The 59,348-nt window shown below is 34.4% G+C and overlaps 7 protein-coding genes, 1 long non-coding RNA gene and 1 other non-coding gene across 10 annotated transcripts; 4 read left to right on the forward strand and 5 right to left on the reverse strand.

The window, feature by feature from the left end:
* Positions 1 to 478: 478 nt before the first annotated feature.
* LOC148208839 (gibberellin 3-beta-dioxygenase 2-like) lies at positions 479 to 2,945 on the forward strand. The gene is made up of 2 exons (XM_088118053.1): positions 479 to 1,701; positions 1,887 to 2,945. Exons 1-2 carry the CDS (start codon positions 1,211 to 1,213, stop codon positions 2,515 to 2,517), a joined length of 1,122 nt encoding a protein of 373 aa, XP_087974179.1. The 5' UTR covers positions 479 to 1,210; the 3' UTR covers positions 2,518 to 2,945.
* A 5,970-nt stretch (positions 2,946 to 8,915) lies between these two features.
* LOC111015619 (uncharacterized) lies at positions 8,916 to 15,802 on the forward strand. Of its 2 annotated transcripts, XR_002602064.2 has the most exons (3): positions 8,935 to 9,657; positions 13,721 to 13,914; positions 15,766 to 15,802. It is a non-coding gene; the product is annotated as an uncharacterized LOC111015619 (long non-coding RNA). The 2 variants fall into 2 exon arrangements; XR_015787425.1 differs by having other exon boundaries at positions 8,916 to 9,657; positions 13,721 to 15,802.
* A 5,302-nt stretch (positions 15,803 to 21,104) lies between these two features.
* Positions 21,105 to 23,227, forward strand: LOC111014979 (gibberellin 3-beta-dioxygenase 1). The gene is made up of 2 exons (XM_022289867.2): positions 21,105 to 21,943; positions 22,149 to 23,227. Exons 1-2 carry the CDS (start codon positions 21,297 to 21,299, stop codon positions 22,777 to 22,779), a joined length of 1,278 nt encoding a protein of 425 aa, XP_022145559.1. The 5' UTR covers positions 21,105 to 21,296; the 3' UTR covers positions 22,780 to 23,227.
* A 3,243-nt stretch (positions 23,228 to 26,470) lies between these two features.
* TRNAD-GUC (transfer RNA aspartic acid (anticodon GUC)) lies at positions 26,471 to 26,542 on the forward strand. The gene has a single exon. It is a non-coding gene; the product is annotated as a tRNA-Asp (tRNA).
* A 1,610-nt stretch (positions 26,543 to 28,152) lies between these two features.
* LOC111015077 (putative 2-oxoglutarate-dependent dioxygenase AOP1) lies at positions 28,153 to 30,158 on the reverse strand. Its single transcript, XM_022289995.2, has 2 exons — positions 29,669 to 30,158; positions 28,153 to 28,804 (listed from the first exon to the last, which is right to left on the reverse strand). Exons 1-2 carry the CDS (start codon positions 30,040 to 30,042, stop codon positions 28,222 to 28,224), a joined length of 957 nt encoding a protein of 318 aa, XP_022145687.1. The 5' UTR covers positions 30,043 to 30,158; the 3' UTR covers positions 28,153 to 28,221.
* A 1,098-nt stretch (positions 30,159 to 31,256) lies between these two features.
* LOC111019607 (putative 2-oxoglutarate-dependent dioxygenase AOP1) lies at positions 31,257 to 34,170 on the reverse strand. The gene is made up of 3 exons (XM_022296003.2): positions 33,719 to 34,170; positions 32,323 to 32,647; positions 31,257 to 31,652 (listed from the first exon to the last, which is right to left on the reverse strand). Exons 1-3 carry the CDS (start codon positions 34,156 to 34,158, stop codon positions 31,410 to 31,412), a joined length of 1,008 nt encoding a protein of 335 aa, XP_022151695.1. The 5' UTR covers positions 34,159 to 34,170; the 3' UTR covers positions 31,257 to 31,409.
* Positions 34,171 to 36,539: 2,369 nt separating this feature from the next.
* LOC111022021 (pleiotropic drug resistance protein 1) lies at positions 36,540 to 44,051 on the reverse strand. Its single transcript, XM_022299178.2, has 26 exons — positions 43,965 to 44,051; positions 43,799 to 43,877; positions 43,439 to 43,706; positions 42,875 to 42,995; positions 42,695 to 42,783; positions 42,517 to 42,601; positions 42,275 to 42,434; positions 41,977 to 42,053; positions 41,829 to 41,882; positions 41,612 to 41,702; positions 41,030 to 41,331; positions 40,668 to 40,949; positions 40,270 to 40,586; positions 39,928 to 40,088; positions 39,732 to 39,835; positions 39,481 to 39,637; positions 39,305 to 39,400; positions 39,069 to 39,220; positions 38,657 to 38,989; positions 38,246 to 38,536; positions 38,035 to 38,118; positions 37,817 to 37,950; positions 37,511 to 37,738; positions 37,245 to 37,416; positions 36,898 to 37,152; positions 36,540 to 36,820 (listed from the first exon to the last, which is right to left on the reverse strand). The coding sequence occupies exons 3-26, from the start codon at positions 43,687 to 43,689 to the stop codon at positions 36,563 to 36,565; spliced, it is 4,254 nt and encodes a 1,417-aa protein (XP_022154870.1). The 5' UTR covers positions 43,690 to 43,706; positions 43,799 to 43,877; positions 43,965 to 44,051; the 3' UTR covers positions 36,540 to 36,562.
* A 2,939-nt stretch (positions 44,052 to 46,990) lies between these two features.
* LOC111017421 (PII, uridylyltransferase (DUF2921)) lies at positions 46,991 to 50,792 on the reverse strand. The gene is made up of 2 exons (XM_022293173.2): positions 50,634 to 50,792; positions 46,991 to 50,552 (listed from the first exon to the last, which is right to left on the reverse strand). Exon 2 carries the CDS (start codon positions 50,475 to 50,477, stop codon positions 47,238 to 47,240), a length of 3,240 nt encoding a protein of 1,079 aa, XP_022148865.1. The 5' UTR covers positions 50,478 to 50,552; positions 50,634 to 50,792; the 3' UTR covers positions 46,991 to 47,237.
* A 3,656-nt stretch (positions 50,793 to 54,448) lies between these two features.
* Positions 54,449 to 56,308, reverse strand: MOT2 (sulfate transmembrane transporter). The gene has a single exon (XM_088128393.1). It carries the CDS (start codon positions 56,117 to 56,119, stop codon positions 54,725 to 54,727), a length of 1,395 nt encoding a protein of 464 aa, XP_087984519.1. The 5' UTR covers positions 56,120 to 56,308; the 3' UTR covers positions 54,449 to 54,724.
* Between the last annotated feature and the right edge of the window lie 3,040 nt (positions 56,309 to 59,348).

Genomic DNA, 59,348 nt, shown 5'->3' on the forward strand with positions numbered 1-59,348 from the left:
TGGTATACAAGAGAGGAAGGGTACAGTTTGGTCAAAATAAAAAAAAGAAGCATTATCTTGTAGTTTTGAGAGAATATGGTTTAGGAAAATAAAAAGAGGAGCATTGTATGTAGTTTTGAGAGAATATGGTATAGGATGAAGAGAGGGAGAAGGTTGAAAGGATAGAAGGGGAATATATGTTTGATTTAGATGGTCTTTTACTTGAAGACAAGTCAGAAGTACGTGAGGAAAGGGTGAAAAAGAGTCAGGTTTGTTTGATGGAAATTATATTAAGTCCATTTGATTCAGTGAGAGATGCCTTGTAATTCCTTCTACCCTCTTCATTCTTTTGTTGTTATTATTATTATTAAAAAAACTCTTTGTGGTTGGGTTAAGATAGTTGTTTTTGGAAGGATAGAATGATTATTTCCTGTTTTGTTCTTCTATTATCCAATATAAAATGCTCACCCTCATTTTCTTCTCTGTCTCCTCTCCATTAACTCTCCCTCCCCAATACCCACTCAATATATACCGGTAAAAATACCACCACTCCTTCCAACAAAATATTAGTCGTCTCACCCACATTGTACCCATCCCCTGTCCTTCCTCTCATTTTCTTTATCCTCTACACTCATTTTAATTCTCGCTCCAACAATACTTCTCCATTGATTAGACTACCTGAAAATTCTTTTGTAAACCATGAACTTGTTTACTGAAATTAATTTTTAGAAAAAAAATAAAAGTGTCTCTTCGATCATGATAGCAAGTCTATCTCTTGAACAACAATACTTCTATATTGACGAGCTAGATACAACTAAAAGTTTCCTTTCCAACCATTAATTTTTTCGCATTCCTCCTTCTTACCTATAAAAAATTAAACGGTTGGTGCTGCCACTCAATAGGAAAGTATTGTCTTTTTCTCCTCTCTGTCTCACTAATTCTCTCGTTCTCTCTCTACCAATTGTTCATTGTTTTGCGTGTGCGCACGAGTGTTTGGACAAGTTGTCAGCATCTTCTCTATCATCCCCTATAAATACTCACTCCATACTATTCAACTATTCTATTCTCTTGCACTTTATATTATATCTTCTCTGTTTACAAATTACATATCCTACGTGTTTTTTCCCTTCCCATAAAAAGTACTTCTTTTACAACAACTTTCCCACCTTTTTTTTGTGCTGTTTTGAAATCTTTTATTTTGTGCATACCGAAAGATCATCATCAAATCATAATGGCCACAACCACAAAATTAACAGATGCCTTTAAATCCCACCCTGTTCACGTCCCCGTCCACAAAAACCTAGATTTTGACTCCTCCCAAGAGCTCCCCGACTCTTATGCATGGGTCCAACCCGCCAACCTCCCTCTCATCGCCGATCCGGACTCCAACTCTGACACCGTTCCCCTTGTTGACCTTTCTCTTCCTAATGCTGCCCACCTTGTCGCTACTGCATGCAGCACCTGGGGGGCATTTCAAGTCATTAACCATGGCATCCCCAGCTCTCTCCTCGACCGCATCGATTCTGCCGCGAACTCTCTCTTCTCCCTCCCGCCTGATAAAAAACTCAAGGCTGCTCGCTCCCCCGATGGTGTCACTGGCTATGGCCTTGTTCGCATCTCCTCCTTCTTCCCCAAACGTATGTGGTCTGAAGGCTTCACCATCGCCGGCTCCCCTCTCGACCATTTCCGCCAATTTTGGCCCAATGACTACACCAAATACTGGTACTAATTAATCCCACTCTTCATGTAAACTACTTATGTCTTAATTAGTTGAGTTATATTTGTTTTAACAACAATATTCTTAGGCTATGGCTCCATAAAAGGAAGATATGGTTGTTTTGGTATTAAAATGGAAACGCAATAAATAGGTATATTTATAATTTATTTGGAGTATTTTTTTTTTGCAGTGATATGATAGAAGAATATGAGCGGGAGATGAAGAGTCTATGTAAGAGACTGATTTGGCTGGCCTTGGGGGAACTAGGGATAACCTGGGAGGACGTGAAATGGGCTGACCTAAACGGGGATTTCCAAGGGAACCATTCGGTTGTCCAGTTGAACTCGTACCCGGTATGTCCAGATCCAGATCGAGCCATGGGTCTCGGGGTCCACAGCGACACCAGCCTCCTCACGGTGGTGTACCAAAATAATACTAAAGGGTTGCAGGTGTTACGGGAGGGGAACCGGTGGGTGACGGTAGAGGCGGTACCTGATAGGTTGGTGGTCCAGGTGGGAGACCTGCTCCACATTATGACAAACGGGTTGTACCCTGCTGTGCTCCACCAAGCGGTCGTGAACCGAACGCGGAAACGGCAATCCGTTGTGTACGTATTTGGGCCACCAGAAAGCGCTGAAATCTCACCACTCAAGAAGCTTTTGGGTCCAACCCAGCCCCCTCTCTACCCCGCAATCACTTGGTCCGAATACCTCGGAACCAAGGCGAAGCATTTCAACGACACACTTTCTTTCATCCGCCTACCCGCTCCTTTCATTGGCCAATCAGACGTCAATGATAACAACAGTGTCATTGTGGAATAGCTCCTCCACTCCCTTCCCCTATCCCCTAAATATAAATCGAGCGTTAGCTAGCTTCCTCCGTTTTGACTAACCTGACTATAACTCAATTGGTTAAGACATATATCACCGACTAAAATGTTGTGAATTTGAATCCCTACTCCTAGACGTTATTGTACTAAAAAAAACTTCCCCATTTCGGCTAACTATATAAATATAATGTAATTAAGCCAACTCAGGGAAGTAGGTGTTGTTTTAGGGAAATTTTTCTTTTATTTTGTTGTTTTTTTTAAATAGAGGGTTAAATAATATGAGAGTGGGGATGTAGTAAGTAATATCAAATCTAGAGAGTGTGTGAGTTGTGATGTCGTTATTTGTTTTGTTGTGTAAGTTTAGATTAGACTTCTATGGAAAAAAAAAACTTTAAATGAAATAATATAAATATTTGCCTACTTCCAAAAATATCATTTCGATGTAAAAGGACATTGTAACGAAATTGCATATCTTTGAAAATAATATATTGTTAACTATTAATTGGACACATCATGATTCCTTCTTTTCAACGTTTAATCACCCTTGATCATTGCATCAATATCTTCTTAAAAACACACTTGAAACCTTTATCGAATTTCAAAAACAACAACTACTTTTATTAGATTGTTTAACTTATCTTGGGTCAGTTTAGTAAGTCTGATCAGAACTTTTGGACTTAGCATTGGGCTTTAGATCATCTTCTTGTGTGTCCTACATGGATTGGCCCATTTTGTGAACCCTAGAAAGAACTTGTTCAAACAAACTTGCATGGTTTGACCTTTGTTGTTGTTGTTATTGTACAAAGGAGTAAATAGGTATAGGAAGTTGAAAAGATGAGTTGCATGCATCAAAAGGTACAGAAAAAGAAGTTGAAAGTTGGCATTATTTGCCCAAACAACACATGAATTTCAAGAGAGGAAGAACCATACATTAGGCATTAAGTAAGTGGATATAGAGGAAAAAAGTAAAGGGTAACAGTGACACATTCATCAAATTTATTCATATATTCACAACAAGACAGGTACTGCATGTGCCCAATGAAGATCTCTATCCCTCGTGGGAAGGGATCAGATATTGAAAACCAAAACAAAATGTAAGCTTTTTCTTTTTTTTCCTTCTCCAAACACTTTTTTTTTTGTCTTTTCTACTGTCTCATTTTATCTGGATTCCCTACAAAATTATACAACTTGACTTGTGTGTGTGTTATTGGGTTTGGATTCCACCATTGCATGTGCTAACATTCTCAAGTAATCAACTACAAATTTTGTTTCAGGATTCTTGTGTTTCTGCATGGATTTTTCTTTTGATCTTATCTTTGAATTTTGAAAGGGATTTTTGCTTTGCTAGGGCTGTCTCTTCTCTGTACTTGTCGTCTTCGCCCTCCATCTAAATTACGCAGGAAAGACCCAAAGCCAATCTCAAGCTTCATAGAGTCTTTCTATTCAAGGACAGGTAGTCTGCATCTTCACAGACATGTCTAGTTCACCAAACCTCTCTCCGAGACAATGCCCAGATCGATAGTCTTTCGTACGGGTCGAAACTTACCCGACAAATAATTTCGCTACCTTAGGACTATTATAGTCACGGCCACCGTTCACTAAGGCTTCAGTCACCGGCTCCCCTATCATCGGGTCAAAGGAGTGTTACATGTGTCGAAGCATTTTTGTTATAAATTTATTGAATTGGCAAGAAGATGAATAGTCCCTAATTATTACAAACCATTGTTAGGTCCTTATGTTTTCAATGTGGGATAACATACCCCTCGAGATGGTATTTTTTGGGTTCATCAATATTTTGGTCAAATCCCATTTTTAGACGGTTCTCGTTTGAGTTTTCTAAGCTCTGATCTCATATCAATGACACTATTATAAACTGATTAAGTAATCCAATCATTTTTTATCGACGTTTAGACGAGTTGTTTCCAATAAATAACTAAGAAAAGGGTTTTTTTTACCTCAACATTAATCTTTAGTTCAACGAATCAATTTTAACCATAAATTTTCAAACTGCATGCAAAAGTGAAACATTCACTTTTGACAGTGTTGTCTTGTTCTCTTGCATGTAACTCTCATGCTATTGTTCATTGCACTTGTTTAACTTTTGATAAGGTTGTCTTGTCGTTTCTCTCTTGCATGAAACTTTTTCTTTTTTTTTCCTTACACTTGTCGAAACCTAAAGCCCATTTTTTAATGTAGCTGTTCTGCATGCTGAAAAAATGGATGCAGATGAGAAGAATAATCAAAGAAGAGGAGAGAGAAGCAAAGGGAGGAGGTGAGAGAAACAATTCTCAGAATTGCAGCGGTTGTTTATTCTTGAAAAGATAAAACTTATTTTAGTTTGGAAGTTTGTGGAATTAACCTCTTTTTGCTTATCTCGAGGAAATCTATGAAAAGTTTCATTCAATTGGATTCCATAGGATAAATATAATTCTAAAATATATATTTTAAATAATTTTAGAAAAAGTGAGGAACAAACTTTCAACATTTGAAAATAGATGGATAGTTCGAATACTATTTTGATTAATATACTTTTGACTTTGGTTTACTTTGATCTCCGTAATTTTAAATTTTAAATTTTGTTCATTTTAATTCATATACTTTCAAAATAAATGAATTAAAATGAAGCTAGACTAGAACAATATTTCAAACTTTTAAAAATTATTTTTATCAGATTTGTGACTAGCTATCTTCATTATTCTTGTGGGATGAAACTATTTTTTTGAATACTAAATACTGATCCTTGTTGTTGCATCAGATACTTTTTGATTGGACTTATGCATTATATTTTAAGTTCGAGCGTGAACACATGTTTGAGTTTATGCTTTGGTTAGGTTCGGGTGTTTCTAGTTAGCACGATTTAAACATTTTTAAACCTTAAATATAAGTGTTTTGTTAGTTGAATTTATTGTAACTTAATTTTCCAGTTAAAATCTATCCATTAAGCCAAATAAAAATGATCTTTTCCCCCCTTAAGGTAATAAAGCTAATAATGAATAATTACAATGAAATAAAACCTTAATTATATCAAAAGTGAAGCTCAATGTGTCACTTTTGAGCTATTTGAACTAGAATTTATGAAGAATAGGTAGAGATTTTATTAAGGATTTGACTTGTGAGAAGTGTCTTGTTGTTGGAAAAAAGGTTGCCTCTTGGCTTTTGCTTGGTTCTTGCCTATGTAAGTTTGTTTGACATGTCTTATCAAAGAAATGAATGAAAGTTATATTTTCTTATAAATTTCATTGATTCTTTTTATAACATTTGAACAATTTTTTTCTCTTCCAAATTCTTGATGTTATGATGCTTTATTTTCAGGGAACAAAGGTTCAAATAATGATCTTTTGTCCATAGGAATTAGTGCTTTAGCAATTTTTTTTTTAGGAAATTAGAAATACTACTCCTTTAATGAATCTAAGCTCTCCAATGAAGTGAAATGATTACAATATTATAATTACAAAAGAAGGCTAAGATTATAATTAGCAGTTATCCCATTGAATCTTTCCATTTGGTTTTTTATCCCTCCAAAAACTTTTAAATGAGTATCAGGGTAAATTTAATTTTTTCAACATATTCTATAGGTTTATTTTCATACACGGTAGACTCACATATTAACCCAATATCCAACATACAAACTATAAATATGAAATACTTAAACTCAAACTTACCATTCTAACACCGTTTATTAGAATGCTACAAAGACTAAAAAAAAACTTAAGCGAATTATTCGCCGTGAAAAATTTAATCTTTTAACTTAAGTCAATTATTGACCGTGAAAATTTTAATTTTTTCAATATATTCTCAATATTTTCTCCCTCAAAAGTTAGAGGTCCGAATTCCTACTTGCATTGTAATACCTAAAAAGGAAAACAATAAATCACTCTTTTAGATCTCAAAGCTTAAAACTAACGTAAGTTACGATCATTTAATCTTCCGATCTATTCTCAACGACCACAACCATTGGGCCATATGACACATTAAAATCAATACAACCATATATCTATCCATCAAACACATTGTAAACAACAATGGCAAAAATCAAAGAGTTGATAGTTAAGAATCAAATAGCTAGGGGATAAATAAGGAAAAAAAAAACCCCCCACATAAATATAAGTGGCAGCTAGCTTTGCATCCATTAGAAAAGAAGTGAATGAGATTTATTGTAGGAATAAAACACTGCGGTAGAATACAAAAATTAATGGTTTGCTTTATCTTCTAAAAGGACATGACACATGCCAATCCACATTGTCTTTCTCCTCCAAAAACTGTTTAAATGTCATATACCATTGTTTTAGAGTTTCACACTTTGTTTTTTTCTCTGTCTACTTCCTTCCATTTCTTGCCAAAACTCTTCCTTGTCATCATTCTCATATATATATATATACACACACACACAAATATATAGTGTACACAATGTACAAAAACTAATTTAATTAGTTAAAGTTATTATCATTAAATTATTAATGGTGGGTTGGCCTAAAACTCCCAAATCTCTAATGTTTATTGGTTCAAATTCTTTCAAGATGCCATTCTACAATGCTTAATGATTAATTTAATTGTGGGTGTGAATTTTTTTATTGTTAAAAGTACTAAAAAGTATGCTTCTTTGATATATATACACTTGGTAGGATAATCTTATTGTTTAAAGTTTTGGGTTTGTGGTACTTTTAGCACGTATATCAAAACAAGAGGAATGATTGAATTTTGTTATTATAATATGTTGTTTTTAATTTCATGATTTCATGGTTGTGAGTTCAATATAATTGACTTGAACTTTAGATGGAAGGAAAATATCACTATAGTTTGCAAAAGTAGCAAAAAAGTTAATAGAAAATTGTAAAAATAGCAACCATCTTTGAATTTTATGCAAAAATAGCTAAATTTAAAGGTCCAAATCATGCACAATTAAGAAAAAGTCTACTGTCAAATCATTCAGCCCAACGCACGGGGCCCAACCCAAATAGTTTAGACCAATTTCTTTTTTATTCTACCTAATTCTGTTTCATTTTTCTCTTTTTATCGCTTCTTTATGTACCTTGATGTATTAAGTACATTACGACTTTAATACTTTATTCTAAATATATAACTTACCTTCATATATCCATTGGTATACTTCATTCATTGGATATATCAGTAATTGATATACCTAGATGCACTACATATTAGGTATATATTAGTTATAGTCTTTTAATGTACGAGTATATACTCGGTATATATGTTCGAATTATATTACAATGTCTTTCTAGTCTTTCCTAGTTTTTAAATATATATATCACTAACTTATACATGGAGGCCCGCCCATAGAGTATATCTTGCTCTTAGTATGGAGTACATCAATGAAATTCACAAGTCAAATTATGATATTAGTCATAAAGGCAGTTAGTTGATATTACGGATCAACCCCACTTCAGGCCAGTAGCTTTGCTTAGCATTTTCTGCGGATTGTCCGTCTGTTCAGTTGACCTTGGAGGATTTCAATCACCCGACACGGCATATATCAACTCTAATATACCTAGTATAAAGTACATCAACGTACATCAGTTATAGCTGATAAATCTAGCTAGAGTACATCAAAATATATCAGTTATAACTTATAGATCTGAAAATAAAATTGGAATAACAAAAAAATCTCAAAATAAGAATTCAAATAATTTACAAAATCTAAAAGAAATTGTCATATTTGTAACTATGGTGAAAACTTTCGCTACCCGTCATAAATATCATACCGTTTAAGCGTTTTAGATCTAGTGATGATTTATAGTAGAGAAGGGATCAATTTCAACCATGTATCATTATTATATCGACAAAGCATAGAATAATGGAAAAGATTTTGTGTGTGTGGTATATCATCTAGGGTGTGTGGCAGCAAAATTTTGGGGAGAAAAAAAGACAAATTAAAGCATATAGATATGAGGAACCCAAAGTTTCCCTTCAATATGCAAGAAGCCATATAATAAGATGATGAGTTGGTTTCTTGATGTGGCCCTTTCTTGAGATTCCAATATCCTCAAAAAAGAAGCCAATAGGGCACATACCCACTTTGGAAGTTAACTAGAGCTGGCCAAATTGCTGAGTCATGCCAAAAAAAAAAACTTTTATGAAGGGGCATCTAGAAGAAGACCAGTCAAACAAAAAATACATTTCTTTTCTACTATATGAGAGAAACATCACATCCAAACAAACATATATCACGCAAATCCAAGCATAGATGAATGTAGTTGAGTTAATGGGACAACTATTATCGTCTCTAAAATTGATGGTTTGATCCTTCACTTCCACAATTGTTTGACTGAGAAAAAAATTCATATCATACATATATGTAACGTGTAAAAAATTTTGTTGCTTCATTAATAATCCAACCAAATATATATGTCTGCAGTTCTCTTTGATGTACAGATGGATTCCTAAACCAAACAAACTAGGGTAGTTGCAGCCATTACCTAGCCCAACAAAACTGATACCATTACGGACTCTATGAATATTTAATATATATGATATCAGAGTCCAAAAGTACATCTTGTCAAAAATTTATAATATAAATAGGTTATTTCATCTCAAAATCAGCGGCCCTTTGGCTACATACGAAATGGGTCATTGTTTAGTGGAGTTGCATTTCATGTGACTTGAACCGAAGATCTCGGAGATAATTCTTGAAGTCCAAACCATCCCTTTAAGACTTTTAAGGTGGGATTTTTAATAGACTTTGTTAAGATTTTACCTCACCCTACACCTCTTGCTTCTCTTTAGTGCATGCAGAACAAAAAATGGGAGAAGACAACTTCTGGCGGTGCTCACAAAGAAGACGAAGAAGACAGATGAAGATAAGAGAGAAAATGAAAGGGAAGGAGAATAAGAACAACAATCTTTTAAAGTGGTTCGGCACACGACCTACATCCACTGTAGGGAGAAAACTTTTCTATTTCACAGCACAAGTTTACAAGGTGAATCTTTCAAAATCCCCCCTAATACAAAATTAGAAATTGGTTTTATACACCGGTTTCTAACCTTTAACCCTTTGGGTAAAGCCTAGATATACTGAGTCTTGAGTTGGTTTCAACAAACTATAAAACTCTACCTTGAAACATACTGCAAGCGAAGAAAAAATCTCCCTTTCTGAGGAAGATCTACCCCTTTTCAGGTACATGCATTCCAATAAATCTTAGACAGTGTTCAAATTTTTGTTGATTGACTGGTTTTGTGAGCATGTCTGGAACTTTCTCCACCTTGATTTGCTGTTTTTCGATTTGTTCTCGGATGAAATGGTATTTCACATCTATATGTTTTGTTCTATTGAGGAATTGTTGATTCTTAGACAAATAAATTGTGCTTTGATTGTCACAATGTATCACCACTGTCTCTTGATCACGACCATATTCCTTTAGCAAGCCCTTTAGCCATAGAGCCTCCTTTACTGCTTCTGATAGAGCGATAAACTCGGCCTCTGTGGTGGACAGAGCCACTACAGATTGAAGTGAGACCTTCCAGCTTACTATATTAGATCCGACTAGGAATAAGTATCCAGTTAATGATCTTTGTTTGTCTAAGTCTCCTGCATAATCTGAGTCTACAAATCCATAAAGCTTTGCTGTTTTTTCGTTTGAGACTCTGTATGTTAATCCCCTGTTTTCAGTTCCTTTAAGGTATCTCAGCACCCATTTGGCAGCTTCCCAGTGCCTTTTACCTGGGTTAGACATGTATCTACTGACCAAACTGGCAGCATATGATAGATCGGGTCTGGTACACACCATAAGGTACATTAAGCTACCAACTACATTTGAGTAGGGGACTTTCTCCATGTAGTTTTGATGTTCTACATCTGTTTCTTCTGGTGAGTTAGCTATAGATAGCTTGAAATGCTGTGCTAAGGGAGTTTTTACAATCTTGGCAGTTTCCATATTGAACTTCTGTAGAATTTTCTTGGAGTACGAAATTTGACTGATGTTCAATGTTCCTTTTCCTCTGTTTCTGTTAATCTCCATTCCGAGTATCCTCCTTGATTCCCCTAGATCCTTCATATAAAATTCTGATTTAAGACATTCTTTTACCTCTCTGAGATCTTCTTTTGTCTCACCAGCAAGTAGCATGTCATCAACGTATAGAAGTAGATAGATATTATGCTTATTTTTAGTTGTTTTAATATACACACAACTATCATAAGCACTTCTTTTGAATCCAACTTTAGTTATGAATTCATCAAACCGTTGATACCAACATCTAGGTGACTATTTTAAGCCATAAAGAGATTTTTTTAGAAGACATACCTTGTTTTCCTCCCCTTTTACCTTGTATCCATCCGGTTGTTTCATGTATATTGTCTCACCAAGGAAACCGTGTAAAAAAGCTGTTTTAACATCTAGTTGATCCAGCTCTAAGTCTTTTTCCATCACCATAGAAAGAAGCATTCGAATTGATGTGTGTTTAACGACGGGAGAGAAAATATCTGTATAATCAATTCCTTCTTTTTGAGAAAAGCCTTTGGCGACTAGCCTAGCTTTATATCTTGGCAATTGTACATTTGGGATGCCCTCTTTGTATTTGTAGATCCATTTAGATGCTATTGGTTTTCTGTCTTCTGGTAATGGGACTAGCGTCCATGTCTTATTTAATTCAAGAGAAGACATCTCTTCATTCATAGCACATATCCACTTCTCAGCCTTTTCACAGTTAATTGCCTCCTCAAAATTTTGTGGCTCTTTTATATTCAAATCATGAGCTGTATTTAGAGCCATTGCTATGCAGTCTGCATCAGCATATCTAATAGGTCTCTTTGTTTGTCTTCGTTGTCTATCTCTGGCAAGTGAATAGCCCTCCAAGTTTGGAGGTTCTTGATATGTATCTTCTTGGGTCTCATCTTCTCCCCCATCAGATTCTATATCTTCTGGTATAGGTTGCTGATTCTGAATTTCATTTCCAGATTCTTTTATTGTCTCCACCTCAATTATAGCTTTGGATTTCTGTGGGATATCTTCCGATTGAGATTCACAACTCATGAACATTTCATTTTCTCTAAAGATTACATCTCTGCTGTTAATGCATCTTTTTTCGATAGGTTGCCAAAGTCTAAATCCTTTTACACCTTCAGTAAAACCCAAGAACATGCATTTTATTGCACGAGGCTTTAGTTTTCCTTGACTTACGTGTACATAGCCCACAGAACCAAAAACTTTCAAAACATCAAGTTTGGGTGGCTGTTTGGTCCATTTCTCTTCTGGGGTCACAAAGTTATTTGCTGTGTGAGGACTCCTGTTGATAGTATGGACAGCATATGCAGTGGCTTCTGCCCAGAACTTTTCAGGAAGTTTAGCATCAAGTAGCAAGCATCTAACTCGTTCCATTATTGTTCTGTTTAATCTTTCTGCAACCCCATTCTGTTGGGGTGTGTACCTTATTGTTTTATGACGACTAATTCCATGTTCTTTACAGTAAGAGTTAAAATCTTCATTACAGAATTCTAAACCATTGTCAGTCCTTAGGTATCTTACTGATTTTGAAGTTTGTTTCTCAACTTGTTTCTTCCAGTCTTTAAGAAAGTACACCCAAGTCTTCGTAGAAAAATCATCAACAATAGAAAGAAAATACCTTGATCCATTTAAGGATGGACTCTATGCTGGACCCCATAGGTCTGAGTGAACGTAATCAAGGATTCCCTTTGTTACATTGTCAGACTTGTTGAAGCTTTGTCGGGTTCTCTTGCCTACAACACAAAATTCACAAAAGTTTAAATTTTCGCAAGCTTCTTTAGGTAATATTCCTTGTTTAGTTAGTTCACTCAGACCCTTGCTGCTTATATGTGACAATCTTTTGTGCCATAAATCTCCACTGGTTAGTTCCCCATTTGTAGAGACTAAAGCTGTGCTAAATTTTTCAACATCTTTAACAACAAAAAGACCATTGATCTTTTCTCCAACAAGCACCATTCTGGAATCTTTTGATACCTCTAGAGTACCATCTTGCCCACTGTATTTACAGCCGTTTGAATCTAACATTCCCAACGAGATTAAATTTCTCTTTAAGCCGGGTACATGCCTTACATTTTGTAAGATTTTCGTGGAACCATCTTTCAATCTCAAAGAAACCGTGCCTATTCCCACAACCTTGCATACATTGTTATTTCCCATGTAAACAAGACCTTCATCTCATTCCTTGTAGGAGCGAAACCACGCTTTTGATGGAGTCATGTGATATGAGCACCCAGAGTCTAATACCCAGTCATGTTTTTCTTGAGAGGTTTCCCCTTGTCCACACTGATTAGTGGCTGCAAGTACATCTGAGTATGTGATAGAGTTTTCACCCACTGAGGCTTCCGCTGAATTCCCTTTCTTTTGCTTTGTGTTTTGTTTCTTCTTGAAGAAATAACAGTCCTTCTTCAAGTGGCCTATTTTATGACAAAAGTTACACTTTACCGGTCTGATTTTTCCTCTATCTTCGTACTGATTCTTTTGATCTTTTCCATTGTTCTTGAATTTTCCTTTTACAAAATGTCCCTCTGCATTTGAGTTTTCTCTTTTCCCAGCCTGCAATTCTAGCTCCTTTGTCTTGACTGCAGAAATAATCGCATCCGTGGTTATGGATTCCCTACCGTACTTTAGAGCAACTTTTACTTCTCTATAAGATTCCGGTAGTGAATTCAGAAGAATAAATGCTTCATTCTCAGCACCTATCTTTTCTCCAAGACTATTAAATTCTGATGAGAGTTTCTTGAAGTCATCTAAGTTCTCACTCAGTGTTTTAGAGCTATCCATCTTGTACGTGAAGTATTTTTCCCGTAAATAGGCTTTGTTCGGTAAATCTTTTGACAAAAAAAGAGTATCTAGTTTTGTCCATATTTCATAGGCTGTTTTTAAATCCATAACCTGCCTTAGAACGCTATCACTCAAATTCAATATCAGAGTTCCATATGCCATTTCTTGCATAACTTCCTTTTCTTCCTCTTTCATGGTGTTGGGCCATTTTGCAGGGTCTGTAATCGCTTTAGAGGCTTCTGTTGCCCAAGAATTGCTTTAATCTTGGTTTTCCAAAGTTCGAAATCCCCTTTACCATCAAACTTTTCGATTTCATACCTTGCAACTGCCATCTTGAATATCTTCTTGAAAAGAAAGATTGGTTCTTTCTGTCAATCTGTCACTTTCTTTTCCTCTGCAGGCTCTGATACCAATTTTGTTGAGATTTTACCTCACCCTACACCTCTTGCTTCTCTTTAGTGCATGCAGAACAAAAAATGGGAGAAGACAACTTTTGGCGGTGCTCACAAAGAAGACGAAGAAGACAGATGAAGATAAGAGAGAAAATGAAAGGGAAGGAGAATAAGAACAACAATCTTTTAAAGTAGTTCGGCACACGGCCTACATCCACTGTAGGGAGAAAACTTTTCTATTTCACAGCACAAGTTTACAAGGTGAATCTTTCAAAATCCCCCCTAATACAAAATTAGAAATTGGTTTTATACGCCGGTTTCTAACCTTTAACCCTTTGGGTAAAGCAGATATACTGAGTCTTGAGTTGGTTTCAACAAACTATAGACTTAAATTTTATAATAAGACAACATTAATGATGTCGATGAACAAACATGGAACAATATGCACGGTTCGATCACAAGTGAAATTGGATGTCTTTATCCCAAAAAAATAATAATAAATTGTGAGAAACAAAACCAGTTGAGATATATCAATCCACAACATAAGATGCTGTTTGTTTATTTTTTATATTAATCAAAGTTTATTTTTATCCTAAAAAATCTAGTAAGGAAAACGAAGTAGAAAGAAAAAAGTATCAGAAGCAACACTATGTAATATTATATTATAAAGGATATGATATTATTGAATGCAGTTTTCTGATCTCCACATGCTCTGTCTGCTACATCAATAATTGCATATATATATACCTTCTACTGAGAAAATTAAAATTACAAATTCTTGACCCAGTAGAAAAAATTAGGGGAATCGAACGTGCTGCACCTTTTATTTGAAGACTGTTTCATTGAAACAATAATGAATAAAAATGATTGCAAAGAAATGAAATGAAATGCTCTAGCCCAGAGCATTTGATAATAATATGTATGTGAGAATGTATTTGAGAAAGGGTTGAAAATCGGCCAAAATCTCACCTGGGCTAAATAGGAAGAAAAATAAGTATATAAGTATATTAGTATGAGACCCACCAAAAGTAAAGTCGTGGAAGTTCTACTCAAAGCAAAAAATATCATATCAATTTTGGAAATGTAGAGGGTCCGTTATCCCTAACAGAAGACTATATGAGCTATTGGTCTGGAGATCAACAGCTTCCATGAAAATGCAGTTGTTTCCCTCCAGCAAAATATTCCAAAGAATGTAGCTAAATATTAAGGACAACGGTACTCTCAAACTCTCGCAGCTTTGATTTTGGTTTCACCCAAAAAGTCTCATACCAATAGAGACAATTATTCTTGTCTATATACCATGAATCACTCTCTTTCCTAACTGATGTGCAACTCATTTGTTGCACATTTTATCAACCCACTGCTAAATGCAGCAGATATATAATAATGATGGTAACCATTGAACATTGATTTCAGTATAGCCATTTTAGGTCTTTCTCTGAATCCATCATATATATCTATCCATTTCAATTAATTTTGGGAACTCCCAAAAATATCAGACTCTCTCTCTCTCTGTGATCTCTAGTCTCTTCCATGATGTGAGGATATATAAAGAATTATAATGAGGCAGTAGATTCATTGAGGGAGATAATTAAATGGGCAAAGGCTGGATTCAATGCATGCAAACATACTCTTATCTAATTTTCTGACTTGAAATTCCATTCGAGAAAATCTAGGTGGTCTTTGCCCTCTCACCACATCAAGATATCGGCTGTCCCTCTCCTTGTTTGCATTAGAGTTAGATGGAGCTAGAAAATAGAGACACAACAAAAACGCAATCCTAGAGAACATCAAAACAAGTTTGCCAATGATGATAACATTTGGAATTTCAAATAAAACACACCCCCAAAATATATATTTTCTTTTTATAATATGCATTGGTAAATCTACTTTGGCAGACAAACACATTTGGAAGCTATCTCAGCTCTGCCCTTTCAATATTCCCATGGTTTTACAAACAAAACCCCTAAATTTCAAAATAGTAAAAAATATTGTCACATTCTTGTCAGCCATGCATGCCACAATTATTCCTTTTCTTAATTCTCTATTCATTTATTTTGATAATTAACTAATGTATATGTATATTTTAATGTTTTGGGTGTGTTTATATAGTCAGGGACTCGAGGAAAAAAGAAGAAGATGATGATGATGAAAAAGAAGCCTCATGAATCAATATGAGATAAAGATGGTTAATATTAAAAATATTTAATGTAAAAGGACAGAAATTTGCCATCAAAGCCATGCTTCTACTTTTGTCCTCATGCTTCTCATTTTTTTAATCTTGAGTCTCTCTTAGGGTTTCCCCTCTGTCACTAATTGGTTTTATATGTATTTGCTGCTATTGTCATGTGATTGGTTGGGAGTAAAGAAATCTTTTAAAATAAAAATTAATAAAAGGGGGAAGAGGCAATGCCTTTTGATTTTGTGCATCCCATTGAAAGGATAGATTAAAGCGTTGATTTTAACCCATCTCTATAATGTCGGCCGGAGAGAAATAACCAACATTTCTCGGACAACTCCCATCCTCGTGCTCGCCTTCGGGGAGATATTAAAGTTTTGGCCTCAACCTAGTTCTCTAAATCACATCTTTTTTGTAATTTGTAATTATGACATTTTCACGTACCATTTCGCTTAACTGAAGTACTTTTATATAGCCTCTAGCTTCTTTTGAATTATGACATTTCCAAGTACTATTTCACTTAACTGGAATGTTTTTATATAACCTCTTCTTTTGTATGTATGTCTCTCGCATACTTCTTCTTGAGTCTGGAATGAAGTGGTTTCTTTCTTAAAAAGAAAAAAAAATTAAAGGGTTGATTTTATTATTGTTAAGTATATGAGGGAGAAGTCTTAAAGGAAAAAATAGGTCGACCAATTCATTGGTCTATTCCTTCGCTCTGTAAATCCTTTTTAGGGTTCCATTGAACTGTACAATTTGAATTATCTTTTATCTATTTGAGTGAGTTTCCTTCTATAAATAAAGAGAAAAGACTAGCTCATAATCAATGTACGCTGAAAAAATTATTACTTCTAGCTATGCTTCTCAAAAACCTGATTGTAAAAATATATTGGAATCACTAATGTATAATATTTCTATTTTACAAGTTTCGTCAAATTTATTTTATTCTAGTTCGAATTTAGTCCTTCCACGCCAAATTTACACATCAGAATAAAATGTTTAAAGTTAAAATGGGTAATTAATGATGAGCTAATTTGAATGAAAGAAGAAAGGTTTGACAAAGGGGGAAAAGGGGTTGGGGGCAAAGAAGTGGTAGTCATTGTTTTTCTTATAGTTGGAAAACAAGTGGGAAATTGGAAATCAATTGTCTTTTCTAATTGCCCTATGCTATTGATTTTGGTGATTATTGACATAATCTATAAATATTCTAATGGGTTTTCCCAACCCCTCTTTTTCTTTTCTTTTTTCCTTTCCATTTATTCCCTCTCAAATCAATCTTTATCTATTCATTGGCTGAAAAGAGAGATATTGACCCCAAATTTGCATGCTTTTGAAAAAAACCCCCCCAAAAAAGGCCTTTTTTTTGGGGTCTGCCGCTGGGTGTTGGCTATTAGATTTGAGATTAATCAAATGATTGTCAATCTCTAATTATTAATTATCATTGTAGTGATTATATTAACATCATTTCGTTGACATTCTTTTTCCCTTTAAAAGGGCTAAGCGAAATTGTGTTCCAATACCAACCACTACAAACAACATATATTATTATAATAACTGTTTAAATAGTACTTTCAACTAATTTTACTATTCTCAAATTTATTTATTTGCTCTCTATTTTATTAATTAATTAACGCATCATCATAATTCAATCGAATCATAGATCACGAATTTAATTTAATAAATTGGATACATTAATGTAACCATTCATGATCTTATATATTCATGAATATAGGATATATAGGTTCATGCTTTTAATTTTACTTTATGAAGCCATTTTTGAAGAATTTTCATTTTGTTTGCCTTTTTCAAGTACGGATTTTTTTTTTTTTTTGCCCCTTTGGTTGTTTTGTAGTGGGGAGTGCCCATCGTCAACACCAACCTTTCACAAAAATGAATTCCTAAATTTAGAAACAAAGAGAACGACCATTGGATGGTGTAAAACTAAACATTTTATGGCTATATTTGATCATACATCAAAAACATGACCAAGATGTTTTTTGATTTGTACTTTGGAATTTGATTTTACCTCAACATATTAACATAGGACGGTCCAACTCGACCGCGACAAGTGTCATTCTACTCCTATACCTTGTGGTTTGTAGATCAAGTTGTCCTCTTCCATAAACATGACAACACACGAACCTTGGTAGCTAGGTTTTGTAATGTCTTTGAGATAAAAATGATATCAAAAGAACTAATTGATTAGATTGGCATTGTTCCACCATTTCCACGCATGGTTAGATGTCACATATGTTTGATTTTTTTGTGATGCTTTGCTTTCCCTTTTCATGTTTGTTTTGTACCATGTAACTATCCTTTATGTTCGTTCTGGCCTCTATTGTTTTTTTATTTATAAAATGTTTGGTCGTTCATCGTAATTATTGGGAAAGGGACAATTATGGACATCGGTTCGTTCTACCGAATTTTTTAGAGGCGTGTATACAAATAGTATAAAATAAACAGATATTTGTAAAAGTAGTAGAAAATTTAAAATTTTATAAAAATAGCATAATTGAGATGTGTAACGTAAAATCTACCGAAAATTTGTGAACTTTTTACCGAAAAAGGAATATTAAATTTGTACTATGATGTGTGGTTTCCCTTCTTTTTTAGGCATTTACACAAATTTGTTTGTACTAATATTTTCTCTTTTCTATTTTTCTTTTTCTCTTTTGCCATCTATTATTGTCCTTTTTCAATAGAAATTTGGTGAATTCGTATAAGCTAGGATGAAGAGAGAGAGATAGAGAGGCTATGATATGGTAGGCTAGCTTCTTGTTGTTGATTTTATATTATTATTTAACATATAAGTTATGTCACAAGTCAAGGCCAAAGTTTAAATTATTTTTCAGATGCCATTTTTGTCTTATTTATGTTGTTTCTTCCATTACTACACATTAAGAAACAAGTAGAATTATTCCCTCAACTAATTAAAAGGAAAATCTAATTTGTTGGGTCTTAAGTTTGAAGAGAAAAACATTTAAAAAAAACCCCCAAAAATGGGCAAAAAAGGAAAAAGAAAGGAAAATGAATGAATATGAAGGAGAATGTCAACTTCAATGAATAGCATGGAGCATATTGTTGAAAATGAAAATGATGGAGACCAATAAGGTCCAAACCAAAAGCATATCTTTTGGCCTCTTTATATATCATATATACTCAATATTCTTAACCTAAATCATTAACCCTAACTACAAAAAGCTAGATATAATTCCAAAACTTTGGATATTACCATCAATCCCCACCTTCTACATTATTCTTATAATACATATTCAAAAACTCATTGAATGACGAGTACAGCAGCTATTAAAGATATAACATTGAACAAATAAGAGACTTAACAAATGTTTATAATGGACATGGACTATTCCTCTCATTGTCAATTGGTCGTGAGATGGAACCTCATGAATCTTGATATATATGATATCAAAATTGTCCAAAACGCTCAAACAAGCATCCGGTCCAAAAATGGGATCCGACCAAGATGGATGAGTAAAAAGAGTCACGATCTTGAGGGTGCATGTTAAGGATCCCATATCGAAAAAGATAATCAACTTAACAAAGGTTTGTAGTAGACATGAATTACTTCTTTCATTGCCAATTGGTTGTGAGATGGAACTTCATGAATCTTGATAGCAAATATAGTGGCAAAGCTTCAATTCTCAATGCTCCCATCACACTAGTTCTTCGGATCTACTTGCAAGTACTAGCACAACCCACATTAGACAACTCACTGATATGTCACCTCAATAAAAATCACACACCAACAATACATATAAATACATACATATACATATACGTAGTTGAGTATATACATAAAATGTGTGAGTATGTTAGATATATATGTATTTGGAGACAGCAAAACTAAGGCATTATTTTGTGGTATGTTAATTAGGAGCCGACCTCATCATGTTTAGGCCACGTGAAAGTCATATGCATGTAAAAAGACCATAATATAATGCATTTATGTTGGAAGATTCACGAGCATATGTCCCATTTATTATGGTCATCCCAACGAGGGTTGGCCATGGAATTGCATGACAACAAATGTCCTCATAACATCTTCTTTTCCTTCCATTTTGACCACAAACAAACCAAGAGAAATAGGGAGGGCTTGTTTATGAATGGTGGGAAACAAGAGAAATTGTTATTGAGGAGAAAGGAGTTTTAAGACAAATTAACAAAATTAACAAAACTAAAAGAAAACAACTCTAAGACATGTTTTCTCAAAACCAGATTTGGATTTAAATCAAGTTAGGCAAAAGGAAAGGAAGTTTGGAGACAGCCCTAATAAATGTGGTAGGACTATTGGAGGGAGAGAGGATACAAAGTTTGATGTATATAAATGGAGCCCCACCTTGGTCTCAATAACAAGACAAAAACAAAAATACAACTCTCTCTCTCTCTCTTCCCCAAAAATGTAACCACTAAATACCAAAACAAACTTTTACTACTTTTCATGGCTAATGCCTAAATCTACAAAGTTTTTGTTCATACAAACAAATATGCAAAAAAATCATACCCCTTCTTACATAATTTACTCATCTTTCCCTCTTTTTCTTTTTATGTTGTTTTTTTTATGGTGGTGGAGACAAAATTCTCCTCATCAACTTGTGCTCTTAGATTATATATAATACAAGGGCATGTGTGAAGGTTGAGCTTCTTGTGGGTGGACCCCAAGAGAAATACAAGAGAGGAAGGGTAGTTTGGTCCAAATGAAAAGAGAAGTATTGTCATGTAGTTTGGAGAGAGTATGGTTTAGGAGGGGAAGGGGGAGGGGTATGTTTGATTTAGATGGTTTTCTACTTGAAGACAAGACAGATGCACATGGAGAATGGGAGAAAAGGGCAGTGTTTTGTTTTGATGGAAATTTTATTAAGTGCCTTTAATTCATAATCATCCAGGGAGAAAAATGTCCTTTAATTTCTTCTGCTATTCTTTCTTTTATATATATAGGAAAATATTTAGCTCTTTAACGATGAGGATCAGATCTTGACAAATCATTGATTTTTATAAAGATATTTATTTTTGCATTTTCCATTTAGTTGTTAAATATTTAATGGTGGTAAGGACATATTCCTTCTACTGTTAAAGGGCCAAGTATTTTCCATATATAATAAAAAAAATAAAAATCTCTTTTGTGGTTGAGTTAAAAAGATAGTTGTTTTGGAGAGGACAATATGGTCCTTTCCTATTTTGTTCTTTCTATTGTCCAATACAAAACACTCACTCCCCTTTCTTTTCCTTGTCTCCCTTCCATTAACTCTCCTTCCCCAACACCACTCAACACTGGTGAAAAAACCACCACTCCTTCCAACAAAATATTAGTCTCACCCACCTTGTCATCATCCTCTCTCTCCCTCCCAATTGTTCATTGTTTTACGTGTCTGCGTTGAATGTTGGGACAAGTTTTCAGTATCTTCTCCATCGTCTCTATAAATACTCACTTCATATCATTCTATTCATGTGCTTTATGTTCTATCTTTCCTGTTTACAAATTACAAATCCTATATTTTTTTGCCCCTTTCCCCTCCAAAATACTTCTTCCATAACCACTTTTCCACCCTTTCCTGTTCTTTTGAAATCCTTTGCGAATATTGGGAGATCATCGAATCTCATCATGGCCACAACCAAGAAAATAACAGACGCTTTTAAATCTCACCCTGTTCACATCCCTGTTCATAAAAACTTGGACTTCGACTCCTTCCAAGAGCTCCCTGACTCCTATGCATGGATCCAACCTGCTACCTTCCCTTCCCTTGCCGATACTGACTCCGACTTCGACACCGTTCCCCTCATTGACCTTTCTCTCTCCAACGTTGCCCACCATGTTGCTAACGCATGCAGCACCTGGGGGGCATTTCAAGTCATTAACCATGGTATCTCCACCTCCCTCCTCGACCGCCTCGAGTCTGCCGCTAACTCCCTCTTCTCCTTACCCCTCCACCACAAACTCAAGGCTGCCCGCTCCCCCGATGGCGTCACTGGCTACGGCCTCGTCCGCATCTCCTCCTTCTTCCCCAAACGCATGTGGTCTGAAGGCTTCACCATCGTCGGCTCCCCTCTCGACCACTTCCGCCAACTTTGGCCCAATGACTACACCGAATACTGGTATTAATTAATCTCACTCTCTACATTAAATACTTATGTCTTAATTTCAACTATGTTGATTTTATTTTTTAAAAACAATACTTCTCAAGCTATGGCCCACAAAAGGAAGATATGGTTTTTGGTATTAAAATAGAAACACTATAAGTAGATATATTTGTAATTTTTTGGGTTCATTTTTTTGATTTTTATTTTTATTGTCTTGTAGTGATACAATGAGAGAATATGAGAGAGAGATGAAGAGTCTATGTGGAAGGCTGATTTGGATGGCATTGGGGGAACTCGGAATAACCCGAGAGGATATGAAATGGGCTGGCCCGAATGGAGATTTTCAAGCGAGCCACTCGGTGACCCAGTTTAACTCATACCCGATATGTCCGGATCCAGATCGTGCCATGGGTCTTGGGGTCCATACCGATACCAGCCTCCTTACGGTGGTGTACCAGAACAACACCAGGGGGTTGCAGGTGTTACGGGAGGGGAAGCGGTGGGTGACGGTGGAGCCGGTACCTAGTGGGCTGGTGGTCCATGTGGGAGACCTGCTCCACATTTTGACAAATGGGTTGTACCCGAGTGTGCTCCACCAAGCTGTGGTGAACCGAACCCGAAAAAGGCTATCCGTGGCATACGTATTTGGGCCTCCGGAAAGCGCCGAAATCTCACCGCTCAAGAAACTATTGGGCCCAACCCAGCCCCCTCTCTACCGCCCAGTCACTTGGTCCGAATACCTCGGAACCAAGGCGAAGCATTTCAACGACGCTCTCTCTTCTGTTCGCCTTTGTGCTCCTCTCACTAGTCTGTTAGACATCAACGATCACAGCAGTGTCACTGTAGGATAGTCTTTCCCCTCCCTTCTCCTATCCCTTAAAAGTTAAAAAAATAAACTAAAAATAAACTGAGCTTCAACCTCTCCCATCTCAATCAATTTGAATCTAGTTGAACTTGTTAAGATATATATTTTGACCAAAAAGTCGTGGGTTTGAATCTCCAAACCCCACGTATTATTGTATTGAAAAGAAAAAAGAAACTTCCTCCATTTTGGCTAACTATATGAATATAATGTAATAAAGCCAACTTGGGGAAGGAGGCGTTTTTTAGGGGATTTTTTTTTTAAACAGAGAGTCAAATCAAAGGAGGGTGGTGGGTGTAGTGAGTATTATCAAATCCAGAGAGTGTGTGTGTGATAGTTGTGATGTTGTTTGTTTTTGTTTGTTGTGCAAGTTTGGATTAGATAGGTGTGGGAGAAAAAAAAAACTTTAAATAAAATATATATATTCCTATTTTGAAAATTCTCATTTTCCAAAGTAAAAGGACACTATATAATGAATCTGTGTATCTCTTTAAAAATATACAATATGTTAATTATTGATTTGGCCACATAAATAACTAGATGCATCAAGATTCCTTCTTTTCAATGTTTAATCACCTTAATACCTTTGCTTAATATCATTGCCAGCTTAAAGGCTTTCGAAAATGATTAACACAATCATTAACCACATCAAACTCTAGTTTAACTTCCACTAATTATTATTGCTAGTCCATGTGTACACACACATGAAGACAAACTGGTTAAATCACCATAATACCCTTATAGTACCTTTTAATTTGGACACCACTATAATTAAATTCTAATATATAGTACTCATCTATACCTTATTCTCGGAATTGATTTTCTTAAATAAATTGTCTAAACTTAAGCTTCATAAATCTTCAAGACTATGTTAAGTACCACAGTATCTTCAAGTATCTCTACAATTATATGATATTGTCAGTTTTGGTTATAATTCTCACGACTTTGCTTTTAATTTCACCTAAGAACCTCAAATCAACAGATATAATTGTTTTCATCTCTATACTATTTGATATCACCCCCTTTCCTAGTCAGTGTGAATCTTTGTTTGTATTTTTTACGAACCAAACAAATTAACGATTTTGAATCCGGAATTTGGTGGTTAATTATAATATTACTGTGGGTAGAAAGGTTAAACATTTTTACCATTTGAGAAGACAAAGAGCAGCATGAATTTCCTTAGGATGTTGGAAGAGGTTGGTACCGTGAGAGACTGCAACCACATGCTTGTTGGTAGTTTGGCTTTTGCAATTGCCAGTCTCTCGATGGGACAATTTTTACCCCTTTTTTTCCTCTCTCCAATCCCTCTTAATTCATATCACTCTTTTAAAAAAAAATTAAATTAAATTATCACAATATTAATATAAGTTCTAAATTGATGTTAATTATTTGGATCTGATAAAGAAAAGAATTGCACAAGTTTAGTTTTCGTATAAAGAATTTTAGAGGCGTTGTTGCATTTAACTTATTAGAGTTGGTCGAGAGTTTAAATTTGTTTAATACACAAAAGCTTTCAACAATCTTTTTTTTTTCTTTTTTCCAAAATAAACCCAAAAAGGCAGACCTTTTACATACACTAAAAAAAAAACGTTACATATACATATAACTCGCAGCAAGCTAGTACCTGTAGCGGTCTATTTCAATCACATCACATAAATATTCATGTAGCCTATCTATAGTCTTAATTTAAATGATGTCTAAATTATATTATATATTATTATAAAACACACATATGTATGTATTCACCTACTTTTTAATTATTGACTTTCAATTAGTGGTGTATTATATTCCACAATCATTCAGAAAGAGAAAAAAAAATCTTATAACTTTCTTTTGCTAATTGTGTTGAAAATTAAAAGCCTTTTTATGGAATCTAATCCCAAAATATATGAATGTCTAAACAAGGTATAAAGAGTAATCAATTGCATTTAACCAACAATATAATGTGCACTGTGTATTTGTCAATATTGGTCCCCTTTTGATTGATTGATTGAAATAACGTAATCGATAATAATATGAGAAATTTCAAATTTTAAATTTATTGATCTTTGTAATAGCTTATGTCATGTATTTACTATCTAATATGTGTACAGAAAATTAATTTATACAATAATATTTTCGAATCCTATTATTATTAGCGTATAAATTCAATGGTTGGAATAATATTATTTTTCTCTCTTATTTTTTTAGGTAATATTATAAAAGAAATTATAGTACACATATTGAAGTTTTTTATTTTTTGTTTTTATGTTATTTTTGTCATCAAGCATCACCCATGTGTTTGATCCTCAAAATCGTTTTGGCAAGACATCACAATAATGTCCTGCTAAATGACCCTTTTTATTGTGCTTGCGGGTCATGATATCTCGATAGTGGAATTTGTTGCCTTCCACAACAGTTATTTCAAATCTATACCTATCTAAACCAAAAAATCTTAAATGTCTAAGAAATTATAGTACGTGACGTGTGACATGTTGAAATATAATGTTTGAATTCTTTGAATCAAAGTCTAAGTCTTGGACTTTCTAATATTCATATATTTTGTGTAGTGATATCTATTCATATTGTACTATATCTATCTCAATCCGTAAAAATTGTAGAAATATTTGGACAAATCTAATGATGATATATGTGTATATAGTGCATACATGTAACAAACTTGTACAAATCCAACATCTTGTGAAAGTGGGAGACAAGAGAGAAGATAATAATAATCACAACACTTGGGAAGATTTTCATTATCTTCAAGTTTTTCTTAAAAAGTAATTTCCATCCAATTACAACTCTACTTTTACTTTTAATTTTTAATTGCATAATAATCTGATTGAAATTTACATTTGAAAATTTAACTTCACTAGAAAACAAACACCATGGAAGAAACTTCGGTAGTTTCTCACAAAGAAAGTAAAAATTTGTAGTGGTTACTTCGTACTTTAATAATACCCAAATGAAATAAATTTTGTAACATCTCACGCAAGGTTTCAAATATCAATGTTGATGAAAATATCAATGTCTCGATTTTATAAAAATATCGATAAAATGTAGATGTAGATAGTTATTTCCAAAAAAAAAAATTATAGAAATAAAAAATTCATGACAAATATTTAAGTAACAAATATAAACATTACACCCATTTTAAATAAGTTAAAAATAAATAATATTGAGTCTATATTGATGATTTTTTTATATGACCTTTTTGCGATGCTCTGAAAGTTAACCTATAGACATGAAAATTTTGATAGAAAATGTTGACATGATGATATATATTTAATAGTGGTCAGCAAAGTTGTTAATGTAAATATTTTAGAAACAATTATATATTTGACTCTTATTTTATTATTATTATTATTTGGAAAAACAAATTGATTTCTGAAAAAATTATAAACAAGGTGCAAAGATTTTTAATCTTTTATATATAATAATAACATTAATAAATCAAGTGTAGTAAAGAATCACAATTTTAACCTTTCAACTTAGCTTAGCGATTAAGACATTTTATTCCTTTCAACTTAGCTTAGCGATTAAGACACTTTATTCCATTCCCTAAGGTTAGAGGCTTAATCCTCATCCCACGTTGGGTAAAAAAAACAATTAAAAAAATCTATTTAAATGAAGTAAAAAAAAATCATTGTTTTAAGTTTTAAAGAATTAATAATAAAAACGTGTAATGTGCACATGAAGTCGTTGTAGTATAGTGGTGAGTATTCCCGCCTGTCACGCGGGTGACCCGGGTTCGATCCCCGGCAACGGCGTTTTTTTCCACTAAATATTTATCAAAACGATGCGTTTTGAAAGGTTATAAACGAAAATTTCTGAGGAAGAGCGGACTTATTTGTATTTTAGTGAAACTTTAACATATCTATTTATTTTGAAATGAATCCATATTTCATTTCTTTAGAAAATTTAAAGCATTAAATTGAGGCATAAAAGCTAAAGTTATTATTATTATTATTATTATTAATTATACATACACTTAGAAACTCCACTTCTTTAATATCATACATTTAAAAGAATTAGATATAATTTATTGAAAGCTAAATGATAGAAGGGAGGCTAAACATGTTAGATTTTTTTATTTTTTTTAGGAATACGTTGAATTTATATAGCCTTTACTTTATATATATATATATATGCATGCATATATACACACAGCACCCTTTAGGATATAATAAATTAATTTGAATAATCAAACTAAAGTTAAATTACTCATTTAAATTAATTAATGAAGTTGAAAAATAAGTTACCTAAGGAAACTAAATCATATTATAATGATCCAAAGTTTGTTAGCCTTCTTTTCAATCCCTAATGTGATTCGTTAATTATTAGCGTTTCAAAACTAACGAGAATGGTCATATTTAAGCTCTCAATTAAAATTATATCTTTTATAAATTTTATAACATTTTTCCATATTTCAAACTATTTTTGTTTTTCTTCTAACTTCTGTCGTGCATACTTGCTTAAGTGATATCATGCATTTTTTTTTTAGGATAAAGTAATATCATGCATTTAAAGGTAATTATGTAGAATTTATATGAAGATAGATGATAAAAAGAAAGTTAAATATGTGAATTATATAGCCTTTTTACAAGGGCATAAAGATGACAATAAAGTCTTCAAAAGTTAATGTAACAGTAACTGAAGTTAATGACTCCATTAAACTAATTAACTGAGATGCAATAAGCTATACTTTAATAATTATGTTACTAAAACTAACTCTTAAGAACTAAATAACCACTCAAATAATTAGCCTACCCCAACTTCTTTTGTTTTTTTCAAGAGTGGTCAAAAGCTTGTTGGGCCTTCCTTTCAATTATCAAAAAGGCCCATTGGTCATTAGTCTTTGCAGTTTCTTAGTTTATTAAAGAGGGAAAAAGATGGAAGCCATTGGGAATTTTTTTTTTTTTTTTTTTTATAGAAAAATACTTAGGAGGATTAGAATGTATATTTATGCAAACTACTATTTGAAAAATGGACACTATCATTTCTCTTTCATACAATATTAGATTTTTAAATTTACGTCCAATAATTACTTCGGACAGACACATAATACTTCTGTAACTTCTCCTTCATATACTACTAGATACATACATTATGGTGACCTTTAATTACGCACATAATGACATATGGCTGAAAAAACCACCTACTGAGAGGCCATTTGATAATCATTTCATTTTAAATTTTCTGTTTTTTGAAAATTATGCTTATTTCGTCACAATTTTTTTTAATTGGGTTCTCACATTTCTTAAACATACACATTTGAAAACCTAACAAAAAATCAAAACAAAAATAAGGTTTTGAAATTTATTTTTTTTTAGTTTTCAAACTTTTTACTAAAATAGATAACACAGAGTTACAACCTTAATTTTCAACCACATACCAAAATGATTATCAAACAAATTTAAAATTTTTAGCAAGCTGTTAATCAAAAACATCATATGCCACAATAGTCTTTGATACGAGAGCAAGTTTTATGGGAAGCATTTGCTTTGTCATAGCGAAGGAACTCGAAGTGATCAAAGGGCTTGTATTTCAAGGGATGGTTGTCCTCGACTAGCTCCTCAGGCACACTAATGGTGCCACTCTTGAACGAAAATAGGCCAAGTGAATATCTGGTTTCATCCCCCCTCATCATCACTCGGTGCCTGCAGCCTCTAATCCTGTCGTTGCTCCATGCCATGAGTGCATCGCCGGCCATGACGATGAACGAGGAGCGGCCGACAGGGTCGATATCGATCCATTCTCCGTCGTTGTTGTTGTCAAGTGATTTAACTTGCAAGCCGCCAATGAGATGCTGATGAAGTATGGAAAGAAATGTGAGATCCGTGTGGGAGTGTAAACCTAGATCGGTTTCGTCTTGCTTTGGCACTCTGTATTTGAAACACCGAAGAAGGTGGGTCGTGGATTCAATGCTCGACTCACACACTTGCTTCGATACTCCATAGCTTTCCAACACCATTCTTGTAACTGTCTCCTCTAGTTTCGCCACCAACGTTGAGAAATCGTGAACTGTTTCACTAAAATACTCACGTTTTTTAGTTCAATAACATGCAGGGTGTATGTCGGGAACTCTCACCTTTTGACTGAAGATACAAGTCTTAACTAATTGAATTAGGTTTAAATTGGCATGAACACTCACTTTCTCCACTAATAAAACTTGATCCCTGTAGTTTTGGACATAGTTCCAAATTCCAATTTGGTTTGTGTGTTTTGAAAAAGTTTCAATTTAGTCATTTTGGTACTTATGTTTTTATTTGATTGGTTTTGTGTTAGTCAATGGATTAGGTACAAGTCAAGGAAAGATGAACCATCATAGGTTAACTTAGGGCTCGTTTGGTAACATTCCTATTTCCTGTTTTTCGTTTCCAATTTTCTTTAAGAAATCTAAGCATCTTGCAACTAGCTACATTTCTTGTTTCTATTTTTTTTGGGAACATTTCCAAAATTGTATAGAAATTTTGGAAACAACCAAAACAAGTTTCTTTTTTCGTATTCCCATTTTTCATTTGCTCCAAAACATAAATAAGAATAGTGTAGTATCATACTTTAGTTCATAGATGTTGGAACCGTACAATTCATTTTTCTTTATTAAAAATGAAGAAACAGGATCGTTACCAAGTAAGGCTTAATGACTATTGGTATCAAATAATCCAAAAATTTAAGACAATAGGTTACAACAAATTTAATTATTTTTAACCATTGGGACTAATGAAAAATTAAAAGGGTTGGGACGAAATAGGTTCAAACCGTAGGACGTAAGTGGCCATGATCAGGATTTAAGAACTCTAGGTTTCTTAGCAACATAAATATTGTAACGTAAGACAAGTATTCAAACTATAGCAACTATATTCGTAGATTCAAAACCAAATTGAAAAAAATACCAGAAGGTTTTGTTTCCAGCAGGCCACATGAGATTGGTGAAAGTTTGAATTGCTTGCAGAGAAGTTGGATTATCCACGGCCATGGATTCATAGAGAGGAAGAAAGGAGTATCGCCCAAAATAGCCATGGTAGGGCTTCTCACTCGTATTTTGGATCCTAGTTTCAATTGGGAGATGGAAGAGCTCTTTTGTTGCTTCAAAAATGGAGTTATGGAGCTCCAAAGAAACTTTTTCATAAACCACCAAAAAGCAACCAAATTCTTCCAAAGCAACTCGTATCTCTTTACCAATCAACACCCATTCTTCGCTTCCTACTTTCAATTTTTCTTCCGATAACTCGATTGTCGGGATCTTAGATTTGGCTTGCGTACCCATTGTACCTAGTTTTGCTTGCTTAAACTTTCCTACTTTTTGATAGCTTATATCAGAGGGAAAAAATGGACCAAAAAAGTTTGAAGGAAATGAAAGAAATTATATGTCATTTTTGGGTCCATTTGTTAATGATATAGTTATGTCATGATTCATTTCTATTGGGTTTACTTTAATAAAGTTTGATGCGTGGAGTTGTTTGATAGAACACGTTTAACAGAAAAGGCCAGGAATGTATGTAGTAAAATACTATGGAATATAGTTGGTTGGATATGAAGACAAATAAATGGAGACAATGATCTAGTTGTACAACAAAAATATAATTATTGTATTTTGTTTGAATGCATTAATGTCGTTTAATGTTAATGATCTCATAATTATTCTTGATAATAACTTTGTAAGTTTGCTAATCTCATGATTTATTAATATTGATGTAGATCCATCTTAAAATTAATTGGCAATAAAAATAATAGTTCATATCTATTATAAACAATTGTTAGATCCCTTAAAATAATGTTTCTATTTCTTGTTTTTGTTTCTTCATTTTTAATAAAGAAAAATGACTTGCATGACCCAAACGTCCATGAATTCACGTATGGTAAAACAATCTTTTTATTTATATTTTGAAACAAATTGGAAATAGGAACAAGAAAGAAGAAACTTGTTTTGGTTATTTCCGAAATTTCAATACAATTACAAGAATGAGAAACAAGAAACATAGGTAGCTGTAAAATGTTTAAATTTTTTAAGAAAATTATAAATGAAAAACAAGAAATGGGAACGTTACGAAACGGACCCTTATCTTTTCAATGTGGGATTCCTTAATATGCCCTCTCAAGATCGTGGTTTTTTTTGCTCATCGATCTTGACTGAACCCTATTTTTGCACCAAATGCTCATTTGAGTGTTTAGACTCTGATACCATAACAATGTTCATGATATTACATATGGAAACCCATGAATATTGATATAATTTTCTTCCTTCATTTAGTTCAATCATCATTACGGATTATTTTTTCACATGTTTATATACTTTCAATAATCAACACACATACGATTGCGAATAAGGTTTAGTTATAATAATTTTTTAGTTTCTCCAAATTTGAACATACTCCTATTGTTATTATTGGGCAAAATCAAGATGTCACGCATCGATAGCCTAGAGCACACCAACTTCAGAGTCAAAGATTTGAAAGTAATTATCGAGACGGAGAATATATATGTTCATAGGAAAAAGAACACACACTAAAGTTTATTAGAGTTGTTCTGATTGACGACAAGTTGTTAAACAAAAGCATAGAAATTAGAACAAACAACAAAAAAGTTCACAGAAACAGCAATGGAAAGCTTGAAAATATATACATGGATTTGGTTTTAGAGAGCACAGTAATCTTTGAGGGGAGATTTGGAGTTGAAACCTTCTTGAGATTGGAAGAATCGAAGCAATCCAATGTGGTTAAAAGGCTTATATTTCAATGGATGGTTTTGATCAACCAGCTCTTTTGGCACTTCCACAGTTCCATTGCTGAATCCAAACATTCCAACAGAGTACCTGTCTTCATTCCCTCTTGTCATCACTTTATGAGTTGGTGATTCTATCCTGCCATTGCTCCAAGCCTTTTCAACCAAAACCCAAAACACACACTATATAAATTAGGGTTTTGTTCTCGGAAAATAAGTAACTCGACAAATTGAAACTTTTTGAAAAAGGTGGTTGGATAGTATGTGTTAAGTTTATGTACTCTTTTCGTAACGTTTATGTTTCTTGTTCTTATTTTTTAAGAACATAAATCTATAGTAACGATTTCTTTTTTCTCATTTCTCATTTTTATTAAGACATATTATATATATATATAATAATTTTGATTACTTTATTTGAAAATAATATATTTTACCACATAATCACAATCCACTCAACAAATAATGGCAATATCATCTTTCTTAATTGACTATGGGTCAATTAACTTGAAGGACGGTCATTTAGAACCATTTTAAAACTTTAAAGATGTCCATTTTGAAACCTCAAGAATTGAATTGACACTTAATTCAAATCTCAAGAATAAAAGTACATTTTGTCCTTGAATTTTTTAATTTAAAATTTGAGGGAATGATTAAGAAAGGGAAGAAATAGTTTTGCTTTTCTCTTTCTTTAAAAAGAAAAAAAAGAAACGTTACCAAAACCGACCCTTAAGTTTTATAGTTTCATTCTAATACTTTGAGTCTTAACTATCTCCGGAGTCTGAAACGACCACTTTAACGTAAAGTTAGTCATATATATATACTCGACCTTGAACGCATCGCCCGCAATGACGATGAAGTTTGAAGGTGAGGATATCTCGACTTTAATCCACTGCCCATCTTTAGTTTTGACCTCCAAACCATTGATATGATCTTGATAAAGCATGGTGGTGAAGCTCTTATCAGTGTGATCCACAAGGCACAAACTAGGGTTTTCAGATTGAGGAGCTTTGTTTTTCAACACTCGAAGAAGGTAAGTAATGGAAGAAGCATGAGAATCGTAGTACTTCTCCACTCCATAGCTTTCAAATATCATTTTGGTCACCATTTTGTCTAATGCTTCTGCTATCTTTGCAAATGAATGCAAAGTTGCACTGAAAGAAAAAAAGAAACAAATTAAAGGGAATTTTTAACCAAAAAAGATTCAATCCATAGATCACCTAAAATATTATCATTAAAACATCCAAAAACCTACTACAAAACACATCTCGATACTAAAATAACAATACTTTGGTATCTTTTACTTACCACAATTGTATATTTAACAAATAGGAGAGAGAAATATAGAAAATAAATATTTTTTTATGTTTTCAAAAAACTTAGAACTCTGTCAAATTTTTATTAATAGTTAGCAACTAAGGGCTGGTTTGGTAAACATTCAGTTTCTTTTTCTCATTTTCAATTTTGTTAAGAAATCTAAGCATTTTATAATTAACTTTGTTTATTGTTTCTCTTTTTTTTTTTTATAACATTCTCACAATTGTATAAAAATTTTGGAAACAACCAAAGTTTCTCTTTCTTATTTCCAATTTATTCCAAAATATAAATAAAAATATTATTTTATCATACTTAAATTCTCAGAGATTAGAACCATGCAATATATTTTTCTTCCGTAAAAATAAAGGAGCAGAAACAAGAAACATGAATGTTACCAAACGGACCCCAAAAATATTTTATATCAAAAAATGTTAGAACGTCCCAACAAAAAAAATTAATAATAGATATACAGTACTTAGCACAAACATAAAAGTCAACACCCACAAAAAATAATATAGTCCCTTGGCAAGCTAAAAATATATTCAAAGGAATAGAAAAACCATTCTAGCTAGCTAATTGAGAATCCCATTTCTTTTCTTCTTTTTTTATATTCATGAGTGTCCGTTATACTCAACTAATCTCATTAGACAACGTCCTCATCCTACAAAATTTGGTGCCGAAATTAATTTCTAAGGTATGTAACCAATCATAATTGGTTGAACAATTATTTACAAATTAAAATGGTAAGTTTGACTTACCCTACCCATCTATTTGTGATACCAAGCCCAAAAAAATCATTAGAAGGAAAAGAAATTTCGAGTTTTACCCGAATCAATTTTAACTTTTAACTTTCAATCTAATCACGAAGTTTGAGTAAAAAACATAGTTTGAAGAGGAAAAGAAGTGACCTAAAATGGTGATTTCCAGAGGGCCACATGAGATTAGTGAAGCTATGAACTCCATGGAAGGTTGTGGCATCATCAATGCCCAAGCTTTCATGGAGAGGGAGAGTACGAAGCTGGCCAACGTAGCCATTGAAGGGCTTCTCGTACTTGTTCTTCATCTTCCTCTCAACTGGAAGATCAAACAGTTGTTCCAATGCCTTGAAAACCTGCTCCCGGAGCTCCGGCGAAACCCCGTTGTATTCCGCCATGAAACACCCGTACTCTTCCACCGCTTCTCGGACTTTCTTCCCCGTCGTTTTCCAACGCTCGCCGCCCGGTCTCAGATCGTCACCGCTCAAATTTATTACCGGAAGTCCCACACGGCTCATCATCCCACAGGGTTTTTTTTTTAGAGCTTTGTTTGTTTTAATATGAAGCTTTTGTGAGAAATGATAAAAGAGCATATGCTGTTGATTGATATATGTAGAATCATTAAATTCAATATGACGTCTAATTTTTTGGGTTAAATTGAAAATGACCAGTGTTTTTTAGTCTCCGAGTTTTGAAGGCGCAGAACTTTATATTATGCTTCTATTCAGTCTTTGTCGTTAATATTAGTAAGCTAAACTAGAATGCTTATTAGTCAAACTAGTTGTGTTTACGTAATCACCTAACTCTATAAAAATATATGATCTTTAGCGATGAACAAAAAAACATTGTTAATTAAAGTCTCATAGGTATCACAATAAAGTTTTACCGGCAACAAGACGTTTGACACAACCACCGACACTATTATTAGGAAGTCGTTGTAGAACTAAAAAATTTAGAGATAAAATTGAAAATTAAGCTGGTAAACATTGTAAACATTACTTTTACCTATGTATTCTTTAATCTATTGTTGTGCATCTACTTTTTAAAAATACTTCCAAAATCTAGACCAAATTTTGAAAACTATAAAAAAAAATATATAAAAGTTTGTTTTTATTTTTTAATTTTAGCTGAGAGTACAGATGTGTTTTTAATAAAAGTGCAAACATATTAAAGAAATTGTAAATTGTGAGCAAAGAAACATAATTTTTAAAGACAAAAAAATTTAAAAAACAAAATGCCGTAACAATTAAATGTTCTATTTAACCTTGTTTCATTTAGCTTTCAATGAAATTATTACATATATATTTCATTTCACATTTAATAACTTTTCAGATTTTTTATATTAATTTTTCAACCATTTTTAGAAAAAAATTCTTTTAAGCCCTCGACATAAAAATTATCATGAAATGAAAATTTGGCATTTAACTACTAATCTAATTAGTTTAATATTTGAAAATAGGTAAATAGATATTTAATGAACTAATTTTTCTTTATCTTTGTAACAAATGTCTAGACAATTTAAATGGTCAACTTAACCCGTATATATATACATATGTGTATATATCTATATTATATGTATGTATATGTGTGTGTATATATATGTATATAAGACTCAGACTCACAATTTTTTTTTGTCAAATATATGTATTTTTTTAGTACAACAAATTGGAGTTGGTACGAGGGTTTAAACTTCAAACCTAGGAACAAGTAAATACTAGTTAACGTTAAACCATGTTCATGTTGGTAAATATATTTTTTATTTGACAAACAATAATATATATATTATTTAAAAAAATAATATATATATATATGATTAATGTTCTTCCATGTGAGCTGACAATTGCATTATATATAAATTAGATGAAATTAATTCAATTTGTGGTCCTCATTAAGGACCACAATTGTGATTTGTGTTCTTGATTATTTGAAATTTATTTATAAATTATACGATGAAATGAATTTAGAAACTAATACTCCTTTCAAAGTGGTCCTCCTCAAGGACAAATATTTATTTAAAGAACAAAACAACGTAATTAGGTAATCAAAGTAAAAGATATAATAATAAATCAATCAATTAATTGGATTTTAGAGCCGTCTAAAATGCCAAAAGTGAAGTCTAATAATAACATTATTTTGAATATCAAAAAAGTAGACCATCTTTACTCATTACAAATGTACGCACCTAACCATGCCTAGATAAAAAGCAAAATTTTTTATTAAATTTTTTATTTATCAAACGTGAAATGAAAAGAGAAGTCATTTTGACAATAGCAAAAATGATTTTGACATAGTTAAAATCATAATTATTTTTTTTTCTTTGATATAAAGCTTATCTTGAGCTCCATAAATTTATATATAAATAATAAATGCCTATTGTATTTCTAGTAGTCTAGGAGTATACAGTGACATTATTCTTGATATCTGATTTGAGAGGGACAAGTCAGCAAACCATTAATCAGATCTTCTTGTAATTAAAAAATAAAATAAAATTACCAATTCGTACTCATTTAACTACCAAATCAGCTTGTCAGTGGTTGATTGGCCGATGGAGACTTGGACATTACATTATTAGTAATAATTAATTATCTGCTTTCATCATTACTATGTCTTTTTTCTTTTTCATTTTTCTTCTATAAAAGTTCTATCATATTGTCACGCAGTTACCTAATTTAAGTGGACAAATAAAACCACTATATTTCTTTTATTTCTAAAGATTAATGGCTAAACGAAATTAACGATATATGAAAGCAAGTGGAGATTTCAGCTTTCTATTTTTTTTATCGAAGACATATGTCTTAATTAGGTAATATTTTTTTGTCAAAGACGTATATCTTAACTAGTTAATATGATTTAGGACCAATTAAATTTTCTTTAATGGCTAAACATTGGGTTTCTTTTTTATATAATGGTTTCTCCATGTATCTTGTACTATTATCAATTTTTAATCTCATAAAATAAAAATCTCTTGTCGACATGAAAAAGAAAAACCTCATTTTTTTATCTCTTTTGGAAATTGAAGATGTTAATACAAATGGCAAATGTGAGTGCAAAGAAAACAGCAAGAACAACAATAACAGCTGCAACAACTCCAAGAAAATCATGTCTAAAACCAAAGAATTCTTTTATAAACGCCTTAATTGTTTCCCCTGTATCCAGCTTCTCCTCCATATCTCCAAACTGTGAAGCAATTAGTCCATACAATGTCCATGACAATGGACAAGTCCAATAGAACCATCTCCACCACACAGGAATCCGCTGTATAGCCATGATGATTTCAATGAGAATTTGGGTGTAATGTAACAACAATTTCTTGGACAAATTAAAGTACTTACAGTTCTCGGGACGATAAAGCCGCAAAAGAGGTTCCACATCCCGTAAAACGCGGTCGAAATTATCAAAGCGACGTGGTAACTTGGCGTGGCAGCGATGACCATGATGCCATAGTAGGTAAAGTAGAGGAAAGTGAAGAACATGAAGAAGAAAAACCAGAGAACCTTGGCAAAACACCATTCATATCCCATCATTGCATATACTATGATGCAATACATCACTGACTGTGAAAAAACATATGGCAGCTCAATTGTAACCTGTGACACATTGAAGGAAAAATGACAACTTTAGAACAAAAATGTGCATTAATGTCATTGGTTGTGCTTAATATATGACGATTTTCTTAAACCTGAGCTAACGCATATGGCAAGGCGGAATACAATCCTGCAGCTCTTTCTCTGTAGTAGACGGTTCGCTCAATTGAAACTACTGGTTGAATGCCTCCAGCATTTTGTATACCGAGGAACAGCGAAGCCGTGTACATCGAACCGATCGAGTTCAACAGGTCTATGTATGTTGATCTGAAGTTCATCTTATGTCAATGCTTTATATTGACAGCAGAGAAAAAATAGGCAAATTAATCTCGGAGGAAGAGCATTTTGGTAAGTTAGTTACCTCTTGGAGCCAAGGTTCCAAAACATTGTCCCGAGTATCAATGATGCCCCGAGAGTGAACAGAAACTTGGTCGCAACATATGATGGATTACGCCAATATGACAAATGTTGCTTCCATAAGCAAGCCAAGTATTGGTTGAAAGAAGGTTGTGAGTATTTGGTCTTAAAATGGATATCACTAGAGGCAGGGGGAGGTTCACTCAGTTCTTTGATTAGTTCCTTGTTTCTCCTGAAACATGAGATGATTGTAAGTATAGTTGAAAATGATTGTGAACTGTTTTTTACTTTAAGTTCACAATGCACCAACCTATAGAGCTCAGAATTTTTGAATAGATCAGCAAAATCAACCCCTAAAGCCATTGCATGAGTTGAGGAGGTTACTTCTAACATCCAAGTCGCCGGGTTTTGACCATCTTTTATCTTACTCGTCCCCTCGATCCCCTGAATCAATGTGCAAACTTTATATATATCTCGTGAAAACAAATGATATTACCGATGTTTCGTTTTGTAGGAACCTCTTTTTACCTCCAAATACTTGATCAAATGGCTAGATTGATGACCAAGTGGTCCAACATATATTGCCTCTCCTCCTTGTTTCAAGAGCAATAGCTGCAGCCTCATATTAAGTGATATCAGATCAGATACTTCAAATCACACTAAATCTTAGCAAAATGTAAAGCCGGGGATATCAAAAGCAAGAAGAATGTGTGGTCTTCATAATTATTGGTAAAATTACCTCGTCAAAGGCTTCAAATATATCGACGCTCGGTTGGTGGATTGTGCACACAACCGTTCGTCCCGTATCAACGGTGTTCCTAACTGTCCGCATCACAATTGCAGCAGCTCTTGCATCTAGTCCTGAAGTTGGCTCGTCGAGGAATATTATGGACGGGTTCGCCACCAGCTCAACGGCTATTGTCAACCTTTTGCACTGCTCGGTTGAGAGACCATTTATACCAGGCAATCCAACTATTGCTTGCCTCAATGTGTCAAGTTCAACCAGCTCCATGATTTCTTCTACAAACATCTACAAAAGATTAGAACAACTGAGTATGCACGATTGTTTTGGGCAGAGGTACTTCCTTTTTGTTCAATGGACTATTCTTGATAATTTCTACTTGGTACAATGTTTGTAAAATACATCAACCTTTCTTGTTTCTTTGCTGACATCGGAGCCGAGACGTAGCCATGCCGAGTAGAGCAGAGACTCGTAGACAGTAACATGAGGAGAATGGATGTCATTTTGTTCACAATAACCAGAAATTCGAGTAAAAGTTTCTTGCTTTTTCGTGTACCCTGAAACTTTGATGTTTCCCTCAATATATCCACCAGTTTTCCTCCCAGCTAGCACATCCATCATAGTCGTTTTCCCCGCTCCGCTTACGCCCATCAAGGCTGTGAGAACGCCCGGCTTAAAAGCACCACTCACACCCTTCAAAAGCACTAGTTTATCCTCTATGATACCCTGGTTCTTCATTTCCTACACGTTCATAACCAGAAATCAGCTCTGAAATAGTCTTAGTTCAAAGCCTTAACAAGTAGTTTTGATGATTAATAACCTCCGGCATATCGACCGAGTATACGATCTCATCGAAAGTGAGTACATACGGTTGAAATGGAAGAACGACTTCTCTTCTCTTATTACAAGTTGCCTTGTCCGTTGGTTGACTACATGGTTGGGAGGCAACTCTCATACTTTCACTTGCATTAGCTGTTTATAAACTACAAATGAGTGCCTTTTAGGAAGAAAAAATCACTACAAAGAGACTGAAATCATGTTAGGGAAACATAAAACCTTTAGGATTTTCACAATTTGGGGTGTTTCTGATCTCAAACTCTCTCTCATCGCTCTGTGATTCTCGCGGTTTAGCGGCCTGGCGCTTGTTCAAAGCTGCATAACAAGAAATGCAGATGTATAAGAATTTGTTCTTCAAAGTTTTGAAATGGGGCAGAGAATGACAAGTTACTCACGGTTGAGATAAGTTAGAGCCAAGGCATAGCAAAAGTTAAATAAAAGTGTGAATCCAATCATTGCACCAACTCCAATCCAATACCAATCAGCAGATGGGAAGAATCCATGAAGCTTCATGATCAAAACCCCGAGAGTTTCACCTTTAGAAGGGACAACCTTGACAAGAAAAATAAAGATCCTGAGATAAACATTTGGGAAAATCAGACAAAAGGCATACATTTTTAAGGTTGTTAAAGTTCAAGAAAACTACTCGATCCCAACTTTTTCCTCCGAATTCATTCACTGCCAACGTGTTTTGCCCATACATCATCGGCGATATCCAGTAAGCCCACTTCCACCACTTTTTCATTTGATCTATAGATTTCGAAAAAGGAATTGTTACTGATGTTTGTAATGAAGAATGTCAAGCAACAGTAGAACACATGGCTATATCAGTTATCACATACGTCTTGAGAGGATAAAACCATCATTTCCATAGAGAATCAACAGAACAAATGAACCAAATGTGCTTGCAACAACTAAGCTTCTAGCAAGAGCCGCGATCAATCGAAACAACGCCGAAGCCATTTGGTTAGCAACAACAAGTGCAAGGTATTGTTTGAAAAGCCTGGAAAACAGTTACATTTTGTTAAATTATCACTCAACTCTAAAGTTTAAGTTAATGCATTACGGTAATTTAATCTTTTATCAATACTTTAATGACATTGTATTAGCAACTACTCTTGACACAAAAAAATGAACTTAGAGACAGAACTTAGTGAAGTAAGGAGTTGTTAAAAACTTCCAACCTTTTGACATTTGGGTCGTAGCCAGTTCCATAATAAGAGACAAAAACCCAAAGTGCAACTTCCACAAAGGAGACAGGGATTTTAAGGATGCCTGCTGGAACAGCATATGCCCATGCTGGGAAGAAAAGTAGATCCCTTTGCTTGTAGAAAACAGGAAGCTTAGCAATTGTTAAAGCAAGCTCAGACATCCCATTGAACATACAAACAACTAGTGCATTAAACAATGCCCCCATGTAAATTTGTCCATCAGTTATTGAGTCTCGGGGCATCTTCGTTCGAAAGAAGACCGACATCGAAATGACTGAGATCAGGAAAATCTAGCAGAAGAAATATGAGAAGAGAAGTCAGACACCACATAGATTTTGATAGGCCAAATGAAGGCAACTTCATTTACCGACTTGGGCAAGCTTGAAGATGTGGACGAACGAGTTTCGCTTCATAAGCAAGACTTCTCTATCGAAACAAGCCTTCCAAAGTTGCTTATATCCAATGCCGTACTTTTTTGTCGCCAAAACAGCAGGGTGGCACTTGCTCTTGTCAAATGGGACTGCTAATTCCTCCCTTAGTTTCCTTCCGACGTGAAAGGATTTAAATGCTTCTGCAAATTGTGTCACTGTGACATATGTGTAAGGCTTATCCTTCTCTGCCCAATATTGCTTCTGATCTTTCCTTGAAGTCACCTGTAAGAAATTCACTCACCCTTTAGTCATTACCTTTCCAATTTTACAATGTAATCAAGAAAGAAGACTGAGGGACACACTTCTTGCAAATAGTCTGCCACTCCTTTCCTTTCAGGGCATTTGAAGCCCATGAACTGAAAAAATTCAAGGACTTGGTGGCAGGGACCTTGATAAACAATTTGGCCTTCAGACAGGAGAATGATGTCATCAAAAAGTTCAAAAGTTTCTGGTGGAGGTTGGAGAAGAGAAATGGCAGCAGTTCCATTGAGAATGTGAATGTAGTGCTTGATTGAGTTCACAACTTGAAAGGTTGTGGAACTGTCTAAGCCTGTAGATATGTCATCCATGAACAGTACATTTGCAGGCCCACAAATTATCTCACCTATAAAATATACAGATTAGTTTATGATTTTAGGAATCAAATCATTCTAAGTCGTTTGTTAAGGCTCCATTTGATAATCATTTTATTTTTCGTTTTCTATTTTTTAAAATTAAGCTTATAAACACTATTCCCACGTATGTGTTTTTTTATCTACTTTTTAAAAACGTTTTCAAAATCTAAGTAAAATTTTAGGGAAAAAAAAAGAAAAATTGGCTAAGAAGTTGTTATCAAATGAGGATCTAACTTTCTTGTTTCTTGTTTAGTGATTTTTATTGGTTACCAGTGGTGAGACGCTTCCTCTGTCCTCCTGAAATGCCTTTGAGCATTTCATCTCCAACCCTGGTGTCTGCACAATTTTCTAGTCCCATCACCTGTGTTGTTGGAGGAAGAAAGAAATCTGATTAAAGAGGGTCCAAGAAACAAAAATAATATATATTTATCTGAGAAAAATAATATATATTTTATCTATTCATCTCAGATTTGAATAATAATTATACCTTCATAACATAATCTGTGACCAGGCTTCTCTGCTGGCCTTCTAGTGATGCTGCCTGCAACATTTACAAAAGAAATGGATGAAAAAGTTTGAGCCTTTCCTTCTCTTTGTGTGGCTAAGGAATATATATAGAGGCCTTTGAGCCACACCTTCATGAACACATCAATATCTGAGTCAGGCAGAACGTTTGCTTCTTTCTCTCTTCTTATCAGTTCTGCCAACAAGTCTGCAAAAAACCGATACTTTTAATCATATTTGTCATTATTGTTAAACTGCTACTAAATCCAAAAGCTTAAAGGCATTTCTTTTATATATATTTTTAACTCTCTCTTGGAAAATGATATCGAACTTGGGACTTTTTTCTATGATATCATGTTAAACCACCACTAAACCATCGTTCTATATTAACAGATATCACACTTTTTTCCGGGAGAGAGAGAGAGAGACCATGACGAGATCCGACCCCTTGAAATCTTGCAGAAAAGGCCAGGATTTCTCTTACGGTCATTTCTGGAATATGGACATCATTTTGGCTTACATAGGCAGCAGTTCTCTGTGGAACAAACTCATTCAGGCTGTAGCCATTGTAAGACACCTTCCCAGAGAGCTGTTAGAAGTAAACTTTAGTTTTTTCCGATATGAATCGTTAGTCAAATAAGCTGATTACAAGAAGTTGAACTAAAAACTACCTTCAGATCAGAAGCAAGCCTCCCGGCCAGAGCCAACAAAAGGGTCGTCTTCCCGGAATCTGGAGGGCCTAAAAGCAGAGTCATCCTGCAAAATTTTACCCCCAAGAGCTCATTAGTTCATTGCAAATCAGAGAGAAAAATAGAGATGAGTCTGCTGAAGGTCTTTATTGGCACTTGCCTGCTTGGCTTAATGATTCCACTAGCATCATGAAGGATGGTCAGTTTCTTCTTTTTACTGGAAAGTATGTGAAGATTGGCCAAGAAACCCTTTAAAGCCAAAATTTCAAGTTGCGTTATGAAAAAACTTTTGGACAAAATTTTGAATTTTCTGTACTTAAAATTAGCTGGTTGTTCTCACCTCAGCTAAGTTGACAAAGAAGTTGAAGATAGTAGGCAAAGCTCTACTTCCCATATATGCTTCAGCTTCAACTCTAAGATCCTCAAATCTTACTTCAATTGTGGGAATATCGATTCCAACTCTGGGTTTTAGCCATCATGACAACCAAAAACAAAGAAGAAACACAGAAAATTACTCAACTGTGAAACGGAAACATGGGGATTTTTCAGCATCTTGAAGATGAACTTCGACAAAAACTTGTTCTTCAAAGGGAACAAGAAACAAGTACATATGGTTTTCTTTACCATTTCAAAGTTTGAGAAGGAAAGTTCTTATTCAACTCATTTCACCATGTGTTTACTAAAAGTAAGTTCGTTCTCTTCTCAACCCAAAAAAGTAGCTGTGGGGAACACAAGACTTGAAAATTAACACAACTCCAACAAGTGATTACCAATATTAATTGTAGAGAAATAACAGGAGTTCAAATACGCGATCTCTTGTTTCGATATCATGTTATGTCATTACTAAATCCAAAAGTTTGAGCGTAATCTAGAAAGAAGAATATTAAAAGTGAGAAGTTTTTACCTATCAAGGCGTTTCTTCAGCTTCAACAGGAATTTTTCATTGTCTACTTCAGTATCAGCCACCAACTTCTCCATCAAACTCTTCCTTTCTTGAACACCTAGTTTGTCAACTTCAACTTCATTGGCTTCACCACGAGATGAAGTTAATAAACCTTTTCTTAAGCGTCTATTAGTGGGAAGCCTCTCCAATGCTGCCCATTTAAGAGCATTTTCATCATTTTCCCCATTCATTGATCTTGAGAATACCTCCATTGTAGTCTCCTTCCAAACTGTGAAGGAAAAAAAAAAGTCTTAAACCATGATGGGTTTCAGAAAAATCCTTCCTTTTTAGCATACAGCAATGAAAACCAGAAAAACTCACCCCAAAAAACCTCAAACTCAGAGAAATGTTGTCACATGAAATGAGCTTTCTATACACTGATCACCCTTTTCTCTTTTCCCTGCAAAAAAAGAGTTGCATTGGAAACTGAAAACTCTAAATTTGAACTGTACATTCTCTATGTAGATGATAAATTTTGTTCACAAACCAATAAAAATGCAAAAGTTAAAGTTTTTGGAACTTTTCTGTCTGACCCAAATGGATATTTGTTGACATCTAGAATCAATCTTTGATGAATCCATGACTTCTTCAATCTTTATACCTTATTTTTGGTTCTTAACTAATTCATCTTCAATAAAGTTGTGGCAGACTCAGCACAAGCTATCCATCTTCCTCATGCTCTTTAATTTGTACTATCTGAAAAAGTTTCCAATGGCATCAATGTCCATAAATATTGCAAACTTTTCTTGGTATCTCTCTCACCATACAACTTTCCATATATATACTTATTTTGACTTTAAACTACCACATATATGCATAATTTATTTAATGTGCTGCCACATGGTGATTTTTTCATTTTTTAGTACAACAATACTGTGAGATAGATAGGGAGTCGAACATCGACATTTTGGTCAAAAATATATACCTTAATATCAATTGAATTATACTCAGGTTAGCATCACATGACAGGTTATATAATCATTAGTGACAGTGTAGTAAAACACAAAAACTAATTTTTTATACTCAATATATTATTTGTAGGAGTCAATCTCTCCACCATTCATAAATCCAACCTGCCAAACCCTGGGTTCAAGTTTCTACGTATCATTAATTCTAGTGGGACTTTGCCCAACCGAAGGGTAATGATGGTAGGGGATTAAAGCAGTGCCTGAGCTGTTTTCTCTTTGTACAATTTCATTCTAATTGAAGGAGAGATAATTTTTTAGACCTAGGGTGGTACTGAAATTTTTGCATACTACTTCTATTCATTGTTTATTACGAAATTTTAAGTAAGATGTAGGTCGATGAAATATAATAATATATAACTTCGTTACGTAAAAATTTTCCTCTGCCCTTTAAGTACTACAATCATTTATTTAATTGTGTGGAAATTGAAGATGGAGGATATTTGGTTTCTATAATTTATTAGTTGAATTTTGTGTGACTCGTTGATTTATTCATGAGCAATTTTTTAATTCAATTTTTGAGCCTAAATTAACTCGTTGGGTAAGGAGAAAGGGATTAAGTGATTCCAGAAGCATGGGTTTAAATCTCATTATAGTCATCTACTTGAGATAAAATTCCAGTGTTTTCTTACAAATGTATATTTTAGGATCATGCAGTTGTTCCGATGAAGTTAGTTGACGTGCGTATAAGCTGTAGCTCTAACACTAACCAATATAAAAAATAGGACTCATTGAGATAAAGTACAGGGTAAAGTGAATTTTTTTTCTTAGAAATATTTTTTTGAGTTGACATTCTTGGAATGTTAAACATCTACTTAATCCTAAAAAGTGTAGGTTTGTAAGGGGAATGCAAACAAATTCCCACATTGGTTAGGATCCATGGTATATAGATGGGGACAATTTTCATTTGTATGTGGCCTTTTGGGTTAAAGCAAAAACAAAGCCGTGAGGGTTATGCCAACAATATTATACCATTTTGAGATACTTGGGATACCATTGTTCTTAACATTTTCTTTATTCAAAATTTCGATCACATTATATTGATTAGGGATTTAATTGAAAACGTTTAACATTTTCGATGACTTTGATTTTCCCACCAAACGTTATATAACTCTCACCTGTACTAAACTCTACTAAGAGTAGGAAAGATTGGTCCAAAAAAGTTTTATAGGCATTTAAGAAGTGTTGAAGCTTTATGGACATTAATTTTCACTATTCACATATCAACAATCAATTTACTAATAAATGAAAACCAAACAAAGCTAGTTCAAGGTCAGTAAGTCCTTTCCTTTTTAACTATATATTTTGTTCTAGAAGAAATGGTTAACTTTTCACTTGAAAACCAACCAAGTTCAAAATAAGAGGCTAAGTCTGGCCCATACCAGAAAAAGTGATCCAAAAATGGATTTGACAAGTTTTCAAGTATGTCCGATCAAAAATTTACCCAATGGTAAAATCATACAAATAAAGTAAGAAGCGAGAGTTGGTTCAACTGTCAAAGATAAAAATTTTTAGGAATTTTTTCAAGACCGCCGTCTTTGATAGTAGGTGGATCAATACGCTAACGAATGCATTGAATTGAAGCGTATTATCCGTTTTGCTGTTGAAATATAGCAGTCCTTTATGGAGAGATGCCCTACAATTATAGGGCATGACCCAGTTTTCCTGTGCTTATTGGGCAAGTGTGCATGTTGAATTTGATACCTCGTTTTGAAATAAAAGACATGACCCATATAGAAGTTAGAGCAGACCCTACACATGTTCCACCACTTGCTTTCAAGCCATTAGTGAAGCAGTGAAGCAGCAATTTGACAATAAAAAATGCATACCCTCTTGACTTAAAATTGCTATTTCCAGAGTAATATGACACTATTTTAAGTTTTAAGCCAGAAACAGCCAAAAATGCAAATATTCTGAATGCTACTGGCCAAAGCATAAGCCATTACACCAATGCTTTAATTAAGATTTTTTGTCTGTGTTTGGTTAAATTACAAATTTAGCAAGATTTAACCCTAAGCTTTCAATTTGATTCCTATAATTTAGTTTTAGTTTCAATTTGGACTATGTGATTTTAAAATGTTCAATTTATCTCACAAATCATATTTGTCGTTATCCTATTAAAAGCTCTTATACCACCTTGTTAAGGGCAACAGTACCCTTCGTACACCATCTCCACAATGGTATGTTATTGTTCGCTTTTGGCATAACCCTCACGACTATGAATTTTGTTTCATCCAAAATGTCTCATACCAATGAAAATAATTGTCCTCTCTTATATACTATGACCATGTGAGACTTTGTTACAAACCCAATACATGATAAGATTAGGCTTTCTAGATGGCTGGCCGGCTGTGTTAGACAATGGTTTAAGTTTAACTGAAAAAGAAGAAAAAGTGAGCAGAATTTCGGGTGTGTACAAAATGGTTTAAGGATGATGTGTGAGATTCAATCAAATCAAAGAGACGAAATTGAAACTAATAGAAACCTAATTTGTAATTTAACTATATATTTTTAGTCTGCAACTGTGATCATTTGAGTCAGTAACATCTTGCAAAAACAAAAGACTAATCCTCATGAGATCTATTTAATACCTTACTTCAGAGATCCTCAAATGAGGCTTCTGAGTGTTTTATTTGGTACAAAAACATCCACGTACAGTAAACAGGTGGAAATTGTGTAGTAAACAACACCATTTTTACTCTAAAAAAAGGGGAAAAATTACAGCAACGAACTCTGATTTCATTGCCTGTTAAAAACAACTTTGATGTCGACAAGGATCGTAAATCGGTTCAGCGTCAATCTACATCTTCACGTTTGGTGTTGCCATTTTCAGCAGAAGCAAGTTCAGCTTCTGCTTCATATGACTTGGAAGGCAACCTCTGATAAATTCTGGAAGCACTTGGAAGAAGCCTAACCCGTCCGACGACGAGAGCCTGGCTGAGCTTCTCGTAGTTCCATCGCTGCTGAATGTAGACGACAACCGCGAGGATAAATGCAATCAAAGGGATGAAAACATCCCCAAATCTAGAGTAGAAGTCCATGCTTGGGTTCACAAAGTCATACTCTTGAACAAAGTAAGGATTTACAGTGGGAGCTCTTATGAAATCATAGAAGTGTGGGAGAAGTCTGACCAGTGTGATTCCAATGAAATAGAACTTCCTGAGAGGTCTGCAATCAATTTGCCATAACAAGTTCCCAATGATTTGAGGAAGTAAGAAGAAATCTTGAACAAGTCCCACATACTCTTGTAGGTCTCTTTTCCATCCCTGCATCATGTGGGAACTTGGACTTACGCTAGGTACCATGTCACTCACTACCCGGATTTCGGCTGTCCTTGAAGCACGAACAATGAGAACGGCCACGTAACCGATGAGATGTATAAACAAGGTAGCAATAAGCACCCATTTATCACTGGGAACGCGGTGCGGTTCGAGAGGAGCTTGTCGAAGTAACCTGATCCGAGATTTCCAAACCTTCTGGAAAAGCCTTAAAGTCAATAGCAGTGAGATCACTATTAGAAGCTTCACTATGTAATCGATCACAAGAAACCAAAGGTTATCTTCAAGATCATACGAGTTGTCATTGTAAGATTCGGGACCTCCTCGCCGCTTGAAGACAGCTTCTGCACCTGTGACAAGTGGGAGAGTATAACCAAGGGATTGAACTCCCAGCATAATGAGAGATGTGTATGGAACAGACTCCAGATTACGGTTTATATAAAGTATTTGGCTCGAGATGCAAGCAATTGCCAGCGAGAGTGTCAATATTCGGAGCATACCCTCTACGCTCTTACGAGAAAGAATATCCTGTCGCTGCCTCCTGTACATGGTCGGCATTGTTTCAAGTTTTATGGGGCTGAAGTAGAAAGGGTCATCCTCCGTTCGTCGGCTGGAAATCGAAATCTTTGCAGTTGGATTGACTAACCACTGAGCTGTAGTGGGAGGATAGGAGACAACCACCTCAATTTGACAATCCAAGCCATCTTCGAGATCCATGCTATCGAACAAAACTTTCCATGACGCCCGAACGTCTCTGCAACCAACTAGATACATGTGTCCAACATGTGGATCATAAATCCCCTCCAAGAAAAGCGCAGAAAAATTGCTATACATCTGATCGAGTAGCGAGAGTTGTGCAGATACATTCAAGAGAAGCTGCTTTTCAGTGTATTCAGGCCTAGAATGATAAGGAGTTTCCACATCCGAGATAGATCCGTTTAGCCCCGACCAATATCGACCAAAAAAGGAACCAACAGAGATGATATCCAATTGAACATCAATTCTGGAAGTTCGAGAACCAGCTGCTGGATTGAGAAGTGCAGGGACATGAAGGGTGAGATCCTCTGAGAGAAGAGACTCGCTGAATTCATATGATTCTGTGTCTTCCAGTTTCGGATAACGCAGCAATGACTTCTTTATGACGGATCCAAAACTGAAAGCCTCGTTTCTCTCAAGCACAGCACCAGCTAATGCAATTTTTGTATAGCTGTAAAATGGATGGGAGTCACTGAAATGACTCCACAACTCCATAGGCTGAAATAACTTTTCAAATGACAAAGGGAAGTATGTTGGCTTATCATTAATGCTCGAAATAGAACCGACAAGAATACTCCGTTGTTTTAGGGTAAACGAGATAGGTATATACAGGCAAATCCTAGAGTCACAGGAGATCTTCTCACCATTAACAAGTCCAAGACAACCAACCATACAAAGTTGCCCACTGGAAGACTTCCACATTCCCTCAGACACCATTGTCATGTTATTAAGCGCAGATCTTCTCCATGCGGAATAGAGATTCTCCGATGGCGAAACGGCCCTGAAAACAGCTGAAACACTAGCAGAAATGTCGTTTTTGTTAGAGCCCTGTATCTTACATGTCACATCCTGCATATAAATCTTGACATTCTTAAAACTTCCATCTGTTCTATTGATCTCTTTATCTGATACAAATGGACCCAATTTCCGACAAAAAACATCTGTAGAGTTGCATCTCCAGTTTGGGAGGACTGTGAAAGCTTGTTCTCTGGTCATTTCTTGCAAGACCCTGCAAAAAGAAGAACCTCTATACATACTAATATTTTTCTTCATCAAGCTATCATTGTAAGGGTATGGAGCACAAGCTTTTTTTACAGATTTCTCGGATACAAAGTCGTAGTGCACACCTCCCAGTTGAGACAAAATGTGAATGTTGTCGAAGTACTTCAGGTTCGACTTGGGGTTCAAACTTCTCAATTCACCTTGAATTACCCGACTTGTCAACGTAAATTTCATTGGAAACCGCAGAACAAGTAGAATTTGATCGTCTTGGAGAAGTGGCATTTGGTGACGATTCACATTCGAATCCTTGGCCCAACTCCACGGGTCATCAGACTCCTGATCCCGGGAAGGTAACAACCCAGAACCCAACAAACACAGCACTCTTTCCCCACCATTCTTCTTGGATTCGGTATAGATTCCTTGAAAAGGCAACGAGAGCTCGGAACGGCCAGGCCAAAACTGAAAGCGAGGATGTTCAGAGGACCATTGCTCAAAAGTACCATCCAAAGTTATGCCCATTGACAATAACCCACTAACACTAACAGACTTCTTAGTTTGATGGGCAGGATCGATGTCCATAACCCAAAAGGAAATCAATTTCAAAGGGCTGGTCTCAACACTTGCAGAGCCATTTACATGATCCATATAGTACCTCCTTTTTGAAAACACATAACTTCCATTATTAAAAGGCATTAGTGGATACTTTCCCTCATCTTGCCTCCAATCTCCATTCACAAATTGGAGCTGTTCCTTCATTCTAAGAAACCTAGAAGTATCAGAGCTCAACTCAGAAGCAGAAGACAGAACAAATTTGCACTTCTTCTCCACCTCATCAAATCTTTCATAATTGTAACTCGGAGTTTCGTTGGTGGACTCATCTCTAGATTCAGCTTCAATGACCCCAAACCCTAGGGATTCTGATTGAGCAAATGAGAAGCTCAAATCTCCATATAGTTGCAGCCCCAAAATAAAGAAAAACAGAGAGACAAGATTTCTCATGGCTCCAATTCCTACAGTCTTTAGATACTAATGTTCATCAGGAAGAAACCCAGATGCCCCATCAAAGATTCTCAGCTACAAGTTGGAAAATGTTGCAGTTCTCAGTGAAAGACGACCATGGAAAACTCGAGGAGATTAAGATTAAGGATTACTAACCTTAGTGTCTGTGGTGATCCCTGTCTGTGTTCTCAAAGGAAAACTTAATCTGCAATAAAAAAAAAAAGGGAAAAAATGAAGAATGATGGAGTAAACAATCAAAGTCTGCAAAAGAGAGAGATGGGCTTGACTAAAGTTTGGATCTTGGAGACGAAGTCTACTCTAAATTTTCTAGTTGTTCTGACGGGTGGTTGTGAGCTATTGTCTTTTCCTTTTTTCCACCGCTCTGCATAGCGCGTGCAGGACACTACCTTTCAAATTATTGGCTTATGTTAATAGAGGATATTAAATTTATATCCACATTTCTTTCTTTAATCGGTGAGTATTCCGCTACCCTTAGGTAAACTCCAACTAATTTCACGAGACAGCCACCTGACCAAACAACCTTTGATACCAAAAAACATATAGAAATTAATTTCTGAAGTAGATAGTCATTATATTCACATTTCTATCTACATATTCAAATGTCTATAACTTCGATCTTGATATTTTTATAGTATCACAAAAAAAAAATTAACTAAATATTCTTAACAGAAATGTAACATTAATATTAATAAACTTTAACTTGTTATAAATGAGCGTTGTTTTAAATGTTTTTTATTTTTATAATTTTTTCAGAAATATCCATCATCTTTAATATTTTATTGATATTCCTATCGACATTTCCATAAAATTAAGATTATCAACATTTTCGTCGATGGCGACACTTAGAATCTTTTATACACGGTAAATTTAAATTTTGTACTTCTAACTCATATTCAATGATGGTTAAGAGAAATTAATAAACTAACATCGAACTATTATTAGGAGATATCTACATGGTGATGTTGAATAAAGTTAAATTACAAGTTTAGCTTTAAATGTTCGGAGTTGAGTAATTAAATTCTTAAATTTTAAATAGTGTCTAATAAGTATATGAACTTTCAAATATTAGTGTCACAAGTGTTCGAACTTTAAAAGCTTTCTAATTAACTTATTGAATAAGACTTTAAAAATTGTATATTATATCATGACTTTTTTTCGACATATTATATTATGGGACTATTAAGCCACGAAATTGAAAGGTAAGACCTATATTATACACAAAATTAAAAATTAAAATATTTATTAGATACTCTTTATGTTTATGCTTCAAACACTTAAAAGTACTTTTTTTTATTTCAGGTATCTAACTTTTGAAAATTTAGACCTTTAGATAAACATTTTTAATTTTATTTTTTATTTTTTAAATTTTAACTTTTAAACATTACTCATACTTATCTACTCTACAAAATCTAAGTCAAGTTTTAAAAATTAAAAATAAAAAGTTTTTAAAAAATAATTGGACTAAAAGAGGGCACGAATTTCTTCGAAGAAAATAAAACGAGGGTACGTACAATACAAACGTTATAGAGCGCGTGGGTTGATAATAAATGCAGCAACAAAATGAGGCCACGTAGGAGGAGACTTCCGTCCTAAGGTAAGCGGTCGTTGGGATATTTCGGGTATATAAAAGATGTACTTAGGGGTAATATTGGTATTTCTAGTAATGTATGAGTGTGACAGTCGAGCTGTTTGATCGCCGGTTGACGCGCCGCCCGACGTGGTTGTTATTTCTTTTTATATGGATAATTAAATTAATTTTGACAAATAAGATGAGTTCAACGTATTTTTAAATAATTTGTTTTAAGATTCCACGGAATCTTGGACAACGAAACCATCCACATTTAGAAAAACTATATGTGCTAATAATAAGATTTTGATTTAAAAAAAAAGTTAACTTTTTACTTATTTTCTTAAATGGCCAGTTTAATATAACATAGTTTTTTTTAAGTATAACAAGTGAGATAGAATTTACAGTCTCTTAGTTGGAAATATATATCAATTATCACTGAGTTATACTCACTATAGTAATTTAGCATAGTTTAATAGATAGAAGTTGAAGATTCTCATAACTCATAATATCTGAGAAGTTGAAAATGTTATGTTGTAGGTTAATGTAGCTCGTTCAAATTAGTTAGGGAGAAGATATATATATATATATATATATGGCAAAGGAATTTAAGATGACATTAAGGCTACATAATTTTGAAGGTCAGCTTCAACAACCTCACGAATAAAAAGGGGAAAATCTGATAACCACAAACACACATGCCCCAACCTAATACTTTCCTAAGCTAGAGAATGAGCTGTTGAATTCGATTCCATGTACTCATGATGGAAAGAAACCGAGAGAAAGACTTCAAGAGGGTTCGAATATCAGCAATCCAATTGGCGGCCTCATCCTGCCATTTTGTATCTTGGTGGATCATGTTGATGGCATTCAACGAATCAGACTCAACCCATTTCAGCCCTAATCGCAGTGCGAGTCTCAGTCCTTCTCGAATCGCATAAATTTCAGCCAGATAAGGGCCTATCCCTTGATGCACATCCACCATTGCAACTACGATGCCAAATCTGTCGTCTTGTAGCAAAACTCCTATGCGAGATTTGCAATTTTCGCATGCACCATCAGTGTTGATCTTCACCACACCTGGCAGAGGAGGAAGTCATGCATTCCTTCGAAGTAAAGTACCGCTCTGATTTCTCGAATTCTTCTGCCTAGCCCAGAATCCATGAGACCTTTGAAGGTACATATGGGGCACGATGTTTATTTAACATAAAGTTCCTATCACTTCAAATGGCCCAACAAGTGATGCTTTTTAGGATAATTTCAGTTTTGGATAAGGTGCGCATCCAATCTATCCAACGATAGATAAAGCAGTTATTGAAACATCTCTCGTTCACACTGTCTGGAAGCAGACAGTTCTAGATCTGTCGAGATCTTCTGCAACTCACAAGCGCATGATCCACAGTCTCCTCCTTCCTCAAACACATCGGACAAAAAGGTGATGCATCTATACCCTTCTTTCATAGGTTAGTCAAGTTAAGGAATTCTCAAATTTAATATAACGGGAGACACACATACTTTGTGATTAGCTTTGAGTTTATTTGTGCCCTAATGCCTAATATGGTTGCACTTGCAATTATGACAAAAAAAAAATAAAGAAAACAACACATTTAGTATTAACATTTAAATTTTACAAATATAGCAAATTTTTTACTGGTAAATCAAGACATACATATTGTAGGTACATCAAATATATATATATCAGAATCAGATAATCATAGACTTATATGGTATATCAACACACAGATATCATAATTATATCGATATAGTAGATCAAACGTAAATCAACCGGATAAATCAGCACATACATATTGTAGATTTATCCAGTTTTGAGCTTCAGAATATATTATACATTCTATTATTTAGACCTCTGTTTAATAAAAAAAAATACTATATTTGCAAAACTTAATGCTAAGTGTACTCTTTTTCTTAAATTTTTCCCCATAGTTGCAAGTGTTAGGTGTGTCTTTAAGATATAAAATTCAAATTCTTAACATTGTATTTGTAATTAAGATTTAAAATAACAATAATAATTAGCATTTGGAATATGAGAAGTTCGTCAAATATAAATTCTCTCGAGTGGTTGTGCCAAAATGTTCCATACAAATATGATTAAAAGAAAAACTTAAAGCATTTAACTTGATTCTAAACCAAGTGAGTGAGATATTTAATCTTAATTTTAATTAAACTTTATATCATATAAGAAGGCATTGTTTGCCATTGGCTCGTGACACGTGGAATTCGTCTTAGTCAAGTCTAAGAATCATAAAGATAGGCTATTTACTTAGTAATGAAATATATAATTTCTATTGTTTAGTATTATAATATGTGAGGTAGAGTTCAAACACACCACTTTTTAGTTTTAAATTCGAAATAGATATCTTAATAAGTTGTAACTAAATTTATATTGACATCAAATATATAATATTACAAAAGCAAAGAATTTTCTAATAAGGGTGTGGTGAGCGATTCGAACTTATAACCCTCTTGTCTATTACAGTTGGAAATTACATACGCTAGGATGCACAGAAAGTTCTCAAAAATTATATAAACCTCAGGAACACATATACATTCCATTTTGAAACATCTCCATGGAATTTTGATTGACAAAAAGACAATCACACATAACTTTCTTCTCCAAGCTCACAAATTTGTGCCTTGTTCAAGCTAACAAGTTAGTTTGTTCTTCAGCATCAGATTTGGGCTTCATCTTCTGAAACCCAAAAGCAGAGGAAGAACAGTCAAATTCTCTGAGTTTGAGAAGCAGATAAAGCAGAATCCCAACTCCAAAACCCAATGCAGCACTGGACCCTGTAAGTGAAACGGCAGCACAAACCAACATCACAAACGATTCTTCTTTACTGTTCATATCTCTGGAAGCCATGGCCAATTCAACCCCAGCAAACAGCAGAAGAGCCCCAAGAACCCCAATTGGGAACTGATTCAGAACCTGCGCAAAAGAATTCCCAAACGCCAATCCCAAAACCAGTTTCCCAATCCCTAAAAACACCACCGAAGCCCCACTTCTGCCGCCGAACCGGTACTGCCCGGCCAGCCCGCCGGCGCCGTGGCACACCGGCATTGCGCCGAACCAGCACCCGACGAAGTTCATCATTCCCACGCTCACAGAGACGCTCATGGCGGAGGCTTCACGATCTGGGAACAAATCGCCCGACAATTTGCACACTGCGATCACCGAATTCAAAACCGAAAGTGGAATTTGGGGAATCGCTGCTCGTACAAACCCTATCTTCCAATCTTCCCACGTGATGCTCAGAATGTGCAATTTCGAAGGGCCGAATTTTAGGGATTTCAAAACGGAAATATCGCGAAGAAAACAGATCAACAATCCAAACAAGAACACGATCAGAGCAGCAGGAATTGTGGATAAGATCCGCAGCCTTCTGGCACCGCGGCCAGAATCGGAAGACGACGGTTCTACATCTCTCTCTCTATCATGCGAATCGCCCGCTCCGGTGGTCAAAATTAGAAATAAACAAGAAGCTAGGGCAAGAAATAGGCCGTCAAATCCAAGCCAGGAGCGAGGTCCGGCGGATTTAGAGGTGACGAGATCTTGATTGTAGCGGATGTATTTAATGGCGGAGAAGGCGAAGGAGAGGCCCTGCGAGAGCTGGATACCGCGGACGACCGGCAGCGGGAGGTAGCGGTAGAGGAAGGACATGAGGCCGGTGGCCCCGAGAAAGAGGAGGACGGCGGCAGTGGAGAGGCCGGCGGCGGCGATCTGAGGGAGAGTGAGATGAGTAGACTCAGCGACGGCGACGGCGGCGATGGATTTCATCGGCTGAACGGGCATCGGAATGCCGAAGAGGAGGCCGGTGGCGATGTTGTAGAGAGCGGTGAAGATCAAGGTGGTTCCGAGGTCGAGGTGAGAGACCAGAGTGAGAGTGAGAACAATGGGGATGTAAGTGCCGAGGTCGCCGACTGATCCCGATATCTCCTCGAGGACGGAAGTTTTCAGGCGGAGGCTCGCCGGAAGGCGGCGGAACCACCGGTAAGCGGTGGTGGATTGGTCGGGGACGGGCTGAGGCTCCCCCATTGTTGGAAAACGTCCGGCGGCGAACTTCTGTCTGGCAGAACCCAATTTGCAGAGTGCTCAGAAAATTACCAAAGGATCGGAATTTTTAAATCCTTTGCAAAAATGAAATTAAAAAAAAAAAGGGAATTTTTTAAAGAACCTTGTATTTTTCTTTAAAAATTTAAAAATTATATATGATAATTATGTTTGAATCTGGTAATTATCTAAAAAAAAAACTTGTCAAAGTTGCTAAAATGAAAATATAACGATTTAAACAATTTGCACAAAAAAATCAAGGACAGATATTTTATTCTGAAATACTTTTTTTTTTCAGGCATTTCATTTTCGAATACTCTTGTTCCTTGATGTGAAGTTTCGACGCTCATCCAATAAATATTTAAGATAACTGGATTGGAATTTGGGTCTACATCATCGACATGTGGCCCATTCAGATATTTTGAAATATAAAGTGGCCTTTCATTACTTGAACAGTTTTTATCCTTTTTTTTTAAATTTATTTGTATTTGTAATTTTTTTTTATTCCAACAATTGTGCTTACCATTAAACGTTGAGCTAAGTTTACGGTGGCTTATTAATGTTTACATTTACTGTTTTCGTTTTGTTTTTATTTTTTTGCAAGTATAGTATTTGTTGTTCTTTCATTTATTAATAATGTGATTTTTACTCACTTGAATAAGTGGTTATTTAATATATTTTCGACTAAAAGATTATGAGTTCAAATTTTCACTCCCACATATTATACTCAAACAAAATAAATTAGATGGTTTATTGATAAATTTGACAAATATTTGTCACAATTTAACTACCTAATAGTAGAATAAATCACCAATTTGAACATAACTCAACTAATTGAAACAAAAAATCGTGGGTTCGAACTACTATCCTCGTATGTTTGTTGTACTAACAAACAACAAAAATGACAAGGTAAATTAATTCATTTTATTTTACACTAGGTTTTAATATTTAACTTTATAGCAAAATTTAGAGTAAGATTAAAATGGTATATTATGTTGTAAACCTTATAATTGTTTATAAAACGTGGGAGTTGGGAGTTGGGAGTAGAGAGATCAAACCTTCAGCGGCAATTATATGTCTTTACTACTAATTTGTGCTTAGTTTTGCATAACTTACATCTATTTAAGTTGTGTTATGTTTGTAAATTTATGATTTATAGAAGTTGGTATATAGTATAAAAGATATGATTTATAAGTTTGAATTAATGTAGTTTGTAGACTTGATTTATAAGTTTGGATTAATATAATATGTAGACTTAACTAACTTCTAAGTGCCTGTTTGGAAATGATTTTGTAAATAGTGATTAAGTAAAAGGAATTGATTTTAAGAAAGTAACTTTATGTAATTATTTTAATGTTTGATTATATACTTTTTCAAATAATTTTTCAAGTTGAGAAATTTTTTTGAGGGAGAAAAATTATAGAGGAACAAAAATTTTAAGGGGTGAGAGACAAAAATTTTAGATACATAAATAAACTTAGAAAAGAAATCTAAAATTTTAGAGGGAGATTAGAAAAAATTTAGAAAAAAAAATTAGGAAATAAACAAAATTGAAAAAAAATAAAGGTAGAGAGTGACAAAAATTTTATTAAAGAAAAATCCTCAAAACTCTAAAAGTATAAAAATAAGGTGAAATAGAAAAATAAATTTGAAATTTAAACCAACAACCATTTTGAAATTTTGGATTAATATATGTAGTTTTTTTAGTATAACATGTGGGGATGGGGGATCGAACTCACGAGATTAGAGATATATGCCCATTATCGTTGAACTATACTCGCTTTGACGATTAATATATGTAGTTTGTAGTAACCAACTCTTAAGATATGTTTGGAAGCCACTTTTGTATGTATAAAGCAAATCAATTTCTTTATTTTTTTTAAACAAATGCCAAATCACTTTCATTTATAAATATACACATTAGACGTTAAAACAAGCATAGCTCAGCTCACGGTAATTGACATATATCTCAAATCAAGAAGTTATGAACTTGATCCCTATTTTTTCTTTTGTCAAAAAATTTAATAGAAAATTATTTTTAAAATAATTATTGTTTTACATTTCAACCGCATTCGCATGTCATTAAATCTCTTCTGCTTTATTTCTAGAACAAAAAAAATTATTTGGCTAAAACAATTCCCAAACATGCCCAAATATTTATTTATAAAAGTGGTATTTGACTTACTAGTTAAGTTTGTACTAGAGGCGTTGGGTTAGTTCAGATGGTAAACTTATTCTAAAAAGTAAAAGTAATTTGTAATTGACGTATTCGATCTCCCACACCCACATGTTGTACTCAAAAAAACTTGTCGGTTCACCGATCCAACTGAACCGAACCGAATCTGAAAGTTGGTCCAACTAAAAAAACCTCTCAGTTTCCTGATTTAGGGCTTTTAGCTTTAAGATTTCTTATCAGCGACGGCAGTAGGAAAATCTGGAATTTTGACCCTTCCCATAATTCACTGACCCCATTCTGAAAAAATAAAAAATAAAATAAAATAATCTATGACCTCATTCTTCCTTATTTATTAATAATTTCATAATTTTTAAATGTGAAATTATCGTAGTACCCTCATGTTTCAAAATCAATCATCTCTCACAATAATTAATTACAACCCTAAAAAATCTAATTTTTAAGAAAAATATCTAACTCAAATAGTAAATTAAAAGTTTAATATGGAAAAAATAAAAAACATACATAATTACATAAGATTTGTGCGAATTTAATTATAAAAAAGTCAAGATTACAAAAATCTCGGGTCAATATTGCATTAAATGCCTGAGATTTAATTGATAACAATACGACTAAGAGGAGAGAGAATGCCAAAAGAAAAACTGAAATTTGCGGATCTCGGACCGGGCTTGAAGAATCCCGGTTCAGGCTTGAAGAATCCTGGTCCGGGTTACTATTCGGTCCAGGATTCTGCAATCCCGGACTGAGATTCTTCAGGCCCGGACCGGGACCGGATTCTTCAATCCCGGGATCCGCAAATTTCAGTTTTTTTTGTTTTTTGAATTATCCTCCTTAAATCTCGGGCATTTAATGCAATATTAGCCCGACATCTATGAAATCTTAATTTTTTTTTGTAATTAAATCCGGACAGATGTTATGCATTTATTATTTGATCATGCAAAAAAAAATTTCACCATAATATAGTTATTGGAGGATTTAATCTACAGATTTGTTTTGTGTAGATTTCGTTTGTTAAGTAAT

Source organism: Momordica charantia (genome assembly GCF_013281855.1).
Source record: "Momordica charantia cultivar OHB3-1 chromosome 9 unlocalized genomic scaffold, Mcharantia_2.0 BLBB01000009.1, whole genome shotgun sequence".
NCBI lineage: Eukaryota > Viridiplantae > Streptophyta > Magnoliopsida > Cucurbitales > Cucurbitaceae > Momordica > Momordica charantia.

Coding starts and splice junctions, on each gene's coding strand:
- LOC111014979 (XM_022289867.2), top strand. CDS start 21,297: ATGTGCTTTATGTTCTATCTTTCCTGTTTACAAATTACAAATCCTATA. Junction 21,944..22,148: donor AATGACTACACCGAATACTG/GTATTAATTAAT, acceptor ATTGTCTTGTAG/TGATACAATGAGAGAATATG.
- LOC111019607 (XM_022296003.2), bottom strand. CDS start 34,158: ATGCTCTTTTATCATTTCTCACAAAAGCTTCATATTAAAACAAACAAA. Junction 32,648..33,718: donor TCTGGAAATCACCATTTTAG/GTCACTTCTTTT, acceptor TTTTTCTTTCAG/TGCAACTTTGCATTCATTTG. Junction 31,653..32,322: donor TTGCGGGCGATGCGTTCAAG/GTCGAGTATATA, acceptor TTGGTTGAAAAG/GCTTGGAGCAATGGCAGGAT.
- LOC111017421 (XM_022293173.2), bottom strand. CDS start 50,477: ATGAGAAATCTTGTCTCTCTGTTTTTCTTTATTTTGGGGCTGCAACTA.
- LOC148208839 (XM_088118053.1), top strand. CDS start 1,211: ATGGCCACAACCACAAAATTAACAGATGCCTTTAAATCCCACCCTGTT. Junction 1,702..1,886: donor AATGACTACACCAAATACTG/GTACTAATTAAT, acceptor TTTTTTTTGCAG/TGATATGATAGAAGAATATG.
- LOC111022021 (XM_022299178.2), bottom strand. CDS start 43,689: ATGGAGGTATTCTCAAGATCAATGAATGGGGAAAATGATGAAAATGCT. Junction 39,638..39,731: donor GAGGAAAAAGTTGGGATCGA/GTAGTTTTCTTG, acceptor TTTCTTGTCAAG/GTTGTCCCTTCTAAAGGTGA. Junction 37,153..37,244: donor TGCCATATGCGTTAGCTCAG/GTTTAAGAAAAT, acceptor AATGTGTCACAG/GTTACAATTGAGCTGCCATA.
- MOT2 (XM_088128393.1), bottom strand. CDS start 56,119: ATGGGGGAGCCTCAGCCCGTCCCCGACCAATCCACCACCGCTTACCGG.
- LOC111015077 (XM_022289995.2), bottom strand. CDS start 30,042: ATGGGTACGCAAGCCAAATCTAAGATCCCGACAATCGAGTTATCGGAA. Junction 28,805..29,668: donor GCTGGAAACAAAACCTTCTG/GTATTTTTTTCA, acceptor TGAGTATTTTAG/TGAAACAGTTCACGATTTCT.